Source organism: Passer montanus, unplaced genomic scaffold (genome assembly GCF_014805655.1).
Source record: "Passer montanus isolate IOZ18808 unplaced genomic scaffold, ASM1480565v1 scaffold208, whole genome shotgun sequence".
NCBI lineage: Eukaryota > Metazoa > Chordata > Aves > Passeriformes > Passeridae > Passer > Passer montanus.
This window is the reverse complement of record NW_024366681.1, coordinates 95,593-156,540: the sequence shown is the minus strand read 5'-3', so window position 1 is coordinate 156,540 and position 60,948 is coordinate 95,593. Positions and strand designations below refer to the sequence as shown.

Here is a 60,948-nt window from a genome sequence, read left to right as displayed (position 1 = left end):
CCCACGCGCCGCTCCAGCGGCGGCTCCATCCCTCCCCTCGCGCCAGGTGAAAGAAGCTGTCTTATTCCGCACCTGCGCCAGGCCCACAATAGTTCCCTTCTCAGAAGTGCCCGCACCTAAAAGAAAATAAAATAATAGTAGTGGTAGAAGAGCGTGGCTGAGGCCGTGCCTTTCAGTGGGCTCGGTCGCTCTCCACCAGTTGCTTTCAATGGTCAGTCTCTTCAGGGACCACTTTTGACCGCCTATTCTGCTTCTAATAGTCAGGCAGCAATGGACAGCATTCTTGAGGAAACGAAGGCGAGCTGGGTCCTTGCTAAGGCAGTGGCGCAGTGTGTGACGCATTGGAGCGCACGCGCCGCTCCCGGGGCCGGACGGAGGCGTGGGCACGATGATGCCTGGAGAGACGCCGCTATCGCCGGCTGGAACTGCGGCCGCCGGCAGGGCCTGCGCCAACTGCGGTGTTCTCCAGCAGGTAGGCATAGACCACCGTCTCTGTGGCGCTGGAGTGGGGTTTTTGCTCACGGACGAGGTAGTGGATCAGCGCCGGGCCTCTGGAGGGAAGGGTCGGATAGCACAGTCACCACTCCCTGTGCCGTCGGGAACGGGGATACCGTGCGTAGTAAACGGGGTCTAAAAGTAGCAGCAGTGTCGAGCTCTAGCTAGGCGAAGTGTGGAAAAGTAGCTCGTGTCTCTGCGACGTGCCTAGTGGGATCTGTCAGGGAATTTCTAGTTGCGTGCTCTTGGCTTTGCTCCGGTGCAGTATAAGGATTTAGAATTTATTTCCTTAAGGGCTCTTAAGCGAGTGTATATTTTTATGGTATTACGCTTTGGGTAATTTTTGTTTCTCCTTTAAACGAAGAGAAGGTCCTGTTGAGAGTTCATAGGACACACTTAGAATGAGTATGGATGAGAAACTGGAAAAGACTCAAGTGAGCTAATGTTTATTGCTGATGTTCTTCCAAAGGTCAGTTGGATTTTGATAGAAAAAATTATAGGGATTTAGTATAGAATCTACTGCAAAGGCAAAGTTTGAAAAGCTTTTGTAGCAAGGCCTCACTTAAAGATGCATACTTACTTGTGGAGCCTGCATTCTCTGTGTGAATGAAGACCGTTTATTGTATTTTCTATAAAATTAACCATTGGATTAGGGGTTATTTACAGTACTGATTTTTGGGGTGTAAATTCTTTACTGACTTGAGACTCTTCCTTACAGAATATGAATGAATATGTAGCTGCACTAATTGCACTGAAGCAAAAAATAATTGATGGAGAGTAAGTACAATTGCACGCCTTTTTGTTTGTTTGGGTTTTATACTTTAGTACTTACAGCAATGCAGGAGATATGATTTTTGGAATGCGGATATTTGTTTATGCACTATACTAGATACTTCTCAAAATGAAAGCTCTTCACAAACATGTCCTAAGTCTAGACTGTAAGACTAATTTATTCTGTAAAACATTTGTGTATAATGACAGTAAACAGGGCTATTATGTACCTGTAATATTATTAGAAGTACTGGCAGAAGCAACTCTTTTAAGAAATTTATTTAAGGCAGAAGCAGATCATTGATTATATGTATTTATATTTATTTTGTTCATTAGTTGTGCTCGTTTATTTCATTTTTCTGTGGAGAAGAATGTGGGAACTAAAAGCTGAGTACAGATATAAAATTTTTCATCAGAATTTAGTCTGATCATTAAGTTCTGAAATTCTGTTGGGATTAAATATCAGAATGTGAAAAGTGAAGCTGAACATTGTTCAGAATGGTATGATTATAAAATCCTTCTTACGGTTTGGTTTTTTTCCTGTGCTTGCTTCCAATTCTTCTCAAAACCCATCAACATATTTTATGGAATAATATATGAAGTATGCCTCCATACTGTGGCCTAATATCCATGCAATGTCTCCTAATTATAGTGGTTTGTTTCTTATGTATCCTTTCCTAGATATGTGTCAATCTGGCTTTAGTGAATCTAAACAACAGTCCTGCATTCTATTTCTAGAGTATTTCAGCTAGCACACGCTGAGTCTCATAACTAGGATCCTTTTTTCAAAGCTCCTTTATTCTGTTGTGATTTCTTTTCTGACCTTTTCTGTTGTGATTTCTTTCTGCCAATGCATATATTTCTTGTGGAAATTGCTTCTTCTTTAACTACTTGCAACTCAGCCTTTCTTTTTTGCTTTACTGGATTGCTCTTAACTATTGCAATAGAAAGTAATGCAGCCCTCTCTGTATTAGGGTAGCTCCTATGGTATTACTCTTTCTTGTCCTTTCTTTTCTCTGTTCTTAAAAAACATAACATTTGAGGAAAGAAAGGAGTAGCTTTCCCTGGTGCTGTCCCATGGCCCTCTTGCATCAGGGTAAGTGTTACCTTTTATGGCTGCTAGGAGAATAATATAAAGATTAAAGCCTTTTAGGGTCTTTCAAACTATTTCTCTGAGATGTGTGTTCTTTTTTAGGAAAACATCCTTCAAGTTTGGAAATGTGTTTTTATATATATCTTCTAGTGTATATATATATATATATATATATATATGCATATTATTTCCCTTGTCTAAGCAATACTTTTTTTTTAAAGTTGCAATTGGTTAATGGCTACAAATTCATGTAATTGGTAGTTGATTTTTTTTTCTACTTAAAGCAGTTTGATTTGAGGTTTGAATGGCTTAATGAAATCAAAGGGTTATATTGACTACTATCAGAAAATGTAAACCAATCCTGCACTTTCTCAATAAAGCAAAAGGAAAGATACCCTAACATACAATTGTCAAAATCAAGTGAGAAAATGAGTAATGTCTGCATTTTTTCTTTTCCTACAGTCGTTTGCTGACAGAGTATCAACAGAAATGCACTGATATCCTTTATTTTTCTCTTTGTGTTCTTACAGGATTAGTATACCTAAAACTAAATAAAAGGGCTTGAGGCTTTCTGTTTAGGTTATGAGATGATGTCTCTAATAAGGAACAAAGTGGGTGGGTTTTGTAAAGAAAATAGTCCTTTGGAATTAAAAATTAAAATCCACTTAAGATCTGCCTGTTTCTGGTATATGGTTTAACGTAGTCTGTTTGAAATCTAAGTTGCTGAGAATTACTCAATCTTTTTCATGTAACAGGATATGTTCTTCTTATTCACTTCAAATGTATTGAAATGCATGTATCAAACACTTAGTTTTGCAAGTCTTGGGGAAGTTTTTTTTCCATGAGAAAGTCTTTACTGGATGTTTCTTTGCAAGTGGCAGTTGGATTGAAATATACTTAAGGACATTTGATAAACTGTTTTTAATATCTACCTTAACAAGAGATTACAGCTTCAATTTGCTGAAAGGTAAGTTGGATTTATATTGTTTACTGAAGATGTATTGCTATATTCTCTGTGTTGTGGTTAGTTTTAGGAGTCTGACGGTGTCATCGCAACAGCCATGTGTCTGAGCTGCACTTTTAGTATGTTACTTTTACTGTGCTTCCTAGGCCACAGTTAGTAAAGCTATGATGAGGAGAGAAATCTGTCCTTCCTTAACAATACATGTGTGGGATTCTTTCCTGGCTGTGGGCTAGTGAGAGTCCAAATGGAGATGTGAAGCTCATCTTTTGGTGGTGGTTAAATGTATGGCTATTTGGGGTGTCCATATTTGTGTGAAGCATTTTGACTTAGGAGTTGTATCTGTGTTGCACTTGCTTACTCTGTGATTATAGAGGAAGAGGCAGCATATAATTTTTATGGACTCCAGCCTGCCTGCTGAAAAACACTGCATTTGGACTCTGCTCTTACTTTATAGCACCATGTATGCAGAGACACCTAATACTGGCACTTTAGTGTAGGCAGCATACTTCTGTGGCACATGCCATCTGCTTGCATCTAGCTTTGGGTTCAGTGTAGTGTTTTTAAATCAGAGCTTGGATTTTCTTTAAATAGCTGGAAAAATGAGAACACTGAAACTCTTAAAGTTTTTAGGTATCTCTCACAGCATTTTTTCCATAGGATAAAAGCAAAATACTCAGATGCTTGATTGAAGAATCAGAATACTGAGTTTCAAAGCATCCATGTTTTTGGCAACTTTTTTAATTACACATCTAATTTCAGAGAGATCTCTGCTCTTCGTTGCCAAGTGGAGAAGATGTTACAGAAAATTCTGCCTCTGGAAAAATGCCAGGAAGAGTTGGGTTCCTTGAAGGCAGAGTTGGAAGAAAAAAAGGTGTGCTTGTTTAAATAACTTGTGCTTTTTCTGCTGAAGGAAGTGCATATCCCTAATGCTCGTCTTAATGAAGCTGACTTTTAACGAGCTCTGTTCTTATTTCCAGCTCCCTGGGACAGGTAGCTCTGGTGAAGTTAGGTGAAATTAATTAAATTACTTCAGATTTCAGAGAGGCAATAAGTTTAGGTTGTAGTAGTTTTTAAAATTTTTGATCAGATAATTTGGTTATTTCCTCAATAAGGAAGGAAGGAATGAGAAACATTCAGACTCCTTTGGCTTTCTGCTCTGATCTTGTCAGATTATTGAATATAACTTGTACTAGTGAAAAGGTGCCAAGAACATACGTTTTTGAATGTACGTTTTACATCATTAGCTTCTGAAGTTTATTCCTAATTTCTCTCCCATCAGTTAGCTGAGGTTTAGTCTCCAGGAAAGAAGGTTTAGAGTGTTCAAATTACCTACATGTATGCATTTTCTAGACATGATTATAATTTCTGAAGAAAATACCCCACTTTCTTTCTTGTAGCTCTTTTATAATGGTATAAGAAAGATACTAACATTTGTCTTCTTGCTGTACCTAGTTAGTGTTCTGTGTTAGAATGGTTTTATAACTCCTCTTCCCTCAGCAGGCATTAGTAGCTGATGTCCTGATGGCACTTTTTCAGAAAAAAATAGGATTACATGTATGGTGTATAATAGTTAAGATCTTGACTTCAGCTTCAAGTTCCTATCCAGCTAGGTGTTGAAGGTATGTACTCAAAAGATAGACATAAAGAGATTCATGTGTTTGTTTGTTATAATTTTTGCCTTTAAAGAAGGAAGATAACCTGACTTTCCAACTAGCTTCCTTTCTTATTGAATATACTTAAACTTTTTTGGCCAGGCACTGTTTTCATTAGAAGGTAAGGTGTCTGCCATTTATGGTTTTTTTACCCTCAGTATGGACATATTTTAACTGTGCTTTCCTTCTTCAGAGTTCTCTCAAGATTTATCAGGAGAGTCAACTGGAATATGTTAAAATTAAAGAAGAAATATTAAACAGTGATGCTGTGTGAGTGATGCTTCTTTTTTTCTCAACCTTTCTTTCCCTCTCTTGCCTCTTCCAGACTTGATCATGTACCTTATCTAGCTATGCTTTCCATTTCGCTAAAATTTTTGTACTTGTGAACAAGGAGTATGTACTTATGTACTTAGAACAAGAAGTTGATGGAAGAATGATCTTAAGTTTTGCATCAAACTCTTTTAAGTGCAGTGTTACTTTATTTATTGTCTTGTTGTGAAGTGGCTTTATGTGGTTGTTTAATGAAAGTCTTTAAGAAGAGGATGAAATTGAAAAAAGCTGTAGTTTCTCCAGTTCTAAGTAGTTCTTAGTCTCCGCTTTTTGTTACTGCCACCAATTTCAGTTTTTCTGTTAAGTCTCTGATGCCAGTATAAGAATAATATTGCCAAAGTGGTCTGTACTAAAATGAGTCCTTAAAATAATTCTTTTAATGTAACAGCTCAGCATTTCAGTCTGGCATGTTTGGAAATTAGCAGGAGGAATTTGGCACCAAAAGTGCAAAAGTAATTTTTGCTGTTATAATACTGAGTATTCTGAAGCTGTGGCTTGGTAATTCCCAAAGTTTGTTTTTCCAGTAAGCAGTCAGTTAAAGGTCTCCTTGCCTGGAGCATATGTGTGTGTTAACTTTTACAGCTCTTGATACATACGCTAATGGACTTGTCTAATTGCTCTTTAATCCTCTAATATTTTTAACCTTTAAACCTCCTATATCAGGCAACTCTGACTACTCAATATTGTGTGGGAAGGTACTCAAGCTCTGAAAAGAGAACCAGCTAATATATAGCAAGGTGTTGCCTCCCCTTATTTTTTTCTATAAAGGTATTTCATGAGGAGTTTTGCTGAAATTCTCACCTATGGCTTGACTGTCAAAGCCATCATATAGGAAAGTAAGTATGAACCTCTTCAGGCTGAGAAGGCACAGAATCCTTGGTCTATTACTTCATACTGTAAATACTTTGACTACTGAACATGCAAAAGGTAGTCAATCATACTATTCATGAATAGGTTTTTGAATATATTCTGGTTAATGTCTGAAGTGGTAATTAAAGCCTGAACATCTAGAAAGCCTTAGATGGTAAATCTCAGTCTATTACACAGGTTTTAAGATGGGGAGTAGATTAACTGTGTTCTGCTTTATGAAAGTGATCAGTGATCATTGGTAGAATTGTCTACTTACCACAACAGTTTAAAAACAGTTTCTGGGATATTGGAATTTAATAGAAGAAAATAATAGAAATGTTTATTTTTCTATTTACTTATTTTCCAGTTCTGTGTGTTTTACATATAAGGTAGGGTTGGAAATGTTGAAGTCAAAATTGTTCAAAATTGTTCGGATGCTTCATGTTTTTTTTTTTCCTTTGGTTTGACTTTAGTCTAAAGCATCTGGATGTTCTGAACAAAAAGGTGTGAGACATAAGTCATCCTGAGGGCTATTCCTGATTATCTCATTGCTTAGATATTATTCATTGTAAGCAAAGCTTGATTGTTTTTAAGGAGTAAAGCTAACTTGTCTGCATTACATCACAGGAATGCAAAAAACAGAAGCCACTTTTCTGCAGTTATACTTCTAATTCCAAGTTGTTGCTAAAGGTATAATTAGTGGATTGACTCTCTTAAAAGCAAACTCTGCCTCTGTAACTGATACAGCTGTGTGAGAATGCCAGCAACATGCCACTAATTTAATTTTTCAATTTCAGGGACTTATTGGTCTCACAGGTCCTGGGTATAGGAGGTGTGTTTTCTTTGAATGGCTAGATTTTTTTTTCTGACTTTTCATGCAACACAGTTCTATTTTTAAAAATGATCTATTAATGTGTTCTTTTTAACAGGAGAAAGAAACTGGAAACTAAAGTGAAAAAACTTGAAGGTAACTTTCTACATTGTGTAGGACAACAGTACAGTAACATAATCTCTTTTTTCCTTTTCTGTCCAGAGGAATTGTGACTAACTTTGATGCCCAAGGAGCAAGGCAGGCCAGTACTATGTGGGGTGCTTAGTCTCTGATTTATATCAGCCTTCCTGCAGAATATTTTCTGCTGAATGTCTTAAGCACCTTACTCAGATGAATTTGGAAGGGAACTTCTAGTCATGAAAACTTCAAAGGATGGAGTGTTACCAGCCTCTGTAGGCAGCTTGGTTCAGTAACATGTTGGAAACTCCCATGTTTCAGTTTACACCTAATGTCTACCATACCGCAGTCTCATTCCATATTCTTAATTGAACAGTCTCATTAACAGTCTCATTCCATCTTCTTGATACCTCCTTGTACAGGAAAGCTGTTCTTGTATTTTTTCTATAATTTATTATGTTTTCTCCTCTGGCTGATTAAGTCTAGTTCAATAAGACTGTTTTCATAGTGAATGTGCTCCAGTGTTCTAATAATCCTGGCAGGATTCTTCATGTTTATGTTCATATTTAAGTATTTGGTGTTCCTGATGCATGTTTTCTGGCTTTTAAATAGTCTGGCATTTGTATTTTAGTTGGTTAGTTTGTTTGTTTGCTTGCTTTTTTTTTACATGGAGAAAGAGCACTGGCTTCATGGCACTGTGTTTTTCTTGTTTGCGAGGATGAATGTATGTAAGACTTTTTGAGACTTTATTTGCTGTGTCATCAATTGGCAAGGCAGATAGTTGCATTCATATCACACATATTTTAGCTGTGCTTACCGTAGTTCAAAATACAGTGAACTTGAGTGACTTATCTTCGTGTTAGAAACCCCCTGAATCTTACTGTATAGTACAGGTACAAGGTGTTTATTTTGATGAGAATTTTGGAGTCCCATTGCAGCACAGCCAGTCTTTTTACACACTTGCCTCCAAAATCTCAAATTCTGGCAGAACTAGAACAAAATACTGAGAGAGAGTATTTGTTAGGTTCAATTTCTGTGACTGTTTTATCTGTTTTGTTTTTTTCTATGTTCATTTAATATCTCAAACATTGTACCTTTTGGCAGTGTGAAATTTTGCCATGATTGTTTTTTTTGTTAGCCTACCACTCAAGGTTCCTTTTAAAAACCTTTCATTTTTATAGGCTCTCTTCTGATTTGATCAGCAGGAAGATTCCATTTCTTTTCTTTCCTATCCATATATAAGTCATCAAGCTGAACTTTTAGGAGTTCTCTCAACTGACTGAGAATTTTCCTAGGAACCTTGCATTCAGTTCTCACCTACCCTGTACCCTCTATTTCCATCCATCTGCACTCTTGCCAGGTGTCTGTTAGACATTTAGAGATAAGGTCCTCTTCTCTATTAGTCTTGAGTGCTGTATGTATCTTTCTAATGCAGCTGGCTGTGATGTTTTCATCTTTGAACCAGAGCTCTTATAAGAGAATAAAACATGTAAAAAACCCTTGCAACTCAATTTTATCTCCTTTTTTCATTTGGTGTATATTGTTCTACAGTACAATATCATTATAATATGACCCACTCTTCATTCCTGCATATAACTGAGAAAAATAATAAATGTATTGCTGTGGTTCAGAACAGTAATTATATAGTAGAAGGCAAGATACTTGTCTTGTATCTGTCTGCATTAACCAAAATATAACTTCAGTGGATTTGTATTTCACACTATCTGGCTTTTGCTGATAATTTTATTTGCAAACTAGGGAACCACTATACCAGCACCACTTAAATTAGTGGCCTCTTTACAGTGTAGTTTCTAAATTGAATTTTGGTTCTGTTTTTTGAAGAGGCTGCAACAAAGCATACACAGGACTTCAAACAACTAAAAACTGAAAAGAAAAGGCTTGAAAAGGAGCTAAAAAAAGCACAAGTAAGGCTTTCCTTGTCTTTGTGTGAAACTTCTTTTATTGTTTTTGGGGGAAAGATAGAAGCTATTAGTGTAATAGATGCTGAAATCGTAAAATTACATTTTTTGGGGGATATTGAATAACTAAACATCAGCAATTCACCGTAAGAGAGAAATTTTCCAGCTTCAGAAATGTTGATATAGATTTCATGCTCTTTAGGACCTGATGCTCTAAGAAATATGTATGGCATAAAAATTCTGTACTTCTTAATTTTAACAGGTAAAACTTGATGGTGTAATTAAAGAGAAGTGCAGAAAATGTAAGTGCTTACCTTTGAATGCCTTCAAATTTTTATGTGGTATTGTTCCATTTGAATATTTTCTTTCCAACTCTCCTCTTTTTAATAGTTAAACATGCAGAAACTCAGAGTTCAAGTGAAGATCTTGCAACAGATATAGACAAAGGTAAGACTTTTTGCAAGTCCATTCTCTGTGTGGAAACAATTGTTATGAATTTATTGCAGTTCTTCTGGAGTTGCAATTTTGGAAACAGGATACTGCCAAAGTGCTATAAGAGGCAGATGTGGTTGATACAAATAGGTTACACTGGTGAAGGCCAATCTAACAGATTACGATTTTCAGTTTTTCAGTAATGAAAACTCTTGATTTATAAAAATGACTAGTCTACCCTGTGCATATGTGAAATCAGCTGATGTGCAATTATAAAACAAAAATGCAAACACTGAAAAAAATACTAATAATCCCTCTGAAGCTTACTAAAATCATAAAGCACCAAATAGGAGAGTAATCTTGTAAAATTTCTGAGACTTGGAAAATCAAATGGAAATACTGGAGGTATAGCTGTATCTTACCGACTTTTTTTTGCTCTAGTGATCTAAAATCTATGCTACAAATTACCTGAATATAACTCTAATGGAGCAAACCTCTTGAAAACTTCCTCTTAATTATTAAGACCAAACTTTATGCAAATTCATTTTTTGTATTTTTTGCAGTCTTTTAAAGTGCTGGTACTGCTTTTGAACTGTGTAGGTATGCTGAAGGCTGTTCTGAGGCAAAAGAACTTCACTGTTCTATTTCTTGCTTTGCAATAGGTTTGTTGCAGAAATTAAATTTTTTTGAAAAAGCCACACCTTGTCAGTTTGTGTGTGTTGGCATATTTTTTACTTTTGGATTGTACTGAATTGGTACCGAATTTAATCCTTTGATTTTTAAATAATGGCAAAATAGGAAAATTAATATCTGAGCATTAATTTGAGCTTCAAATAGCAACAAGGATTTATTAGTAATGAGTAAATGCTAGTGTTGTTATTAGCTGTTTAGCAAAATTTGGTAGGTTTTCCTTGTATATGCTGACTGTTTTTTAATATGTCTCTTCATAAAATAATAGCAGTTTGCCATGGCCTTTGACTTACAGAATTTGCACAAAAACAGTCTCAGTTCCTGATTGTTGGATTTATGATACTTTTGGCATAGGTAGATATGGTGCTTATGTATTTTACTGAGGTTTTGAGTTTTTCTTCCCTCTCCACCTCTCTTCTGTCTCTGAAACTAGGTTGTTTGACATCACCTAGCAGTGGTGCTGTTAGAAGTGTAGACAGTCTCCTAGTGTTGTGGCCTGATAATTAATTCAGATACATAGTGTTATTTCATGATAAAACTAAGATTAATTATTACTGAGTGAGCATAAATGTGATACACATCTTCATAGAAGATTTTCTCCCAGGTTCGTGTAACTTGATTTGTTTTACAGAGCTGTTTAATTTCGCTAATGCTACATTTGAATATGTTTTACCTTTTACTTTGTGGGCTGTTACAACCTTTTGCAGTACTCCCTATAAAAAGGTAAAGGTGTAAAGCATTCTCCAGCTGTTCCTTTAGTCTGCTCTGGTGATATGGGCAGTGCAGGATCTATTCCCTAAATGGCATCTAACATTTCTCTTTCACTGAAACTTGTGCCTTGTTTTAATTTTTTTGTGGGGATTTTGTATTTTGTTGTAGGCATGTCTTGTTCTGAGTAAAATAAACACAAATTCTTAGTTCAATTTTACCAATTTATTTAAAATAAATAGATATATTTATTTATTTTAACAGGAAGAGTGAAGCTCTTATTAGAAGAACTCTGGATGTGCATTGACAGTGCAACAGGAAAAAGAGAGAATGAGAAAAATGATCCTGTCTTAGGTACAATGGCATGCAAAGTCTTGAAATTTTCTTGATGCTCTCTCTTTTTCTGACCAAAAGGCAATGTTGGTATTTTTTTTCAGTTTCTGTTTGGGATAAGGAATGGTCTAACAAAAGAAGACTAACTGTTACAGAAAGTAGGTTCCAGTTGGGTAGTGACTGTGTAACACTCTTTTGAAAGACTTAAATACTTTCCTTGATGTTTGTCTGGTCAATTACATGTGTGATTAGAATCTGAGTTATCTGAAAATAATTCCGATATTATTTTGAATGGGTAAGTAAACTTGAACAGTCTTCTGATAAAAAGCTATTGTAATTTTCTGTTGCAATCAAGAAATGAAATTCTTTTACTGTTTGTAAGTAGTCAAAACTCATCACATGTTTAAAACATGATTATTATATCATGATCAACTCTGTAGTGTATAATGTGAATGATGGTGCATATGGGCTCTTTTTAGTCTGAAACAAATATGTGGTAAAATAGTTGAATTATAAGTTTAAGAAGCTGTTACCTCCATTTTCTTCTTTGTAATGTGATATTGAGATAATGATAAAAATAATCTGAGTAGTTATCCATGTGCATATTCACAGCAAACCTTAACTGCTTTAACTTTACATAGCAGATATTTTCTTTTTGCACTCAAGAGTAATAGATGCCTTGAAACTGCATTAATTTCTGTGTTGCATATCTGGAATATTTTTATTAAGCTTTATTAGTTTTTTCAGTTTCTCTACTACTTTGATTTTTCTGTAACTAAAGGTGTAGAGATATTGCCTGGGATAGGTACCCAGCAGCATTAAGAGCTTTGAAGATAAACTTTTCAAAGACCCTGTTAAGTCTAAAAATTTGCTACTAGTGATGAATCTGCCTTCAGATGTGTTCCAATGGAATCCACTTAAGAGGTGCCAAAATATAAGGACCAGCTCATAAACCTGTTAGTCGGCCTTACTTCCATGAGTTTAATGCAGCAAATACATGGCTCAGCTCTAAAACTGAGCTAGACACTTGTGCCCTGCAATTCTGAATTTAAAGTCTTGATCGAGGGTCAATCAAGTGACAAGAACAAGCACAAGAAACTGAAGAGTTTAAAATATATGTGATTTTAGGGGTATCAGGTTCCAGGGTAATTCTTTTGTTATCCACCAAAAGAGGAACTTTAGATTCCAGAAATTGTGGCCCATCTTTCCTATTCATGTCTTCTCAAGGAAACGACAATACTTTCATAGAAGGAAGTAATTATCTGTAACAGTCTCTTCTAGCCAGTCCTTTTTTCTGCCCACTTTAGTGTGGAGAAAATTCTAAGCTTACACCATGCTTTTGTTGGAATGGTTAGATTTCATAGAAACACATCTTTAGTCCTGTTACTGGTTTGTTTTTTTCCCTCTTCAAGCCTAGAACAGCCATCTTGTTATTCAGCCTGTTATGAAACTGGCCTTTACTTTGAATTCATAATAACAAAGTGCTTATGTTTACAGGTGCAATCTTCTAGGAAAAAAGGGATCTTAATGACTTTGCCATGATTTCTGGTCCCATATTATAATAGTTTCAACTTAAAGAGCAGATCAGCTTGATGGTAGTATCTTTTCTAGAGAATGTCAGTTCATCTGTTGCCTGGATCTAGCCTTTCAGAAGTGTACTTCTTATAACAGATTTCTTAGTATATTCAAATGTGCAGTAAAATACCCAAAGCTTTGCATTATGGATCAGTGTCTTTTCTGTTCTGCTACGGTTGATACTGCTTTGAATGGTTTTCTTGAAGAATGTGTTCATATATGAAAACTGGAAGACTCATGAAGCTTTCCAAATGTGCTGTTATGAAAGCCTGATAGGATAATGGAGGTTTGCCAAACTTAATTTAAAGCATTTGGTAGTACTGTTACAAATCTACCAGTAATAAAGTTGACAATACCTGTATCTGACCATCAGACCTTGAGCCATAATCTATGGTTAATAAGACATTGATAGTATTTTAGTCTTTGGAAAATTTTATCTCATATAGTTGGGACATAAAATCACCTACATTGTGAATAAACATTTAATGAAGCATTTGAAGAATCTTGCAGCTGGGTGCTGAATATTTTGGTAAGTTGGATTCTCTAACATGCTCTGTTCATATGCTATAGTGAGATGAACTGAAGGAACATGGTAAATACCATGGCTCCTCCCTGTCTGGGAGGAACCAAGCTTCTTCAGGAGGTATTCTGTAACTGGGTTCTGAGCTAAATTTGGCTTACTATGGAGCTATACCCATCTTACCTGCTCATCTTTTTTTTGGGGGATACAGGATAGGGGAGAAGCTGCATGTAGATCTTAAATTCAGAGATGGAAAGGAGTGCAGTTGAGTTGTTTGCTTTAATATCCGATAATAGGAGATAAACACAGTGGTATTATATGTAAAACACAAAGATGAGACTGAATCCCCAGGGATATGTGTGTTTTATGGTCTTGAGATTAAAGTCCATAGCAAATGAGTGTTTTTAGAAGCAGACCTCTTTTCTGTCTTGAAAAACATATGAAAATCTCTCAAGGTAACACCTATATAACAATGTAGCATTGCATATTTAGTTTTGCGTATGCAGTTCACCATAGTTCTTTGTTTCATATAGTGGAATATGTGGATTTTCTGACTCAGAAAACAGAATATTGTCTGTAGCTTCAAAGAATATTTAGTGTATGAAGCATCCTGAAATTCACATTGTTGGAAACAGGTTGAAAAATTCTGCTTCAATGTCAGGGCATTAAAAAATTTCTGTGAAGGAATTTTTTTCTCAGAGAAACACCACTGTTCTTGAGAAGGGTGCAGTTGCTACTGCCAGGCATCTGCAATCACTGTGCTGATAAGGTTTTGCTGTAAATCTGATGAGATTCTATGGCTAGATTATTTATTTTTATAAAATACCACATCTTTATCTGGTCCTTCTTGAGAGGAAAAAACCACAAGACTTGTTTCAAAAAGTTGCTTTGTTGCTTGGAGTGAGGAGAGGACAACTTGCAACGGTGAATTGCCTTGCAATGTGCCCAATCAAGAGTAAAGTTTTGAGTTGTAAAATTCAGGTTTTTTAGTACCAAGGCAATCAATTTTAGCATTGGATCACTTATTTCATCTCTGCTTCTTTCTCCGCTTGGCACGAAGAAGGTATTTCAAGTAGTACGTGATTACTCTGATTTGAAAATACCATCAAAATCTATCTTAATCTTCTCTCAGAAGTGAGAGAAGGCAGCAGTGTAAGGGTTTGAAGCTACATGAGCTAGATTCCAGGTTGTAGATTTCAGGAGAAAACTTTATCATTTCACTGATCCACATAATGAACAAGAGTGCAATTCCCTGGATAGAGTAAAATATGTCTGCGAAATACAATCTTTGAGAGGATCCTTCCCGGGATCAATAGGGAGATGGGCTCAATATTAATAAGGCTTTTCCTGGACCTGAGGTTCAGGCCAAGGTGTCAAAGAGTTGACACTTTGAATGAAAATACTTACTTATGTTGAATCTTTAAAAATTGCTATGACAGCTCTTCTTGTAGATAACTGGGTAACTATAAGAAAGGTATCTCATTCCCAGAGAAATGCAGTTATCATTGACTGGGTTGGAAAGGGATGAATAGAGAAGTTTGGAGAATCTCTTAGTTATTCAGAAATTATGTCTTTGATCCATTGTTCAGGGGAAACGTTTAAATATTGTATCAATATTCTTGGACTTGATGTAGGTGCATGACTGATTTTGAGATTATAGAAAGGATGTAAAGTTCCTAATAAGTCAGTAGTATTGTGTAATTCACTGTGAAAAGTAAACTTCCTAATTGTCTAAATGGCATCCTTACAGGGGCAAAATCTGTAACTGTGTTGCTGCCTGCTTCAGTGCAGGGTAAATTCTGCGCTTTTAAATAGTTGGCACAAAACAACATGAAAAAATCTAAGAGACAACCAACTTCTGAATTTTCCTTATTTTCTTTGTTTCTGCTTCTCAAAGAGCTCCTTTTGCCTTGGATTGGAACTCAAATTGTAAAAAGAATGTAGGTTTGTCCTGCGAAAATTTAGAACATCCTGAAGCTCTATGTGACTGTGGCTTGTAAATGGTTTTATAAAACAATGTATTGTCGTAATACTTATAAAATGTAAAGGAAATGGCAGAGCTTTCTTATCTTTGGTGAAAATGATATGCTAGGGCCCTTCAGGTTGAACAGTTTCTCCCTCCTTCTGTTGTCCAGTAATTGAGATTTTTTCATGGAGTTGCTACATGAAATGACTGACATGGATCTTTGAAATAGGGTTATTGATAAATTTTTCTAATTTACTCCTTTAGTGGTGTTGATGTATCAGAATGTGCTTAAAAGTTTTTGATCACTGAGGAGGCTATTTTGACCTATCAAGTTAAATTAATATTTTTAAATATGATACTACCGTTGATGTTGCTTTGGGAATATCTGTGCAAGTTCTAGTAGTGGATTGACACAGACAGCAGTAATGAAGCACAATTTTTTTTTCCCCCCAACAGAATGCAAGTTGTGCCAGTTAAATTAGTACATCCTATACTCAAAACCATTTTATGCATGTGCTGTTCTTTCTACTGTGGGATGGTGTTGTGACTTGCCTTTGAGGCAGGGCAACCAGATTTGTTACTAAAGGATCCCTTGGGGTGGATTAAAGTAGAAAGCTGCTAAATAATTGATATAACAACAAATTTTATTAGAACTGCTTTGAAACTATAAATGGAAAACACTGTAATGGATTGGAAAGGGGTATGTAGCTATTCGGAAGTGTGTGATCACCCCAAAGAGGAAAACTGGAAAGAAAAAATATAGAGGAGAAAAGACAAAGATAACCATGACCTGTGGCTCTAGTGATGTGTGGGTGATTGTGGTCTGTGGTTGTGATAGACAGTAGGAATCCGTCAGAGGTGGAGGCCCGCATAGGCATCAAAATTTGGGGTTTTTATAACCCTCATCTTTCCAGTAAACACCCCAATACCTCCTCCAGGAGGAGTTCTGGACACATACAGTCTTCTTTCTTGAAGATCATGGAAGTCCGGCAGTGTCAAGCAGGGGTGTGAGAGTGTGTGTTCAGGGACTGGACAAAGTTTCTGAATGAAGGTTCTGAGTAAACTTTCAGAGTTTTGCAGCTTATGGTGCATGAGAGACACTGTCATAAAAAACTCCTTTTCCTGCCTCTGCAGTTAAATTGTTTAACAGCAGTTTCTCCTCTAAATCTAAACTAGCTTTTTTAAGGCAAAATTTAGTTACAAAATTTAAGTAGTTCACTGCAGATGTACTCATGTGTACACAGAATAGGCTTGATGTCTTGCTTCAATACTGCTGATTTGGTGTCCAGTTGTGTTTGTGAATACTATAAACAACATCACACATACAATGTCATATAAGAATTGCAAATATTACAGAGTAGATTTGAGTTCCATATGACACACTAGGGTTTGGGAATTTTTGATTTCTACTGTCTTATTGGAGGTAATATTTTCGTTTTATAAAAACATAGAATTTAAATTTCAGGAAACTGGGCCATCTTTTCCCTTTTTGAAGTATTTAGCATAATTATAATAAATTTAAATTATTTAGACTTTCCTGGATGAATGTGTTTTGTCTGCATAATAAATGAGTTACTGTGTAATAGTAAAAACTGTGATTTGAAAAGTAACAAAACAAAAGTACAATGCAAAGAATCACACAGAGCATTTGGACATGCTTTCTTGTTGTTAGAGTAACTGTAAAACTGTGCAGTTGACATCTTGGAAGGGTCATTAGCTGCTCAGTATCTTTATCTTAGTTGTTCCAACAACTTTGTGCATAGGATATGTTGTGGTGCTTTTTCTTACTAAGGGTTCAGAACTGACTAAATAATACCATTAAAGCAAAATCTTGTGTGATTAGACTCAATATTTAAATTTAAAGAACAAACCATTTAAGAGTATATGCATATTAAAACATAAAATAGAAATGTAGCTAAGTGCTTCCTTGTTGTATTTATGGCAGGATATGATTGTAACTTGCTTGGAAGTACAGCTGCTGGCTCAAACCTGCAGGTTGCTTTAAGCTGAGAATTACAGCCTGGGTAGGGAATGTCTGTGCATGGTTGTCCTGCTTTTCATGACTGAGTTACTGGACAAAGACCAAGATAAAACATATGGACCTTCAATCCTGCCAAAAATGACCCTTCCTGATAAGAAAAATTGGGATTGTTTTAATGATCAAGTTAGACAGTATGGGGAAGAGCTCTTTGCACACACATATGCCTTTTTCATTAAAAAATATTTGTGAATAACAACATCACATCTCTATAAGGAACACATTTCTGAAAGTGACTAAGATCTTCCATGGAAATGTCATTTGAAAATATGGTATTACATTTTTATTACTATTATATATTATCTCTGTAAACAGAAATGGGAGGGCAAAAATTCTTAACAGTATTTTTCTGTTTTAGACACTGTACAAATCCACCAAAAGATCAAGAAGTGTGATGGCAAAACACTATCTTGGTGTTCTTCAGGGGAAAGTGCTGTAAAGCAAAATTCTATAACAGCAATGATAATTCAAACAAGTACCGAGCCTTTTGGAAATGAGTGTGCTGTGAACAGGACTGCTGAAGAACAACTGCACAGTGGTGAGGATAAAAATGTAGATGTGATAATACAGACAGGCAGGGAGCACAGCACTTCAGGCTTCTCCACTCAGGAGCAGAGTGACCCAGGTGGAAATGTGATGGATATATTGAATTGGGCCAGACCTCTTCCTGCTCTACTTTCTCCAGTACAGCTTTCACCACTGACTACAAAGGTGAGTTTCAGGATGCATCTGACTTGGCACTTAACTTGGTCTTAAAATTACTAAAGAAATAAAGATTTTATATTCCTGAGATTTTTTTTAATCAGTATTATTTACTCTGAAAAGTGCACTGAAAAAGTCTCTGTGTGCTTGGATCCATATGGATACTTCTTTAACCTTGTAGCATACTGTCTGTGGAAGGGAGCAAAAACATAATCTTCAGAAGTGTATGTGTCATGATTTAAACCCAGTCAAAAACAAAGTGCCATGCAGCTGCTAGCTGACTTCCCCACCAGCAGGATGCTGGGGAGAATCAGAAGAGTAAAAGTGAGGAAACATGTAGGTTGAGATAAAGACAGTTTAATAGGAAAAGCTGTGCGTGCAAGTAAAGCAGAACAAGGAATTCATTCACTCTTTCACATGAGCAGGCAGGTCAACAGGGCTCCATCATGCATAATGGTGACTTCAGAAGATAAATATCATCAGTCCAAATGTCCCACCCTTCCTTCTTTCCCTCTCTATGTGCTCAGCATGGTGCCATAGTGGTATGGGATGTCTGTTGGGGTCAGCTGTCCAAACTGTCTCCTCCCAACTTCCCATGCAACCCCCAGCATTCTCACCATGTGGCAGTAGGAGAAGCAGAAAAGCCCTTGATGCTGTGCAAGAACCACTCAGCAATAATGAAAACATTTCTATATTAACATCATTTTCAGCACAAATCCAAAAAATACCCCCCTTTCTGTGAAGAAAATTAACTATCCTAGCCAAAACCATTATACAGTCACCTATGTCTCAAATTTCTGTCATAATTTTCCAGTGGTGCAGACTTAAATCCCAGTTTGTGTTCAATATAAACCTGGCTTTCATAGCAAAATTCCAGAGCTTGAAAGTTAAATGCTGCTCAAATGCTCTTTTCCAGTAATTTTAGAATGCAAGTAGGTAGATAAAGAAGTCTCCTAGTTTTTAGAGAGGTACTTTCATTCACTATGAAGAGCAGTGATGGAGAGGGTTGTCATTTTGTTGACTAGCCTTAATCTCTCAAACCCATTGCATGTCAGGGCCTTAAGTGTACTTGTTTAGAAAAGTAGGTCCTAAAACTGATACTAGGGTTTGGATTATTAACTTTGCTTTTTTTAATTGAAGGATATGTTGTTGGGAGAAGTCACAGGTTCCAGTGATGAAGAAGATGATTGCAGTACTTCTGCAGTAGAGGATATTTCACAAGAAGACAAAGTTCAGCCTCCAAGTTGTTACGTAATCTGCCCTGGTGATGAGTGTAACAGACAGTGCAAATCATGTGAGCATGGTTTTGACAAAGAAATCTCACTTAATCTGAGTTGGAATGAAAAGAATATTTGTATCAGTCCTGAGATGTCAAGCAAGGAGGGAGATGCTGAAAGAAAGCAAGCTGAAGGTGCTACTCTAATGACAAACATGGTAACTAACAAAAATTGTTTGGAGGAGATTTCTGGGGATGTGGAAACTGAGAACAGAGAACTAACTGGAGCAACAGCGCACAAATCAGAAGACATGGAAGAACAGAAAGGAGATGGTGAGGACATGGACAGTGAAGAGGGAGATTCTTCAGTAGATTTTATGTTACAAAGTTTCAAACCTCAGAATCAGATAGAAAAATGTAGTGTGGTAGAGCAAACAGAGGAGAATGTAACCTTAAGTAGAGCTGTTGATAATGAGGGTACACATGAAAAATGTGGTGAATTAGTGAATGCAGAGAGAGATAAATTAGTAGCACAGAGAGAAACTTCCAGAGAAGCATCTGTTCCGCAGAGTGTTACTCATTTGCTATCTAAGCAATGTATTGTGCTTCAAAGAGAAGATGCTGAGGAAAAATCTGATGTGTTGATAGAAAATGAAGTGATGGACAATAAATCAAAAAATGTAAACATATTAACTAATATGGCTGAAGCTATTGAGATCTCTGCACACTCTCAGTACTCTGAAATAAAACATGACAGTGAAGAGATTCTGGAGAAACAACATACACAAACAAAAGACAAAGTGAACAGAGAATGTGAACCAGAGACTGTTAAAGTCTCTAGGCATTACGTACCTGTATCTGCTACTGAAGGAATCAGAACTTTGTCAGTCTTTCCAAATGATGAACAGCTCAAAATTGAAGATATTAATATAACCAGACCTCCAACTCCTGAACTGACTATGAAATTTAACAGAGGAAATGTTCTAGAAATACCTGAATTGTCAGAGCTACTCCATAGTGCAGAAAATGTCAAACTAGTAGATATAAAGGAGGTGGTAGGTTTACAAAGCAAACAATATCACGAGGAAGATTGTAGTAATTTATCTCAAAGGAAGTCAAACTTAGAAAACATACTTGCACTACCAAAGACAGCATGCATTATTGGTGCAGAAAGCAGTGTAGCTAAGTGTGAATCCTCTGTGTTAGATTTTACAGAAGTGAAAGGTGAAATAAAACAATCTGAAAACTTATGTGAGAAATTAGAATGTGGGCAGTCCAAATCTCAAAACTTTAGACTGTTTGAATCTCTAGAGACTGAAGTCAGAGTTAATCCAGAAGATTGTAGAGGGGAAAGTAGTGAGTTGTTAGCAAGAGGGGATACAATTGAATCTATCTTAATAGAAAGTAATCCTATTTCTCAGGAACAGTTTGCAAAACCTCTGACTCAGCTCTTGATATCTGAAAATATCAAATGTGATGAAATAGAAGGAAAATTAAATAAACAAAGCAAGGAATTTGTGACTGAGCCTTGCTCCAGTTCACTGAAGCAGGAAAAGAATGTTGTGAAGAAAAATAATACTTCAGAGATGATTTGCCAGCCTACTTCAGAAATAGAATACAGAAGTGGCTTGGCTTTTTCTACTCAAAAGGACTTGGAGAAATGCTGTATAAATAATGAGGAGACCAATTCTGTGCAAGTGGGAATTGGCTTGGAATCCACAAGATCTCCTGATCTAAATTTCAGTCTTCACAAAGTTGTTGCTTTCCTTGAAACTAACTTAGCAGGAAAGGCTGCTTTTTCCTATACTTGGAAAAACAAGGGACATACAAATTCCATTATGAGTAGTACATTTAACTGTTCTTCAGATAACTTAGAAGAGAGTGCTGAGATTCTGACTACTGAAAAAGTCAACATGGGCAAAGAACTGGGCTGCCCTGAGAGAGAATGCGTACATAAAAATGAAGAGAAAACTTCAGATAAGGAGCAGCCGGTAGATAAAGAACCTCAGGCATCTCTTAAATCACAGATCATATATGCAAACCCTTATAAGAATGCTTTTCTCCTCCAAAAGTTTGATTGTCAAGAATCAGGATGCAGGACTTCTGCATGGAAGGTTAGAACAGATCCTTCTAGAACTAATTCACTAAGAGGTGAGGGAGAAAGTAAAGAACTGAATGGTTTTGTGTGTTCTGGGAGAAATGCCATAATAAAGTGTAAACGTGATTTTGATATGCCAGAGCAAAGCAATGACTCTGAAGAGAAAGACTGTTCTATACAAAAAGTTAAGTATGTGAAGTGTTCTGAATGCGTTCCAATGTTTAGAAACAAACTGAGGTCTTCCAGCAGAATTGCACTGGATGCTCTGGAAACTGGTGCAATTGTTGATTCTGATTACCAAGTGTGTGAGCTTCATTCAATGAGGCACCCAGGAAATACTTTCACAGTTAGTCACCTAAAAGCAGACACTGTTGTGGATATGAATACACACTGTGAACCAAAAAACTCTGGAGATACTGCAAATGAGTGGTCAAGTGTGACTGGGGAGGGTTATCCTGAAGACTCAGCCTCTTGGAAAACCGAATGTATATTAGTAAACTCTGAACATACTAAGAGTGCTCATGAACTCGTGGAGTCTAACACAGCTGGATGCATCAGTCACAGCGAGGAAAGTCTATTAAAATCTGGAACATCAAAAGAAAGCCCTGTGATGCCAAATGCTTCAAAAAATAGGTTGCCACTATGCAAGATGTTAAGCAGATTCTCAGAAAATTGCAAGCTGACTGTAAAAACCAGTAAATTAAATGCAAGAATGTTATCACTTGGCAATTTCTTAGAAGAAAATGATTCTGCAAAACTTCAGTCAAATGGGAAACAAGGTTTATTACACAGTGTTGATATGGGGGTCTCAGTGTTTGAAGAATATAGTAATAATAATCAAACTTGCGCTGCTTGCAATACAGGAGAAAGCAGCACTGATGTTATCATAGATAGTGGTACAAAAAAAATTTTACTCAATTATCTTCCAAATCCAACCCTCTCTGATGTAAGGTGCAGTTGTCAAACAGTTGGTCAGCTTTCTGAACCACAAAAGACAGTATTTGAGAAGTTACATATGGTGGAATCAGAGTCTTGTGCTCTCAAGAAGAGCAATAAGTGGAAGTGTAAAGAGCAAGAACCATCTGAAACCTTGACTGTTTCTGCCAAGACGGCTGCTGAAGTAATGCATACCAAGCTATCAAAGAAACTGTTTCAAGGTAAAAGAAAAACAAGGACTCTAAAAGTTACTCAGCCAGTTCTTGCAAATGCTAATACTTTTGTGGCAAAAAAATGCTCATCTGAGATGATAAATAAAATCAGGGAAGAGATAGGTCCTCCTCTGCCCCCCTTGTTACTGCCTCTGATTGCTACTCCTCCAAAAACTGCCTGTACTGTGTCCCCAGTAATGTCTTCAACAGGTCAATTCTCTTTGCTTTCCCCTCTTGATGACCTGATATCTCCACTTTGCAAAACCCCTGTTCTTCCTCTCATGTCCCCATTAACAGATACCCGAGCAGTAAAATCTGCTATTTTATTTTCTCCTCCCTCACCCTCAGAAATGACAGTAGGTAGAAGGATTCTCTCCTCACCTTTGAAATTTTGTACTTCCATTCCAAAGCATGCACTTCCTGTTCCAGGAAGATTTCCTCTCTTTGCAGCAGTTAGTGCTGGTCCAGGCGCTCCTCAGGAGAACTCTGTGAAAATATTGGACACTATGTATCCAGAGCTGTCTGCAAGGGCAAGGACACTAAACATTCTGAAAGGCAAAATTCAGCTTAACCGATGTCCTTTTTCAGACAGCCAAAGTTTGCCAGCACCTGTGTCTCAAGCAGGTGGATTCAAAACAATTGCATCTACATCAACTGCTTTTGTTAAAGCTGGAAGCAATTTGAAATCTGGTAGTAGCAAAGATGAAGACAAAGATGTGCAAAATCAGCAATTGTTTTCAAATCATCTTGGAAAAAGGACACTATTGCAGGCATCTATGCCAAGAAGTGCCAAAAGACTGAGGCTGGACAGTGAACCGCCAAGGATGGAGCCCAGTGATATTACTGCTGTCAGAAATACCAAAAATACCATCTCTGAAATGCAGGAGGCTTTCTGTGGTAAAAGCTATGAAATCAATGATTCATCACAGCATTCCAGTTTAGAAGAATCACTCCCAGTAAAGAAGGACTTCCAGAAAGTTTCTTTGGCATTAAAGAAAGTTGCCGAATCCTGTTTTGACTTGTTACCAGTTATCAAAGGTCATGTGTATGTTGGTAATATCTCAAAGATTCCAGTAATGAGAGATGAAGAGAGAGAAGTTGTCTATGAATTTGGTATAAAAAACAAGGTAAGCAGCATAATTTTAAATTTTATTGTTTAATTATCACTTCTGTGCAGATAGAGTGTAAGTTTGTAGTATTTGAATTCTCAATTGTTGTGGCACTGTCCTGTGCCAAAGTGTAATCTTGAAAGGTTATTAGCAATCTAAATTTTTATAACGTAAGAAAATACAGAATTGCACAAGAAATTACTGTTCAGTGGTGTCCAAGATGCAAAACTACATTTATAAATACATATGATTTTCTGATGTATGCATAAACCACTTTATTTTTGCAGCATTTTTTGAAGTGGACAGTATTAACAGTTGTAGGAGTTTCTCCAAATTTACTCTATTTTTTTAATTAAAAAATATAAACTTCAATGTATATACTGGTATATAATTCAGTTCTATGTTTACTATTCTACATCAGGTTATTAAATTTAATTTTATTGGAAAATTTTTCCCTTATTTTATTTCTCAGAACTTCCTTTGCATCAGTGCTGAAAAATTTTGCTTCAGTTGCCATCTTTCTCATAGATGTAGAATTAGAAGAGCAATTCACCAACTAATACATGGCAGCATTTTGTCCTGTTACAGTCCTGGTACATAATTTAGTTCTCCTCAGAAGTTGCTACCGAGATCTTAGGTCTCTTTGTTGTCAAGTCTGGTAACTTCATAGAAGCAAGACTTGTAGCTTTATGTTTTCAGGTCCAGCCAGTAGCAAGCCCAAGTACATACTCCTAGGAGAGAGACATGCACACAGTACACACCTACTCTTATTCTCTTGTCTGGTTAATCAGGTTGAAATCCTGGCAGAGGAAAATACATTCATATATATACAGACAATATGGATTCCCCTAGCAGCTAACATTAGCCACTAAGTATATCCAGTAGGTGACTGGTATGCTTCTCACTTGTCTCATGCACTGACAAACGTAGAGACACAGAAGTGTACACACATTCCTCCAGTAGCTGGTTTGGACTTGTGTCTGGGCCTCAGTCTTGTGCTCTTTCAGGTAGCTGGCTTAGACCTTCTGGTTCCTCCCAAAGCTAACACTCGGAATCCCTGTTGTCCACAGATACCCAGTCTAAAATGTGTACTCTCCCGTGCCTGGCTCCTAAACCTCTCATTCTACTCCCCACTTTCAGGTCTTCCTCTAAGCATCCCCTAATAAGTCATGCACACTCTGCACAATCTCAATATTCTTTTTCCTCGCATCTCATATTAAGTCCCATGTTACTATAGGCAGCAACATCTCCTCCCCATCTCCTGCAGTGTGTACAGTGATCTGGAGAAAGACTGCTGTTAACTAACGTAGTAGATCTCCCACCTGAACAATGGGCTGCTTGTCCTTCTGTGGCATCTTTGGAAGTAGCTAAGTCAGGGTGCTTACATTTGCTCTGATTAGGTTATTTGGGTTACTCTACCTGTCGTTATTCCTCTCGTCATTCTTCTACTTGTCATTATTCTTGTTCTTTGAGGCAGACTGTTGTTAATCACATAACTAAACAATTTATATTAAAACAATAGTAGCCCTGTTCTTCATTTGTTTATTGCATGTTTATTTTGGGAAGTTGCCTGCTCCTCCCTCTTTTTTCTTTCACTGGTTGCCTCTGATTTACTTTCCTGCATTTTTGTATATATGCAAACAGTATTCTTGCAAATAAGATAGTAGTTCTTATTACTTGTTTTACGACTACAATGTTGTCAAGTATTCTTCAGTATGTAAGTCTAACAATATATTTTGTCTTATAGCATTTAGCAGAGTCCTTGCTGCATGTTATTCTCAATAAGCTGAAGGCTCAGAAGAATGCCACAAATTATAATTTCAGTCAGGCTCTGTGTCGAGTATATGCAGGAATTTGTCGACAGTTGGGAGATTTGGAAAGAGCCCGCCTTTTCTGCTATAGTCTACTTAAAGAAGGTATAGTTTGGCTTAGTGGCCTTTTATCTTAAATGTGCTGTGTGTCTTTGCTGTAGTGTGTCAGAATTATTGTATTTGTAAAAACAAACAAATCCTGTTCAAGGGTTGTTTTCCTCTTCAAGGCTTGCTTTCCAGAACTTTTTTCTGTAATGCAGAAATATAGACTGTTCTAGAAGAAATTCCCCTTCTCATAGTTCCAGCACATCTGTACTGTAGTTTTGTGGTGACCTGAGCTCTTAGTAGTCTTCTTATTTTTCCAAGGAAATATTTCATTTAGGACACTCTGCTTTCATTTCCCCACCATCTCCAAAATGATAATGTGATTTCTGTGAATTCCGTCATTTTAGCCTTTTAGTATTTTCTTGTTTTAATTGAGTAGGTATTGATTCATAAAGTAAGTGTGATTTAAAACCAGGTATTTAACATAGTATCAGGAGCTGGACAATACCTTGATCAAAACCAGGGTATTTTTATGTCCTCCTTAAGATCTTTTTACTTCCTGTTATCCAAATTCTTGCTTTGTTGAGAAGTTTTTTCCATTTTCATTCCCTTCCTTTCCTCCCCTGCTTTTTGGTCACAGGAACAAAGGTAACACATACATACTATTGCTAAGTTAAGAATCTTAGTTTTGGAAGACTAAAACTCAGTACGTTTGAAAATGTATACTGGTATCTGTTTTTCACATTAAAATAAAATTCAAGAGCACTGACAAGAAAAGTGCTAAAGCTTGAGATTATTTCAATTACTTGCTATCTTTGATATAACATTTCTGTCTTTTTTTTAATCTTAAAAAGGTTTGTGATTTCATTTTGTTCTTAATTACCGTTTTTTTGAGGGGGGTAATATTTTTTTGAGTTCTTTTTCAAATTCCCCTCTGTTTTTCTATCCTTCAGTCTGTTATAATTCTAGTTTTACTTCTTTCATGTAAATAGTTTTAATACTGCACCATGTTAGAAACTATTACTTGTCAGATATATATATTTTCTGCATCTAAAATAATAATTAAGCTTTTTGTTTTTCAATATCTTACTGCTTTTTCTTTTTGTGGGCTCTTGCAAATATTAAACATTTCCCCTTTTTTCCTCTCTTTTTCCTTTCTAAGATCCAAACTTTAATAGCTAAATGCAGACTTTTATTGGATGATTTTCTCTTCTATACATTGAATTGCATAAGTTTCTGTTGTCATTGTTCTGTTATAGTTATCATAACATTGTTCTGTTATAGATAGTTATCTGTTGAGTGGGAACAGCTGTAAACACATCTTAAGTGCTGTTTAGGCATTTTAAAATTTGTTTGGTTTTATTTGATTACTGTGCATTTATTTTTGGGTTTTCTCTTTCACGTCGTTTCACATATTCCCATCAGAATTATAGCAACACAAGCTACACAATTACCAAATTCACTATAAACAGTCAGTATTACTTCTTTAGACCAACATCATTTGTTGTCCTGATGACTTGTCCATCGTTTTTGTTCTGTTCTCCTTTCAGGTATTCTGCCTTAAGTGACTATAAATAAAATGTTACTTTTCTAGTTAATTTTCCTTTTACCTCTCCTCTGTACCCCCCCTTTTTTCTTTTTTTTAAATTTCCTTTTTTTTATGCCCCTTGAACTCTTACTCATTGTTGAGTGAATTTTATAAGTATTTCAAATTCCTGGGTAGGCAATTATAGTTGTCAGTAATTCTAGTTCACCAACGGTCCTGATAGAAAAAAGTTCTGATAGAAAAAAGTGAATTCTTCACATGATGAGCAGCTTCAGAGTAAAAGGTCCATCCAAAGTGTATATCCTTTATATTCATTAAAGCTTCTTGATTTGATATATTTTGATATGTTTTCTGGTACTTAGGATCTTTCAGAAAATGTAGAAGTTATGCTGAAGTGAAGAGGGAAGGTCCATTCAGCTTTTTAGATTTCATTGTTTTTTATATAGTGTTTCAGGCATATGCATTCCATTATAGCATTTCATGCATGAAAGTAGTATCTGCTTTTTTACTTATTCCAATGTATTTGTTATTGCTTACATTCTACACACTCATGTTTTATCTTAGTATTTTGCCTTGGAGCTCTCACCTTTAATATTCAGAAGGGTGTTTTGGGTTCCCATTGATGGCCTGGAACTGTCCTGTCTAACTGATAGTTGTCAGATACTTGGTCTGAATTACTTTATTGAATGAGGATTCTTCAATTATATGGAGTAGCACAAACTTTTACATCTATGGAAGTATAAATAGTAGCATGCAACATTCATATATGCTCACATACAACTTGCATAATATGTAATTTCTCTGACAAAGTCTGGGAAAACTGCAGAGGAATATCAGATTTGAATTGTGTGAAAGTTCTTTGCAAGCTTTATATATACATCCATATATATAAATTCATATAATTTCACAGGTGTATGGGTGCAATGTATTAGCAAGTACTGTAATTTTTTTTTTCCTTTGGACTAATTCTAGTTTGGCCCAGTGATCAGAGTGCTTATTTGTGACTGGAATGTATTAGGTAGGTTGTTGGAGTGCATTTTCCAGTCTAATTTAGTTCTTAAAGAATGCAGTTTCAATGCTGTAAGACCACTCTCCTTAGTGAACTAAAGTGCAGTAAGAAAGATGAAGGGAGAGGGAAAGAAATTACAGTGGGGGAGGTGGCTTAAGGTTTGTTGGTGTTCTGCAGGTGTTTCTTGTTTGGTGTTTTTATTGGATCTTTTCTTCTTATTTAGTCTTAGGACTGAGATGTGTTAGTATGACTCCCTTTCCTTAGGCTTCAATTGTGATGTGACTTCTGTGCCTATTTTCTTAGTTACCTTGCTGAATGTATTAGCTTTTAATGGATTAATATATTCATTTTTTGTGTTTTAAAATGTTAAAAATATATTTAATTTTTTCTTTTTTTCCTTAGACTATCCAGACTCAGAAAAATTGATTTTATTTATCACAAATGTATGGTCTGACATATTTGTCTTCCAAGGTGCAATTAACAAAGCTATGCAATTAGTTGTCAGGCAGAGTGCAAGCAATGAGATGCTGGCCTGTTTAAGTGCTTATCTCAACTGGGAACAGGTAATGTCTGATTTCATTATCAGTATCAGCTTTTGTCTGCATTGGTCGCTTTGCTGGCTGAATCAAATCAAGCAACTTTCTTTTCTAATGAAGGGTGTGAGTATCCCATGGAGGCTGTACAGTTGCACAATTAATGCTGCTTCACGCATTTTTCCCCTAGTTGTCTAGACCCTAGTAGAATACAATACTTTTCTTGTTTTCCCATCTACTGAACATTAAAAGTAAAGGTTGTTTTTAAACTTTTAACTAGAGCATTGTTGGACTAGGGAATACTTTCCATCTGTGGAACTGTTATGTGAGATGTTTCTTTCTTTTGCTTTATATTGTTGCTTTTTAAAATATGCATTTGTTTTGTCTTTTGTAGTTCTCTGTGTAACAGGTAATATGTTACTACAGTTAATTTCAAGATGAGCCTGTCTCTTTTTACTCATGATCTTTTTGCAAGGTAGACTGTAAATACTTGTTTATCACAAAAAACGTAATTACATAAGCAGTGGGTGTGATTAATACAAAACCATTGATACCAGGAGAAGGATGATCAGTGAGAGCTGACTTCAAGTCTTTGAGCTGTTCGGCAAATCATTTAATTTCTATCAGTTTTCAGCAGGCACATATTACCGTCCTGAAAAGAATGTTGCAAGGAGGAAAAATTGAAATCATTGGGAGCAATTTTATATCGTGCAAATGGAACGCTAGAAGTGCTCTGCTTCTAAAGGAATTTGTGTCACAGGCTTGTGTGTCTGTTTAAAGGCTAGGGCCCCATATATTTGAAAACTCCCTATTAATGCCAGGCTTGCTTCCTAGAAATAAAACAATTTTTTATATATCAAGTGAACAAAATCATATTGATTCATAGCTGTCCTAGTTCTGGCCACAACAGGGTTAATTTTTGCAGTTGCCAAAAGGGGGCATGGCTGGGACCTGGAGGTTAATTCTGTACCGCCTCATATCATTACCAGCGATGTAGGGAATTGAGTCTCTTCCAGGGAGAATGAGTCCTTTCCAGGCCAGCATAGTGTGGTGGAGGGAGAGGTTGTGTATTGTTGTTTCCATGTGAATTGTTGGTCTCTCTTTTGTACCCTCCATTATTATTATTCATTGTTATTACTGTTTGTTTTCTTATCTCATTGCTGCTTCCAGTAAATTGTTCTTTTCTCAACCTGTAATCTTTATATTTTGTGCCTCCAGTTCTCCTCTCCATCCTGCCACCGAGAAAAGGAAGGGAGAGGAGGGAGGAAGCTAGCAGTGCTAGTGGGAGCACTAATTTGAACAATACAATTCCTACACCATGACAATAGCTCATCTATTCCCTACCTAACATGCTGCTCTACAACTGCCTTGAGGAATGCAGTAGTCTTAGCTGCTGTCATCATAGCCTTTAGCTGTTGTATGATTTTTTTTTCCTTTAATCTCTGAAGCCAGCCCTGAATTTAATTTGGTATCACTGAAACTACAGCCCCTCAGACCTCCTGCTTTAGTGCAGGAGTGAGTTAATTTGACATGGATTTGTATCTGATTTTTTTACTATTGTATCACAGTTGTGATGTAGCATTAAGCTCTGGTATTCAGTTAGGCTGTACTGCAGTCCCTGTTTAGCAAAGAATATGTATTCTCCCTTCTATTAGGTTACAGCTTTTAGTATCATGCCAGTAGAGATGCACATAAGAATGTTCTAGTAAATATTCCTGGAAATATTAATTCTTTGCACTCACACTACCTACTTTATTAATGGATCTCTGAAATATGAGAGCTGCTGCAGCTGGGGAGAAATACCTCAGAATTTTCTATATTGAAGATAGGAGATGACATCATCCTGTCTATAAGCTGTGTTTTACTTAGGTAGAAATACAGACAAAAATTTCAAGTATATTGTGATTAACAGTCTGTTATACATATAATTTTAGGAGATGATTGTTCTACTTCTGAAAGTAAAGCTCACTTAGGATGGGTATTCATTTCTTGGTCAAAGCATGTCATTTTAGTGACTTGCACCGTGGCAGAACTTGCCAATTATACGAGGTTTTGTACTGAGAAGATCTGCCAAGCACCCATTCTGTTTATGTGATAAGCCTAGACTTTTTTTTATGTGTCAGATATTCAAAAAATGTTTGTTCTTGAATTTCCTTTCTTCCCTTAGCTGTATAATTAGCAGAATGGTTTCAAATGGCATATTTATTTATCTCAACTATTAAAAGTATTTGCTAGCAAATTCGCCCCTAATGAAGAATAAAGAGTAACAAATTTTAGAATTATTTATGTTAGACTAATTATTAGACCATATTAGACTAATCTTCTTGCACTGGAAAAACACACTTCTTACCTGAATGCTGCATTGAGAGAAATAAAAATCCCCAAATTGTAGGAGGAGATGAGAGAGTGGGTGTGAGATTTGTGTTTTATCTTGTTTGTGTATTTTTTTTCCAAACTCTCCTTTTAGTAAAAGCATCAGGAAAAATACCTAGTACTTGAAGCTTTTGGTTTATGTACTCTATTTATTTGTGTTAATTCAACCCAAAGTTGTATGGTATATGGTGTATATGTATATGGTGTAAGATGCTGTACACAGTCAGTATCAAGTATTTGTAAAGAGTTTGGTTCTGGGCTGGTAACTTTTTATGCATTAAGATAATTACCTTCTAAAATTCCAGAGTTCATCTTTAGATGCTGGTATTATGGTCTCAAACCTGCTTTTAGAAATGCAGTCATGTACAAAAGTAGAATTTCACCTGAGTGAGCAGTATGGAGAAGATCTCAGTGAAGATGCTTGGCAGTATATATTTGCTGTTGATTTACTCTGCTCTCGTATGAAGTGGGATTGGACACATGATAATGTTATAAGGTATTGTGACAATCATATCTTTCAAATGTTATCCTTTGTGGTTTTTCCTGTGGTTTGTTTTGGTGGTGTTTTTTTGTTTCCTAAATTCATTATGACTTAGCTTTTAACATAATAAAATGTTGCATAGGTATTTAGAAACGAGGATGTTTCAGCCTGATGAGACTTAGATTACCGTGTATATGTGTATTATTTTAAGATAGGAGGAATGATCAATGAGGAAATGTAGTATTTTATAGCATTGCCCCAAGAAGTGAACCCTGTTAGAGCTATTCTAGTAAAGAATTGCTTTCAAAATAGCTGTGTAAGATTTTGAGATGAATTGTCTGTCAGTGAAGCAAAGTGATTGTCTTCTTCTGAACTTACTTGTTGAATTCCCCTTCCCGCACAGTAGAAAACGAGGGTGGAATTTCTGATATGAAAATAATACTGCTTCCCTGCTGAAAGTGAAATATATCCATACTCATTAATGTATTATCTTGATTTCAGTCTGATTTTAATTCTAAAATAATTATAATAGTTAGAGTCAATGTCTTAAATTTTCTTTGAACCTAAAATCCAGGATATGGACTGCTACCATACTTAACCTTGTTTGAAAGACTCCATTTTGACAGCTACACAGATCTGACAGCCTTGATTTTCTATATAGAGGTTACATGACTTAGAAGACATTTGTTTATCTGTGACATAAGTGATACTTATAATCATAGTCTTGTATATAAATTTCATACTTTCAGATAGTAAAAAAGGTTTTTTTGTTGAAATACTTTTAAAATTAATACAAATTAGCTTCAGTGAAGTATATGTAGTCTTAATTAAAGCCATACCAAGGTAATTGTCTCTGAGTTGTGCTGGTAATAGGTAATTAGATCTATTAGCATAATTTTAAGGATTAAAAAAGCCTTACTTTGGGTCATTTGAGGTTTAAAAACAAGCATCACATCTTACTTGTAACATAAAAACTGGATTTTCAGTCATATAAGAAACTTGCAGAACATATCAGCATGACATTTGAAAGCAACACGATTTCATATATATTTGTCAAGTCAGTCTATGTAAAGTTAGTAATAAACAAAAGAGTCATTTGCCTTCATTATTGTACGAATACTATAACCACCCCTTCATGCAGTATGAGATTTTCAAATTCATTTCTCTTTCACAGCAAAGTGCTTTGGCCTTCTATGGATAACTGGATAAAGAAGAGAAAGGGGCATGAAACTGCTCAATCAATTCGTGATAGTGTTATAGCATTGACACTCAGGCTAGTTGGTAAGTAATTTAAATTCTTGGTTGAACTTCTATTTTGTATAGGTATGTCTTTGGGAAAGTGTCAGGCCTGTGTGGACAGGGGGTCGAAGTATTATTGAATTTTATTGCATCTGTATGCAGGTATTTTCTGTTCATCAGCCAGTGGAAAGAAGGTACTTAAATTTTCAGAGATGTTATATTGATTCATGATAAGAAATACCAACATGTTCTATGTATCTAAAATGAAATAATCTGTTGCCACATATAGAATCGTAGAAATCCTGAGTTGAAAGGGACACACTAGCTTCATTGAAGTCCAACTCTTACCCTGCACAGGCCAGCCCCAGATATCACACCATGTGCCTAATGCCTCTTGAAATGAGACACATATTGGTGCTGTGACCAGTTCCCTGAGGAGCCTGTTCCTAACCAGCCTCTGGGTGAAGAACATTTTTCTAACAGCTAACCTAAACCTCCCTTGACACAGCTTCATTGCCATATAGTTTCCAGCAAAATGTATAAAATGCAGGTTTTTTATGCAATTTAATACCATAATAAATTTAAGTTAGATTAATTTATTTGGGATGTAGGTGGCATTTGGTGTAAATATATATAATTTGAGTTTCAATAAATATTTTCAGTATGTAAGCTATATGACATGGTTTATTTAAAAAAATTGCATTCTTTTTGAGTTTTACACTTAAAAATTGTAAACCTATAGCAGGTTGAATCAATCTGATGAAAAATGCCTTGGGGTCTTTAGTTACACAAGGAATAACACAACTGTTGTTCCCAAGACAACATGGTAACAAGAATTTTTTGTAGTTAAAATTTGCATTTTCTGTTGATACTTCAATAGACAGCTGGGAAGTATAAAAGCTGGGAACTTGACTGCCTAAATGGTCAGATATGTAGTAACTCTTTTTCTTTCAGGTCGATTAGGACAAATAGGTTTGAAGGAAGGCTATCTTGCTGCAGTGAAGAATATTAGTTCAGTAATTGGAGTGTTTGTACAGCATGCAAAAGAGGAAGGTAATGTTCTTTTAGAGGAACTTGAATGTAACATCCACAATGTGAAGTTTTGCGATCCCAGAATGTAAATTAAGGCACACATGGCAAAACAGCCTGCTCTTGCAGTTTTTGTTAGTGTGTAACAGGTTAAACAGTTTTCAGTTTGAGTCCCTTTCTGTTACAAAGTTAATGAGCTTTTAATGGTATTACCTTCTGTTTGAAACAGAAAAATTGTGAGGCGGTTTCAGACACCTTGGAATTGGACTGTTTCAAGTAAGCTGCATTAGAGATCACTTAAAGGGTGATCAAGTTAAAATCACTTGAAGGGTGATTGTAACTTGAGCAGTAATAGCTAATTTTTTACCTGAGCGATTTATGGTGAATCTACTAATAATATTGTTGTATTGGGAGAAAGATAGTTCAAGGTACTGATGAGATGAAACAAGGCAGTTAGAGCAGCAGAAATCCACATTGTTAAGTTACTCTGGATGTTAAGTTCATTTTGCAGTGAAGCATTTGTTAATGTTTGGGAGCTGTTTTGAACCGCCTTTGAACTTACCTTCTTTGCAATCTCAAGTTCTAACTTGGTAGTGTATGGTGTACAGTGTGTGTCTGTGTTTCAGACTCAGTGTAAACTTGACTGCTTTCTTGAGTCTGATTACTCTTAACTAAAATCACTAGATTCTCAACTCCTGTACACCCTTTGAGTACTAAAAAGTTGCTGAATTGAGAAAACTGGAAAGGGTTAGTATAAAATGAGATGTTACGAAATTTGTGTGCAGGGTTGTCATCTTTCGATGTTATGGTGTTAGACATCACAACTGTTGATGTGTTTTATTTTCAGTTCTTGAATAGTAGTTTCTATAGATTCAAGATTCCCTAAAACATTCTTGCTTATCAAAAAGTTTCTATAAGCTGATTTTTGTTAACATTTTGCAGCTATTCCTTGGGGTGTGCAGCTGGCAGCTGTATATTCATTATGTGACTTGGGTTCAAGCAATCCAGAAGGTATTGTTGAGGCCGTCCATGCTTGGAGAGCAAAAGTTCCTAACAACATCCCTTCTGCTATCACACATAGCATAGCTGAAATCACCTCGCTGTGTGAAATGGAGCTAAACTAAAATGTAGGGAAGTGGACTGATCTAAAGGAAGAAGTGCCTTACCAATTAAGCAGTAGTTGGTTCCAGTTAAAAACTATACAAAGTGGTGTGTCTTCTTGTATTTCATGCTTTTAATCGGAATGTCTGATCATGCAAAGCAAGGTCAAGTACTTTATTTGGCTTTTCTGTTTGAAGGAAGAGTTTTTAAAAAATAAAAATATTTGCTTTTCCTAGTAGCTGATTAGTGATCTGAAAACGAGTGCATCTTGAATTCCTGATATATTTCTGGTCTGATGACAATAAAAATCAGTAGCAATTTTCATTTTTCTACCTACATCAGTTTGGAATATGAACTATTTGACAGAATATTCAGCATGACTTGAAAACCTGGCTCTATTATTTTGTACTGTTTTTATAAAGTAATCATTCGGATTGCAGAACATTTCCCACATTCTGCTTTATTTTGCTTGGGTTGTCTTATAAACTTAATTTAAAATACTTATGGAAAACAGGTAGGAATTGACTTTTTGTGTAGCCATCATGTATGGAGTAACAGATACTAAATCTCTAAACTTATATATATGGTGTATTCTGACGTGTCTCACATTTGATATTGTTGCACTTGGAGAATTTTGTGTATGTAAATAGAGAGTTGGTTCAAAAAAAGTTCATGTTTCTAATGGTAGCTTCACTACACTCTGTTTTTGTATCTTTCATAATAAAAGAGACAAATACCATTGTGTTCTTGTTGTCTTTTTAAATAACCCAGAGTTAACTGTGTTTCTAGCTTATATAAATACTGTTTTGGGGGGCAGCAGGAAATTACCTGTTGAGATAATTTCACTGAATGAATTGTCCATAACATTGCAGTTATGGACATCTCTGCAAAAGTTTCTGGTATGCTTTGCAGGCTTGGGAAGTAGCTTTAAAAAACTACTGAAAATTTGTATTTTCACTTGTGGTTGTGCCCATGTAAAGGGGTGAGCTTTGCTAATGCAGATTCTTATTGTAATGGGACCTAGCTTCTGACAGAGTTTTGTGGTGCTAATATGCATTGTGATTTTTGTGCCTCTTCTAAGTATGACTACCAATGCACTCTCCTAGCCCTCTGTGAGTTTCTTTCCTCTGAGGTGAAACTGTGTAGAGCAAAGCGGCCATTGTTTTCAGTTGCAGCTATAGCTGCTTGCACTCTGGACATCAAATTGACCTCAGTGAGTTTAGCACAGACAATTCAATCAATGAAAAATTATCTAGTACTATTGGTGATACCTGTGCACAATAGGCATTGCTACAGATGTCTATCATGAAGGCTTCCAGAAGGGATTCATATAAATTAATTTGCCTCAGGTTGAAGCTATATGATGTCTGGGACTCTGGGCATTTTGGTGATTGTGAAGCCTTTGAGGATTTTATGTGTAGCTTTCATTTATCCTTGCACTAAAATGAGCACAAAATATCTGAAGTGGAAGAAGTCAAAAGAAAGCACAATAAAAGAAAGTATGGATCATAAATCTGAAAACTAAAGGAAATGGGAAACAGAACAAATTAAAAAACAATGTAAGAAACAAAGTGAGTAGAGGATCACAGGTGCTTCAGTAAAAAACATTGCAACCCAAAAATCTTCACAGAAAAAAGAAAAACCTATTTCCTTTAGAATTTGTATAAAACACTGTCATTTGAATATGTGATATTCACAAGAGAAATAACCGAATTTTCCAAGGCAAAAAAATCTAAAACTATACCAATTTGGAAAACCAAATGAAGAAAGGAATTTCAACCTACCCTCGCAGTTCTCCTGACTCAAATACAGGAGACAGTAAACATGTATAATAGTTTATTTATAAGGGTAATTCTGACTATAGGCTTCTGAGTTCATAATGGTATTATTTGATATTTGAAAAATCCCTAACATGTATTGACTCCAGGAAAAGAAACTTGTCATAAATACTGGAGAGCAGTGTAACTTTGTCTATGTGAACATGTAGATGTTAAAGGAAAAATTTTATTTATCTATTTTTCTTGTTTAGTTGCTTTCATACTAAAAGTTATATTTAGAGTGTCTGAATCCTAACATATTATACTGGCAGAATTATTTGATTATTTACTCAGTCATCCCTTGCTGGAATACAAATTTTGGACATACATACCTTTTATTTAACTTTGTTTCTACAAAAAGTAGCATCTTTGGGCTAGGCTATGTGTTATGCCACTGGGGTATTTTCCAGGATGATTTTGCCTCTCTAGGTATAGTATTAAATATTTTTGAGTGTGAATTATTTCTTCATAAAATAAAAAAAATGTTGTACTCTAGACTGCTTAAAATTAATCTCTAGTTATTTTATCAAACCCTCTAAAACTGATGTATGGTCTGTCCTAGCTTTTGCTTTTACCTGTCTGTTTTGAACAAAAAGGATTTCTGATCTGGACACTAGCATAGGACCAAACCAGTTGCGAGTTTTCCAGTTTGAAATGACTAATGAAATTACATGCTGTACTCTGTTGTGACTGAAGAAACTGCATGTATGAGTGGAAACCTGTCAAGAAAACCTGAAGATTTGTTATAAAGAAGCTGAAATTAAGTGGTTAAACCACTTTGGAGTATCATCATTTAGCTTACATTCTTCCCACTATATCTAATTTTTAACTTCAAGTCAGAGACTACTCTCAAAAGATGGACAAATTAGCAAGAAGGATTTCTTCAGAGACATGCTTTGCAATTACACTGTTACTGGCCTGAATAGGCTCAAGTCTTGTTTTGCAAAATTCTGAACCTTGTTTAACTGTTTAGGGGTTTATAAATCCATGAAATGTTAATGATTTTTGGATGCTCTGAGCCATCTATTTAATTCTATTTAATGCAACTGACATTACAAAATTACTCTTTGGACTATTTGAGTTGATATTTTGAAAAAAACATTCTGCATTCTGAAGCTTAATAAAACAAATAGGTAGGTAATGGGAGTTAGAAAGAAAATAAGATATTTATGCAAATGGCCCGGGTTTTGATTATTTTGTATTTTAGTCTCAGATGGCTCAAATTCCTTCAGCTGCCACATCATCCTAGAGATGTCTAAATGTTTGCTACTGAAAATGGCCTGTGTTTTCTAAGTAAAACCTGCATCTTGTTGCCATGCTTTGACTAGAACAGAATGAATTCTGACATGGTTTAAGCATCAAGTAGGAGAGAGTTGAGCACTTGGCGCAACTTGTCTCCTTGGGCTTCACATACAGTCACAAGCCTGTCTCCAAAAAGCTTTTGATGATCACAGAATTGTTGGAACCCAGGACATTCCTCTGGCTGCCCTGGATGGCTCGAGCCCCTGGCAGGGGACTCGGAGACCTTGGCATGGAGTCATAGACACCTGTGCCATTGATTTTAACCCATGGAGAAAATTACCAGCTTTGTGTGAAGATTTACAAGCCACAAGAGTTTAAGTAGAATGATAGTTTGTTACAGGGTGAAAAGGTAGAATTTTGGGGTATTTAGAATGGGGGTTCAGGCGGCAAGATGGAGGAATTTGGGTGTGCCCTGTCCTTCCTCCTCCTTCTTAGCCTCTATCTTCTGTGTGGTGGTGGCACTTTTAGATTGGTTTAGAGACAGAGTGTCTAACAGAGATTATAGGTATTGGAAAATTATTGCAAATGAAGTACATGTAGTTCTTAGTATAAAATGCTAACACCACCCCAAGAGCGCTTAGTGCGCCATGAACCGACCTGCTGGACAGACCTCAGTGGGTCAGAAAAAGAATGTATTAGATAAGAGAAAATAAACACCTTGAAAACCAGAGCCACGGAATCCTAACTCCTTCTTTGATTGCGGGGCTGGGGAAAAGAGACTTTCTAACATCTCGGGGTCATCTCGACCACAGAGACTCCGACACAGAATCACAGAATGAAAAGGTTGGAAAAGACTTTTAAGATCATCTAGTTCAACCTATGACCCTACGCTTCCTCATGAACCACTAAGTGCCATCTCCAGTCTTTTTTAAACACGTCCAGGGACAGTGACTTCACCATCTCCCTGGGCAGACAACTCCAGCATGCAATCAATCACTCTTTCAGTGAGGAATTTCTAACATCTAACCTAAATTTACCTTGGCGCAGCTTATGACTGTCCACACATTCTGCCAGTTGTTGCCTGGGAGAAGAGCCTGATCCTCACCTGACTACAATCACCTTTCAGGAAGTTATAGAGAGTGATGAGGTGTCCTGGGTTGGCTATATAATGCCAACCCAGTATCCCCAATTATCTGTTCTGTTTATGCTGGACAATAAGTTTTGCACCTTTAAGACTGGTTCTGAGAGCGAAGAAGGGGAGAGAAGAAGCACAGAGTTTGTTTTCAGACACTGTACTCACTCCTCCATATTACTGTGGCTGGACTGTGTTGTCTGCAGGTGGACAGACAGCAGGACAGAGCTCTCCTTTGCTTTTAGTTAGTTTTAGCTAGCTGAGGCAGAGAAGTTCCCTAGACTGTGGTTTGTCTTTTCTTTGGACCTGTTTAAACCTGCTCTGGAGTGAACGCCCAGCAGAACACGGGCAGCTCCACCTGTGGCCCACCGGGCCGGGCCTGGGCCGCAGCATTTCCAGCACCAGAGGGACTGATAAGAGACTGAGTGAGCCAAGCTGCAGCCCACGAAGGGGACTTCTCTGAGTTTGTAATTTCTTTTGAAGCTGCAAGAAGTTTTATTGTTTAATATTGTTCGGTTTTTTGTACTAGTGAATGCTTTGCCTGTTAAATAAACAGCTTTTTCCACTTTTCTCCAAACAAATTTTTTTCCCAAACCAGTTGGGGGACAGCCTGCTTGAATTTGCCTTTTAGAGGAAACTCCTTTAGGGGTTTTTCTCCCAAAATTGCCCAATTGCCTAACCCTAAACCAAGACAAATACAATTATTTGTGGGGCTCCAGAAAATGGAAAAAACCTGTACTGATTGCATTTTAGTTGTACTTACTCTATATTGTGATAAAGCAGTCAATAACCATGCTGCTGAAATTCAGTGTCTATCAGGATGGAGGCCTTCATGTATTTCTGATCCCTAAGCTTTTTTGAGGTTTTAATACCTTTCTGGTCCCTAGAATTATTTTCTTATCCAAAAATAACTCAAATATTGCCCCTAACATGTAGTTTTTACAGTACAGGAACACAGATTGGAATAGCTATTTTGCTAACCTCAGTGATAATGATTTATAGAGAGTTTACAAAGGTACCAGAGTCTGGTCAAGATAAGTATGGTGTATGGTTTATTTGTCCTACGCTGAGTCCTAGTTCCAATAACATGTTTTAGGAGTTTATTAGTAATTGCACCCAGTTTGTTAGAGGAGGAGTAGGGAATGAGGCTTTTCAGCCTTTCCTTTTCTTTTATTACTTCAAATCTGTTAAGTCACTTTTTAAGAATATTCAATTTCCCCTAAATGTTAAAGAAACTATCTTCTTAATATTTAATCTAATAAACTTCCTCTATATACTTTACAGCTTGTTTAGAGTGAGGGCTAGATGTCCAGAAGAACTGATGAGACCTCTGACGCAGAAGTAGATCCAGGCGTAGAAAATCCTGAGTGGTGTAGAGAATGAGAGAGAATGGGTTGAGCGCTGAAGGAATTTTCTGATCCTCCAGCCTGGGAATTTTCACATGAACAAATTCAAAATCCACATGAAATATGGAAATATATGATCACTCTAAAGAGAAAAAGATCATTGCAATAAACTGGGCCCTGGCCTAAGCTTATCACACACTGCTAGATACTGTAAGGCAACAGATAGAGGCAGAAGAGCAAGGAGATAAATCAACAACTACCCCAGTCACTCACACTACAGCCAACACCCCAGCTACTCAGGTTGTAGCTAAACCAGTCAAAGCCTAAACCTGCAGCTAAACCAGACAATAAACCTAAGCCCACAACTAAACCAAACAATAAGCCACAACCAATAGCTGTTGCTCCTATCATGACAGGCAGAAAACACACATTTAAAACCAATCAACCAATAGATAATGATGATTCAAAGAAAAGACCCTCAAATCCAAAAACAAAGAAGTCACTCTTGAGTCCTTTTTCCTATAAGACCTTCATAACCTAAGAAATAATTACACTCAATGACCTGATAAATCTATAATTAGTTGATTAGTCCATCTTTGAGATATTGCAGGTGAGGCTACAATTCTGGATGGTAGGCATTTGTGATCCCTGTAACATAATCCAGTTATCAACCAAAGAATGATGAAGGGAGCTGACCCTCACAGTCTCGGGCACAGATCCTGAGAAGTGTGTCACAAAGATATCTGTGTGGATGATATCTGTGCAGGTGATCTCTATATACAACAAACCAAACAGAAGACCATAAAACAAGAGATTCAAGGCTTGAGAGAAATGGCAGTAGCAGATATTGTCTTCTCAAATAACCTAGATACTGTAAATCCAGACTTCGTTTATTCCTATACAACCGTGTAGGAATATAAAAAGGTAAAAGACTAGAAAATGCAAAAAGGTCTCTGAAAGTAGACACAAAGCTAAGAAAGGCTGGGAAAATGATAGAAAAAGTTTCAATCTTAAATAATGAACTATTGTGTATTGTTTGAGGTTTATAGGAGTCCTTTTGTTAATGTTAAACCCACGTGGGTCCTTTTCTTATTGGTTAGAGTATAATGACTTTACACCTTTTCTTTATGCTATTGGTTCAAAGAATATGTAGAAAAAGGCTTTGCATAAGCTGCCATCTTGTCTTTGATCTGGATTTGCATGGATGCTGTTATTTTCCTATGTCTCTTGCTTTTTGCTTGTATGATACAGACAGATAAATCCTAAGTCTGCAACGAGTCAGAGTCCCATCCCATATGTGAGATGTGGACCGATCTGGCAGAATCTGTGATGTAGCAAAAACTTATATGACTTAGACCACAAAGATACACTTCTGCTTTAGCACTAATCAAGTGGGATGACAGGGAGGAGACCATACTTAATATGGTGAAGAAGCTCCAAACATATGCAAATACCATACATAATCCAACACATATAAGAATCACAGCTTTAAAAACACGTATGTAGAAATTAAAAGATAAAAGAAAATCACAAAAAACTCAGAAAAGAGATTAAAAAATACCTTCTCCAAATCTCAAAAATATAGACCAGAGGTTCTAGTACCAAATGTAAACATCCTGCAGATGGGGAGAGAAGGTACACCCCACAAGCTGAGGTGTAGTTCTTCCTGTGTAATTGTAAAGAAAACATAAAGAGATAAAATAGAAAATCTACTGCTACTCTAACACAATGGGTGCGTGAATTAAAAAACAAAAAAAACTCAGAGAAAAAGTTCCAGCAAAAAAAAAGCAGCACCAATTACCCATAACCAAACTGTCATGTATGATGATAATGACAACATGTCTGACCCCCTAAAAAGAACCTCCAAAACATATGTCCAGAAGAAAAAACCCAAGCTTAGAGAAAAGGAAAAACCGTGGTTTTTAGACTGTGTGGATTCATTAGCCTAACACATCAAAACCACAAAAATATGAAGCCTTAGTTAACACTAGTACACCGTGCACATTAATCCCGTCAAAACATGTAGGGGCAGAATCTGTTTCTATTGCTAGCTTGACAGGGGGATCACAAAATTTAACTTTAATAGAAGCTAAAGTGATCTTGACTAGAAATAAATAAAAGAAACACCCTATTGTAACCAGCCCAAAAGCTCCATGCATTTTGGGTATAGACTTTCTCTGAAACAAGTATTTTAAAGATCCAAAGAGACTCAAGTGATCATTTAAGATAACAGTTATAAAAACAAAAGATATCAAGCAATTGAACTCCTTACCCAGATTCTTCTCCTTATTCAGAGAACCGAGTACCATCTTCAATAAGACTCCTGAAAGTAGAAGAGCAATGAATATAAATTGCCACTTCAACAATACACCACCAACAGTACAGAACAACTTGAAATACTGTAATCCCCATCCACAAAATAAACTGTAAACTAAAAATCCAAAGAGTAGTCAACAAAAATCACTCACCCTTGAACAGCCACATTTAACCTATACACAAATCTGAAAGAAAATAGATTGACTGTAAAACTATTGTGCCTTAAATGAAATAACTCCACCATTAAGAGCTACTGTACCAAACATATTAAAACTCCAATATAAACTAAAGTCCAAGGCAGCAAACTGGTACATCGCTATTAACATTACCAATATATTTTTCTCCATTCCTTTAGCAAGAAAATACAAGCCTCAGTTTACTTTCACCCAGAAAGACGTATAAAACCGACTGCCCCAGGGGCGGAAACACAACCCCACCATCTACCATAGACTAGTCAAGCTACTCTAAAAAAAAAGTAAAGCTCCAAAACATCTACAATACGTTGATAACATCATTTTGTGAGAAAACAACAACAAAAGTGTTTAAAAAAAAGAGAGAAAATAATCCAAATTCTCCTAAAAGCCAATTTCACCATCAAAAAATCAAAGTTGACACCTACTCAAAAGATCCAGTTCCTAAAAATAAAATAACAAGGTAAACATCAGATTCCCACCAATATCATCCACAAAGACACGTCTCCACCAACCAACAAGCAAATACCACAAACTTTCTTAAGTACCATAAACTTTTAAAGAATACATATTCCTGAATACAACCATATTGTAAACCTTCTCTACCTAATCACTCACAAAAAAACCACTTTCCAATAGAGCCCTAAATGACAACAAACCTTTACCCAAATCAAGCAAAAAATCACTCATATAATAACCCTTAACCCAATCAAAACAAAACCAAATGTAAAAAATATACTCTACTCTACAACCAAAAACCATAATCTATCCTAAGGCCCTTAACAAAAAAATACCTAATAAGACCCAAAACCAACCACTAAGATTTTAAAATCAAAACTACATAAAAAAAAATTACCAACCTATAAAAAAATCCAAACCACCTTAAAAGTAATAAACATTAAAGTACAACTCCTCTTGGCACCCTGACTACCAATGCTAAAGTAAATATTTGAAACAAAAATTCCCTCTACCTAGCATACCACCAATATGACATAAAACAAATAGAGTACCCTCATCACTCAACACACCCCTATTAAAAACCTAAATCACCCTGAAATTTTAGAAATAATTACAAATTAACCTAAAAATAAAACCTTTAGTCTCACTGGCAAAAAAAACCCAAGAAATAACACATACTAAAAAAACTCTACCATACAATCAACTACCAACAAAACCCCCACATTATGCTCTTGTTACCGATAGTTCTTACCACGTTATAGAAATAAAACAAAAATAGAAAACAACCCCACACAACAAATCACAAAAGCTACTAAAGAAAAAAGTAAATCAAGCCAACTCACTAAACTCAAAACCATTCACCTAACCCTAAACATTACTAAAAAAGTTACCAAAACTCTATCTCTACACAAATTCATAAATAACAGCCAATACTCTACAGAGTTAGAGAAGTAAAATAAAAGCTAATTAACAGCATAGAAAAAAAAGCTAATGAGTAGAAAAACATCACTACCAGGATAGAGAAACTACCTTTAGAAGTTCACCATATAAATACTCATGTCCCCAAAAATAAAACCAATAAAAACCACCAAAACCATCAACAAATAAATCAAGCTACAAAAATAGAAGTATCAAAAATAAACTTAAATTGGCAACATAAAAAAAGTTATTCCTAGCTTGATGGGCTCATAATACCTCAAGTCATCAAAATAAAAATGCTACCTGTAAATGCACATGTAACCAAAGAGTAAATCTAACCATAAACAATATTTCTCAAGTTATCCATGTCTATAAGACGTATACCACCATCAAACAAACCAAGCTAGTAAAACCCCTATAATATAATAAGCAGTAGTCCAAATATATAGAGAAACCTAACAGATTAATTGTGGGGGCCAAAGAATCAGCCAGCAAAACAGTTACTACCCTGCCCTGGAGAGCCAACCCTTGAGCAAGACACCAAATGTCAGGGTGAGAAAATCTCCCACCCACAATCCTTTGCAAGTTATATGTTGATTTGTTGTAACCCATCGGTCCTCTTCCTGTCACCCCACCAAGCTACTTGTATCCTATTAGTTGCCAGTTTCTCCCCACCCCTCTCTTTCCCTATATAAATCCCACTTTTTGCCATGTCAAAGAGCGGGTGGCTCTGGCTCCCTTCACAGAAGGGAAGCGGGGATCAGAGGGAGCAGAGAGGCTTCCCTTCCCTGCTTTTAGTAAAAGTCTCTACTCTGTGGAATTGCCACACAGTGCTTTAGGTCCCTTTTTTCTGCATCGCCTTGAGAGCCAACTGGCTGGGATTGTGCCTGTGTCCCTGGGACATTCTTGTCAGGACTCTTCTTCGGGAAGGTCGTGGCACTCCTACCATCTACCCTGCCACAACTATTAATTACATTACACTACCCCACACACACCAAAATAAGACCTATGTGCTCACAATAATAAAAACCTAAAAACTACAAAACCTACCCTGTACCTCACACTACTACTCAAAACACCATCCTAAACCTTAAAAAACCAAGTCCTATAGAAATATTGTACCCCTAAAAAGATTAAGTCAAAAAACAAAACTAATTTCAAAAACCTTATCAACATCTAGACTAGAGAACACAACATTAAGTAACCCCTAGCATACACCAACTACAAGCAAAATAAAAAATATAATAAACTGTTAAAAAGCACCTTAAAAACATTAAATGAGAAATCTTTCAAAAATTAAGAGCAACATCTAACAAAAAAGACCTAATTAGTTAACACTCAGAATTCCACCAACCAAACAAACCCTACCCAATCTGAGCCTTTGCATACAGTAAACAGAGACAAAGTCCCAGCAGAACATATAAAAAATTTGTTTAAAAAGACAATTTAAATCAATTCTACCTCAAGTACAAGCAAACCCGTTTGTAAAGTTATCTTTGCTCAGAGACCAAGTTGCACATAGTAAATAATACAGAAAGATAAAACAACACAATGTATACCTCACAGATCTGACTGTTAAGTGAAAACTATGTATAAATGTCACTATTCACTAAATATTACTACTATTGTCTACATATAGCTATATATTATATATATCTATATATGTATTTGTAGAGTTAGAATATATTTTCGTAATAAATTAACAATATAGAGATAAAGGGTAAAATGTCCTGAGTTAGCTATATGATACTTATATCCCCAATTGTCTATTCTATTTACACTAGATAATAAATTTTATACCTTTAAAACTAGTTCCAAAAGCAAAGAAGAAGAGAGAACACACAATTTTATTTTCAAACACTGCACTCACTCCTCCACATTCCTACTGCTAAACTGTGTTGTCTGCAGATAAACAGAAAACAAGACAGAACTCTGCTTTTAGTTAGTTTTAGCTAAGGCAAAAAATTCCCTAAACTGTAGTTTTTCTTTTCTCTAAACCTGTTTAAACCTACTCTAGACTAAACACCCAGAATAACACTGGCAACTCACACCTATAGCTCACCAGGCTGGGCCTAAGCCACAGCACTTCTAACACCAGAAAACCTAATAAGAGAAAAAGTAAGCTGAGCTACAGCCCACGAAGGAGACTTTCTGAGTTTATTATTTCTTTTAAAGCAGCAAGAAGTTTTATTGTTTAATATTCATTTTTTTATAGTAGTAAATACTTTACCTGTTAAATAAACAACTTTTTCCACTTTTCCCAAACCAGTTAGAAGAGAAGCCCCTTAGTTTTACTTTCTAATAGAAACACCTTTAGAAGTTTTTCTCCAAAAATTGCCCTAAACCAAAACAAATACATGAGATTAACCCTGAATCTCCTTTTTTCCAGACTAAACAACGCCAGCTCCTTCAGCCATTCTTTACAGGGCCTGTGTTCCAAGCCCTTCACCAGCCTTATTGCCCTCCTCTGGATGCATTCAAGAATCTCAACATCCTTCATAAACTGAGGGGACCAGAAGTGGACACAGTACTCAAGGAGCAGCCTCACCAGTGCCAAGTATAGAGCAAGAATCACTTCCCTGGTACTGCTGGCGACACTATTCCTGATACAGGCCAGGATGCCATTGGCCTTTTTGGTCATATGGGCACACTGCTGGTTCATGTTCAGTCAGTTGTCAACCAGTTTCCCCAAGTCCCTTTCTACCTAGGCACTGTCCAGCCACTCTGTTCCCAGCTTGTATCACCGCAGGGGGTTGTTGTGGCTAAAGTGTAGTACTCAGCAATTGGACTCATTAAATTTCATGTTATTGGACTTAGCCTATCTATCCAGTCTGTCCAGGTCCCTTTGCAGAGTCCTTATTTCCTCCAACAGATCAACACATGCTCCCAGCTTGATGTCATCTGCAAATTTACTGGTAGTGGACTCAATCCCCTCATCCAGATCATTAATGAAGATATTAGACAGGACTGGGACCAGCACTGACCCCACTGGTGACTGGCTGCCAACTGGATGCAGTACCATTCACCACCACTATCCGGGGCTGGCCATCCAGCCAGTTTTTAACCCAATGAAGGGTGCACCTGTCCAAGCCATGGTGGCCAGCTTTTTTAACGGGAGTATGTTGTGGGAGACAGTGTCAAAGGCTTTGCTGAAATTCAGGTAGACAACACCTACAGCCTTTCCTGCATCCACCAGGCTGGTCATAGAAGGAAATCAGGTTGGTCAAGCACGACCTACCCCTCCTAAACCCATGCTGGCTGGGTCTGATTCCCTGGCCATCCTGTAGGTGCCATGTAATGGCTCTCAACATGATCTGCTCCATAACCTTGCCGGGTACTGGGGTCAGGTTGACTGGCCTGTAGTTTCGGAGATCCTCCTTCTTGTGGATGGGTGTCACACTGGCCAGGTTCCATTCATCTGGGACTTCCCCAGTGAGCCAGGACTGCTGGTAAATTACAGAGAGCAGCTTTGCAACCTCATCTGCCAGCTCCCTCATCACCCTGGGATGGATCCCATCTGGTCCCATAGATCTGTGAACATCTAAGTGGCTCAGCAGGTTCTGACTGCTTCCTCCTGGATAACAGGGGGGCCATTCTGCTCCCTGACACCATCTAGCAGTTCAGGAAGACAGTTTCCTGAGGACAATCTGTCTCTTTGTTAAAAACTGAGGCAGAGAAGGTGTTCAGTACCTCTGCCTTTTCCTCATCTTCAGTTACTAAATTCCCTCCCACATCTTATAGAGAATGGAAGTTGTCCTTGCCTTTCCTTTTGCCATTAATATATTTATAAAAATATTTTTTACTGTTCCTCACAGAAGCTGCCAGTTTGAGTTCTAACTGGGCTTTTCCCTCTCTAATTTGCTGAATTATGACGGATTAGTTTTTTAAATCACAGTATTTTAGGGACAATTTGCTCACTACTTCTATGCTTCAATATTAGTAGTCAGCTTCATAACTGCTGAAATACTGGCCCAAAAGCAAGTCTCAGCTGAAGACATGATCCCTACATATGTGTCCTGGTTTAGGGCAAATTTGGGAGAAAACCTCCAAAGGGGGCCCCCCCAGAAAGCAAACCCACGCGGCCCCTTCCCCCAACCAGTTCGGGAAGGATTCTTCAGAGAGAAGTGGAAAGAACCGATTTATTTAACAGGCCAAGCACCCCGCCCCAGCACACAAAATGAACAATACCAGATGTTTCTCTGAAAAAGATGACAAATTCAGAAAGTCTCTCCTGGGGGTGGTCACTCTGTTATCAGTCCCTCCGGTGCTGGGGATAGCTGCTGCAGCCACAAGGCACAAACTCGGTGTTTCCCAGGTCCCAGTCTAGAGCAGGTTCGAGTGGTTCCAAAAAAGGGAAAGGAAAAACAGTCCAGGGAAAACATTCAGACTGCTTAGGTAAACTAACTAACGAGCAGAAGCAAAAAGCAAGAGCAAAGCAGGAGCAAAGCAGAAGCAAGAGCAAGAGCAAATCGAAAAGCCAAGCAAAAAAGCAAACGTTGCACTATGTACTCCCTCATTTCTGTGTCCTGCCAGCTGTGGGGGAGCAGGCTGATAACAAACCAAAACAAAACTCCACTCTTCAGAGCCAGTCTTCAATGCACAGAACATAATATCCAGCATAAACAGAACAGACAATTGGGGATACAAGCATCACAACGTCACCCTAGGACAATATCTTAAAAAAAAGAGTCCTTTTGGCCGTCCTTATACCCCTTTTATACCATAAATAAAATCAAAAATAGAAAGGTTCTTTTCAGGCAATCAGCCTGTCTGCAGATCTGGCACATTGTTTTCTCATTTGGTACGTTTTTCTCTGAAAGCTGGCAGGATGTGATTTGCTCACTTTAACATTAAACCCAAAAAGTAAAACAGCATGTAGGTAGCATATAAACAAGGCCCATTGATTGAAAATGAGTGTGAATTACTTTGCCATTAAGGTACAAAGAGAGGCAAGCACTTCCTCCCTAAGAATTCCAAAGGAAATTTTATTTTAATAAAATACACACAACTTGTTTTAGGTAAAATTATTTAATTTCACTCAAAATAGTTTCTCATGATTGTTCCTAGAGTCAAAACAACTTCAGTTCCAGTTTTGTGTAGATGACACTGTGGCTGGTGTTTTATTCTTAATTTCATTTTCACTTTTTATGTTTTTTTCATATCTAAATTAATATATTTTTAATTTTTGATCACCACAATGGATCCATTAACCATATCTTTAAAAAGGAGTTGAATACTGTATTTTGAAACTGATCATTGTTTTGTGGCTTATGTAGGGTTGTTGTACTATACTTTTCTTGCTCAAAGCACCATTGAACATTGGGTTTTTTATGAACAACTTTAAACAGTGTATAAGAAAGGTGTGTTTCATTAAGTGTACAATTTTAAATTGAAAATACTGATTAACCTTAACATCTAGATATACATTACAGTCAGTTTCAATTCATTTATGTAAAAATACTGAAGTTTTCCATAACAGCCGAAAAACCCCCTTAATGTTATTTACTACCCCTTAAGTCCAGTGACATAGACCTATTCAGAGCTGAGCTTCAGCAGACTGGGATCAAATCATACAGTTTCAAGCCAAATTCAATTACAATAATACTCACTCATAGATCAAATTAATGTGGAAAGTACTTAATAGTACAGTTAAAACTGTTTTACAGAGAAAGAGCCCTTTCTAGTACCTATTCATTTTCTGGTGATATGTTCAGTGTCCCTCTGGTTCTCAGAGTTGACATTATCAGATTTTTATTTTACTTTGTGTCTCCATTAAGCAACCTAAGCAGTGTGAATGCCTTATTTATACTTTGAAGTTATTTAGATGGGCTTAAAAACATAGAACTTATGGTTTCAAATGCATGTATAATCCATTTATTATGTAAATAACTAATAGAAAAATTGGAAAAAATACATCAACCAAGCAAACGCTGCGGAAGAAATTGGCTTTGATCACAACAAGCAATTGTGTGGCAGCAGGACTCACTAGGCCAAAAGTTGACAACAGATATAGCAGTGTGACAAGCAAGAGGATGACAGGCTGTCCTAGGGTGATGTTATGATGCCTGCATCCCCAGTCAGGTGTTCTGTTTATGCTGGATATTATATTCTGTGCCTTCTAGACTGGCTGAGAGCAAAGGGGGGGAGAAAAGCACAGTTTTTTATCAGGGACTGGGGTCTCCTCCACAGTCTGCTGGAACAGAGAGCACACTGTTGTTGTCTGGGCATGGACAGGGCAGAACACCACGCTCCTTTTACTTTTTAGTTAGTTTAGCTAGCTGAGGCAGTCTGAACTTTCCCTGGACTGTTTGCTTTCCCTTTTCTTGGAACCTTTTAAACCTGTTCCAGACTGGGACCCAGAGAAACACCGAGAGCTTGCACTTTGTAGCCTGCCGAGGTCTACTCCGGGCCACAGCCTTTCCCAGTACTGGGGGAACTGATAACTGAGTGACCACTCACTGGAAAGATTTTCTGAATTTGTCATCTCCTCAGAGCAGTGAATGAGTTTTTTCATCCAGTATTGTTCAATTTATGTGCTGGGGAGTGCTTGGCTTGTTAAATAAACAGGTTTTCTTCCACTTCTCTCTGAGGAAATCCTTCCCAAACCAGTTGGGAAGAGGGGCCGTATGGGTTTGCTATCTGGAGGGACCCCTTTTGGAGGTTTTCTCCCAAATTTGCCCTAAATCAGGATACAGGCTGAGAAGATCCACAGAAAGCACAGAGGTTCTGAGTTATTAGGAGAAGAGGGGTACAACTGCTGTGACAGTTTCCTACTCTGTCAGTGCTGCTCTGCCATTTCAAGGTTCCTTCACAAAGTTGTCTGTATCTGCTGTCAATGTGATATACCCTAGCACTTCCGTATTAAGCCAGTATGGCTAGAGAATTGAACTTCTGTTAATCTGCCTTCTCTCCTACAGCCATAGTAATAAACGGCTCCTGCCTGGCCTGAACCCCTGAAGTAGAGCCTGTCAGTCAACTGTGATGAGAGCAAGAGCAATATAAAGCTTTTTTTTTTGCAGACTTCTGGGTGTATATGTGGCATATAGTAATTTACTTCTGATGCCCATCTTGGTTATTAATTCCCCATTCTTTATTATTTAGGGCAAGCAATGGAAATTTTTTGTATACATAAAGTCTATCTTCTCATTGTGGCTTAATCTTGAGAGGTTATAAAGCATTGTTAACAACAGACCATATCTAGAAAACAAGCTAGAGAACAAACTTTTGTCCAGCTGGGTTGGTTTTGCACGGCCTGGGTTTTGGTAGCGAGGAGGCCACAGCTTCTGTGAAAAGCTGCTAGAAGCTTCCACAATGTCCAGCACAGCCAATCTCTGATGGTTCTGAAGACAGACGTGCCACTGGCCAAGGCTGGGCCAATCAGAAATTATGGTAATGCCTCTGTGGTAACATATTTAAAAAGAAAACCAAAACAAAATGATGGCACAGTTTGAATTCCAGCTAGAGAAGAGGAGGAGGGGAGAACATGTGAAGGATACAACATAGAGACACTAAAGTCAGTGAAGAAAGAGGGGAACAAGGTGCTCCAGGCACTGGAGCTGAGATTCCTCTGCAGGCCATGCAGATCCACAGGGGGTGCAGAGATCCATTTGCAGTCTATGGGGGAGATGCCCATGCCAGGGCAGGTGGATGCCTGAAGAATGCTGTGATCCAGTGGAAGAGCCAGTGGGGAGAGGGGGCCCTTGTTTCCAGGCTGGAGCAGCCTGTCCTTGGAGGACTACACCCCATGGAAGAGTGACCCATGCCACAGCAGTTTTAGGAGGACTGCTACTCTTGAGAGTGAACCCATGCTCGAGAAGTTCATGAAGACATGAAGAACTGTCTCCCATGGGAGTGACTCCACAGTCTCACAGGGGAAGGACCCCTGTCCCTGAGCAGCAGATCTCAGGTGAGAACTGATCAAACCCCCCCATTCCCTGTCTCCTGCACTGTCGGTGAGAAGGAAAGAGGGAAGATGTTTTTAAGAACTTATTGTACTTCTCATTGTCCTTCTCTGATTTTATTAGTAATAAATCTACTTTGTATCTCCAAGTCGAGCCTGTTTTGCCCTTGGAGTGTCTTCTCCCAGTCCTTACCTCAACTCATGAGCATTTTGTTAGTTTTTTCTCTCCTCTGCCTAGCTGTGGCAGGGGAGGGTCAGTGAGGGACTTTTGTGGGTGCCTGGTGTTTGGCCAGGGCCAAACCAGTCAAAGGCAGAAAAGCCAAATGATGTGGATCTCTTAAACCTTATGCAATGCACATGTGTCAGAAATGCCACAACTTGAAACGGATTAGATCAACCTTCCTTCCACAAATTCCTGCTTAACCTTCATGTAGCAATCATTTCACTAAAAGCAGTCTGCAATTATGTCAAACTGCAAAGTTTAATGTGTGAGATTTCACACCATCAGGGCTTTATCTTCTGCAGCCATGTTTCACAAAACAAAAGGCTAATGGACCAGTATTTAATGAAAAAGTTGGAGATAATTCTGTTAGGTATAAACTACTGTCCAAGTCTGAACTAAGACTGGACCAAGCTGCACCTAAGCTCTATGAGGAGTTTAGAAAGCAAGAGGATATACTCTGAATTTGTGATTCAACAAGAGAGTCTTCCTTACTCTTTTTCTCTGTAAATAATTCTAAAATTATTCTAATTAGATTTTTCTTTTTATGTTTCATCCATGATGGAGCAAATCTTCTCATTGAACTTTATGTCACACTTTTATAAATATATATTAACCCCACTTTTGCTAATACCTTGCATGATGATTCTCTGAGTGACCCTAAACCACACATTTGTGACAACTGGCACAGTTGGCAGGATCCTAGATGAGAATTTGTGACACCCTACTGCACTGGTTTCTCTAGGAAAATCTTCAGGTTATTTCTTCAAAATTTATGAGACCTAAGAGCAATACAAGCAGAGAATAACCTCTCCAGAAACTATTTCTGTATCTGTCACTAGGCAGACCCAGGGTTATTTCTTTTCATTTTCTTCATAATGACAATTGAAAGAGAGCATCAAGGCACGTGAGCAGTATCCCCAGAATATTTCAAAATTAAATGTTAGCGAGGCAATTTAGCTGATCTGGGGAACTTGCAATGTGACAAAAGAACACCAGACAGTCCTGACAGACCAAAAAAGAACAACACTAGAAAACTAGTGTTGTTCTTTTTTGGTCCGTCAGGATTTGTCTCTGCAAATGCTGTAGTTTTGAAGGACTGCAAGGAATCAAAACCATTAAGGTAAAGGACACCGTCTATAGGAAACAGGCATGCTGCACATTGACTAGGTAAAACAAAGTTTTCCTTCACTTTCTATTTTCTTGACCTATTCCAACCTTTGCATAAACTCCTGTGCACCATGCATTAAGCTGAGAGCCTGGCTACATGAGGTGCCCAGTCTGACAGAGAATATCTTTCTCAAAACACTTTCGGTTGCCCAGCCCTTTCTGGGTGACCTGGTAACAATGGGGCAGTGGAAAGGCCCCTCACGAAGCTGTTCGCACCACCTTGTAACACGACTGTTGCTTCCTTTCCCACCACCGCGTCCTGTGGGGCAGCGTCGGAGCTTGGCCCCTGCCAGGGGCTGATGGTGTCTCCTGCAAGGGCCCCCTTGGATTTGAAAAAGAAATTTCTCGAGACATCGGGACTGCGACCCATACAGACGAATTTTCACGTATGTTCCAGGGATGCCAAAGCATTTTCAAGCTAAGCTTTTCAGCCCGGATTGCGACGACCGCCACCGAAGCGGAAGGAAGCCCAGTACGTCTCTGCCAGACTCCACCCAACCCCGCCGCGCATCCGGGGTCGGCGCAGAGCTGCTGGGTGTGAGGCCCCTCCCTCCCTGACCGCCTTCCGTGGCAGCGGGCAAGGGGCTGGGAGGGCTGGCTCCGCCATGCGATTTCGGGCTAAGATTGTGGATCTCGCCTGCCTTAATCACTTCAGCCGTGAGTATGTCGGGGCTGGCTCAAGGGTGGCAGTGCCTCTCTGAGCGGCTGGGGCCGGCTTTCTCGGGCAAAGAAAAGAGGAAGGGAGGTGAGGACCATAATGCTTTCCTGGGAGGAGCTGGCATGAGGCCCTTTCCTTCCCCCTGAGGTGCTTAGGAGTTTGCGAAGCAGCACGAGCTGCGTTTGTAAAGGCTGAGGGTTTTTCTGTCCCGCAGAGACTGGGCTGCATGGAGTGATCACCGCTGTAACGTCCTCCTCTCTCCCTCCCTCCCTCCTTCCCTCCGGCAGGTATAATTAACACAGTCGCCAAGTTAGCCAAGACCTGCATCCTGCGCCTTACCGTCTGCAAGCTGTATTTCATCCTTTCCGATAAAGTAGCAAATGGAGGCGCCAGTATGTGGTGTGAGCTGAGCCAGGTGAGCCCAGGATAGTTCAGTAACCACATTTTGAAAACCAGAGCATGCAGTTTGGTTTGGTGTACGAGGCATTTCTTGTAGCCCCCACCTTCGATGTGTCAGGTCTCTCAAGGTCTGTCTGGCTGCACAGGGGTTTCAGGTTGGATACTCCCTTTTCCTTGATTGTCACTTCAGTGTAAAGCTTCAGTGTGCTGGCCCACATGGGCCTGCCCAAAACTGGAAACAGGAACGCATAACTCGCTGTCTAATGGACTGATTAGGTGTTGGGGGACTACATTAAATAGTTGCCTGAAGCAATGAGTTTTCAGGGTTGTAATTCCTCAGGTGATTTGAGGCAGAGGGGAATTTCTGGTGTACAAATGCAGTTCTAAGCTTAAGGTCTGATAAATAAAACTTGCCTCTCTTGTTTCTTTTATTTCCTGACTTTCAAAAATTGTAGGGGAATTTCTTTGATGAATTTCAGATGGAAGGAGTAGCTGCAGAGCACAATGAAATCTATTTAGAGTTTGTGCCTGAGAACCTGTGGAGAGCATTAAAAACTGCCCAGAGTGCTAAGGCAGTGAAGATCAAGTTGACTAATAAACACTGTCCCTGTCTCAGAGTTGCTGTGGAGCTAGTAAGTGGAACCATGCTTTCACATTCATTATTAAGAAAAAGTTTTCTAAAATGTAGTGTGTTTCCTAAGATCAAAGGGTAATATATGGTATAATTCTAGAAAACTAAAGAAACATTGTGCCATTTTCCATTTCACTAGCCTTTCTTGCCATCATGGGTGATAGCATACAGAACCAGCTTTGTATTTTCCAAAAGGCAAGGAGGAGGTGGAGGAAGAAAGCTATGTTATTGAAACAAGTTTTTCTAATGTCTACTTTTCTCCATTTCTTCATCCTCTGTATCTTCTGCCTATTATTGCCTTTTCATTGAAGCCATTAGGTGAAGGAGGTTTCAGTGTTTGTGTTTTGCCTTTGGTTTTCCTGATATTGCTGACTTCTGATTCTTTTGTTGCTGTTAACTCCACTGATTCACCTTTTCAGTTCTAAGGATAGATTATAGGTATACTAATGACTGATACATCACAAACTCTTCCTCATTTGAAAGGGAAGCGCACTTAAAAGCATATTGGTAGGAACTGAGGGAAAACTGGAACTGAGTGTTGGGCACGTAGTTATAGCATTTCCCAGAGTGGGTCTGAAAAATGTAAATTTAGAATTCCAATCTTGTGTTTAACTGCAAAGGCATCCTCTTTTTCCCTCAAGCCATCCTTATCAAGCAGCAGCAGGATTGTGACACATGACATTCCTGTGGGAGTTATTCCCAGAAGAATGTGGAATGACTTCAGAGAGCCCAGTGTGCCAGACTTTGATGTAAGCCTCTGCTTTTATATTCCCTTCTGAAAGGGGAGGTTGCCAGTTGAATGGTATTGCTATAGAGTATACTAGGGTGGGGTTGGGAAAGGAGTTGAAAGGAAAGAAGAAAGACTGGAGGCTACAGTTTTGGAGGGGTATGGAACATGGCTTCTATCCTGACAAGAGAGCCAAGAACTTATTGAAACAGAGTGGTGATTGCCAATTGCTTCTGTGAGGTTCATGGCAGAGGAAGGGAGGAAAGAAGGACTTGCATGGCTTTAGTCTGGAGCATCTCTAAACCACACAACTTCAGGGTGTTTCAGCTGTTCAGGTGCCAAATGGCCCAAATAATCTGTTATTTCTGAAATTTATGGCCTATCTGGCAGAGTTAAAGATATATGTGTATTCCTCCTGATTTTGACTTTTTAGCAGAGTTTTAAGGAAAGGTCCTTGTACAAGTGTGCTCCTGTTTGAGGTTATGGATGTCTGTCACCTCTATAGCTAAAAGCGTTTAGATTCTGAAGACGTACAAAAAGAAACTTTCAGTATTTTGTTCTTTTATTTCAGATTTACACTGCTGCAGTATCATAGGAATGTCTTTCTTTTATTTTTGTCTATAGTAATTGACTATTTAGTAACACAGATGCTCATTTGAGAATCTGATCTGCAAAAACATGGCTCTATTTTGAACACAGACTTGGAATGTTGTGTCTGGAACAATTGCTAGAATGATGGCCTGTTGGTGTAATGGGAAAGGGTTCTTATGTTCCTGAGACATTTGATTTCAGATAGATACTGTGCACCCTGAAAGCTCTGATAACACTGTCCAAACTATGATGGAATTGAAAGTAGAAATAAATGTGTCCCAATCACATCTGAAATACTTGTGCAAATGCAGTTTTTATGTATTCCTAGGTCAGTATTTACCTACCAGTGCTGAAAACAATGAAGAGTGTTGTGGAAAGAATGAAGAATCTCAGCAATTTCATTGTAAGTTAAGGCACTTAAAGCATGTATGCTACAGATGTTATTTCACAAGGGACATAACAGGTTGCCTAAACTGGTGCTGCTACATTATCTTGAGATGACTTAGACATTGAAATCAAGGCACCTGAAGCCTGTGTAAAGCCTGAATAGAATGATTGGATTTATTTTAGGATTTACACTGAAGAGCTTTTGCTGGGCTTCTCAGAAAATGATGCCCTTTGTACTAAATCCATGAAAGAACATGGCATTGTGTTGCTACAAGCTACTCTTTTTAGCTGGTAAGGCATGACAGTCCTTCAGGAAGCTAGCTGTAGACTTTCCAGGCTATTTCATTAAGGAAATGCCAATTAAGTGAGTGTTGTGTTAGGTGTCTGTGAATGAACTTTAGGTAAACTTGACGTAGGATTTAAAGGAAATGCTGCTAATAGCCCCTGGATGTCATACCGTGCTTTAGACTGACATGTTGGATTTGCAGTCTACCCTGGATTTCTAGAGTGCTGGTGGGCCTTTTAACTGAAAGAAGCCCTCTGTGGTTGGACAGAAAAGGGCTTTGGTTTTTTATTTAGTTGTTTGTGCTCACAGTCACCATAATTGACTGACATGAAAGTTAGAAAGTAAGTGTAGAGCTTTGAAATAGTTTCAGTTTGATGCTGTTCATACCAGTTTTGATAAATAGGAAATTTTCTGTTAACTGAGAATCCTGAAATTGGAGCAGTCTCAGTTTTTCAAGAATTGGAAGAGTTGAGAGATTACCCTGGGTTACTGGCAGTTTTGCAAATGGCAGCCATCCTGCAAATACACATCAAACTTTTGTGGGACTTTGTTTTTATTTTCTTTCCTTCTCCCATGTCCTTGGTGGATATGCTTATGCAAAATTGAGCGCAGTGCTTTTGTTTCTGGAGCTGAGGCTCTTTCCTCACAGAGGATAGTTGTATGACGGGATTGAACTTATACTAAGTGTCTTGCTTTCATGTTGTTGGAAAACAAAAACATCATGTGTCACAATTAATTATTTTTGTAAGATGCATCCTGGTAATAAAACTGGTCAAGATCATTGCTGAAAAATTTACTTAAAAAAAATTCTGATTGTCCATTGTCTGGAGCCATTCTATACAAGATTCTGCTTGCAGTACAAGTCTTTTTTTTTTTTAATTACTGAAAATTCATCTAATCACAGAAACAAAGTGCCTGTTGTGCTTTAGGAATCCTCTGATCTACTTGGGATTTGTGTAAGACCATACATAGTCTCCTTCAAATTCCTTCTTCCAGTTTACAGAATGGAATTTGAAAGCTTTTAGCACTTTTACAGGATTTCTGTCAGTTCAAAGTCCTTCTTGAAGTTACTGATCTGATCCAGCTGTTGTCTAGTTTAAATTCTTGAAAGCAGCACTGTCAGCTCCTGGTGCATCCCGTTTTCTGTGTGTGTCATATAGACTGTGTAGGTGCCTTTCTATTTGTTGAATAACTGAATGGAAATTCAGGAATCTTTGCATTTCTTCAGCTTCAGTCTCTTATTTCTGAAGTCTTTTCCTCATGAACTTAGCAAAGCTAATACTTGTTCTAAAAGTACTGGAGAACGTTAAATTTCTTCTCATAACTTCTGAAAGTGTGGTCCAGAGTACTTCATACGGGAATGATGGGAAATGCATTTTATAGCTGAACATTCAAATGTTCAACCATTTTCAGAAAGTATGATTGACTTATACTGAAATACTCCTGGAAGCTTGTATTTGAACAAAACCAAACTGTATTCTTCTGTAATTCTGCAATGTGAAAGTGGGTTGTCTAAAATTGAGATTCATTGCAGGTGATTGAAGCAAACTTGAGTGGTGAAATGAACTTGAAAACAGAAACTGACTTAGTATCTGTAACAACACATTTTAAAGACCTGGGAAATCCTCCCTGGGGTAAGTTTCCCTGTTACTTCTTGTGTCTGTCTGATCTCATTACTTAAGTGTGTTGCCTATAGCAGTACTTTTTAGCTTTTATTATTTAGAAAATAACATCAAATACTTTGAAGTCTTCAAATGAAGTCTTAAAAGAAAAAGTGGAGTGGCCAGTGGAGTGTCTGTTTCATGTTTGGGGTGGTGGTGGGGAATCTCTTCCATTATTCTTGACAGCTTGATAGGAAAACTGGGATTTTTTTTCCTTGCACTGGTCTGAAAAAACAAGCCAGTTGAGTTCCAGCACTTCAGCAGTTTTCAGGTATGTCCCTGTGGGTGTTGAAACTGCTTTTTATGTTTGGACTAAGTGTTGTGTTCTTACTCTTTTAGCATCAGAGGATGGATGTCAAAGTTCTGCTCAAGGCAGAGATCTGGAAAGTATGGCTGAAGCATGCATAGACATCAAGAAGCTGCAGCAGCTGCTTGCTGGACAACAGGTCAATCCTACAAAAGCATTGTGCAGTAAGTTCAACAGCTCTCCTTGTGAACTCCAGTTAAGTAGGGCCGTTTGCCATACATAGTTTCAGCAGAATATCATATCTTCTGTTTTGTGTGTCTGAAAGTCAACTATTTTTACTATACCCAAGGACTTCTAATATTTATATTTTTAGTCAGTTAGATTCAGGTCCTAGGCATTTGGGAAAGAAAAAATAAGTCAGGCTGTTTTAAAAGTCTCAAGCTGAATACTCAGATTCACTAATTGTGTGTGTTGTCTTTGTTTTAAAGTTGTTATTAATGTTTATTATTATTTTGAGATATTATTTTTTGAAAGTCTTAAAGCCTCTAGCTTCTAGCAGAGAAATTGGAATTTACTGGCAAGTTTTTTTGGTTGGGTTTTTTTCCCTTTGGATGTTTTCTTACACTGATTCGAATACTAAAATGCTTTTTATACAGCTAGTGTTTCTAGCCATAGAAAACAATACTTCCTTTCTAGCAGAAGTCTCTGCAGGGGTTTATATCTTATTTTTATAACTGTGCTTTTCCTGAGAACATCTGTTTCTTATGGTTTAGTGCAGATACCGAAAATTTCCCAAGGAAGATTTAAATAATTGGTGTAGCATTATAAACCTATACACTATATATTTACTTCTTGGTGCCATCTTTCATAAACTATTAATGCTTCACAGACCTTCAAGGATTTAAATTGTCTAGTTACCCTTCTGTCAGAAGTGGTGGAAGCATTGTTTTTATGGTGACATCTTTAAAAGATGTAATTTTAAAGTATTTTTCCTGCTTTGAGGTGAATTGGTGTTTTAATTTTTTTTTTCCCCACAGATATTGTACGTAAGAGAATTGTCCATTTCATCTTGCTCCATGAGGAGGTTTCACTTCAGTATTTTATTCCAGCAATTGCCTGAGTGTTTTGGAATCTTGGTCATTTTCCAATCCGAGGCCTCTTTCATGAAGTCTGAAATCTTTCCTGAGCTGCTGGAGTGTTTTGATGTGAGACACTGTTAGACGCATCCATCAGATGGACATTATTTCAATATTTATGAAAGTGTTCAAAATACCTCCTCATCCAGCCAGCCATGTTTGTGAATAGTTACATGCTATGAAAGACACAATGCTGGGGAGCATTGGTATATCTTACTCTTAGGAGGAACAAAACTGAAATTTGTCTTAGCCACAGCTCAAAACATCCCAAAAGCACACTGAATTAAATACTTCAGTCTTCTCAAAAAACTAAAAAAAGGTAGAATTCACCTCTGGAGCTGCTGCTGTGTGTATTCAGTATTGAGCAATGCAATCCAAGTTAAGGGATCTCTGAGCAATCTTATCTTCCCTCCATGAAACAGGAGAACCTTCTGGAGGGCTGCCTGACTGGTATTTGCCTGGACAAGTATGCAGAGCCCTCCTGAAGTGGTATGGAATTGAATTCTGTTCCAGTAGGAGTCTTTTGATTGCACTTGCTCCAACATATCTCAGTAGATCTGTTCATGCTTACTCTTTGTTTAACTCTTGGCCTGGGAGCATGAGCAAAACAGTCTGGATTACTTTGTTAATGTGGGCAGTGAAAATCACTATGTACAGAATGAATATCATATGAGGACATGTGTAAGCACAGCAGTTGGTGTGAAATAAAGAGCCAGTTATCTGTGGATCACATTTTTTCCCTTTCCAGCTAGAAAACATTGTACAACCTTTGTCGTCATGGTGTCAGACA

At 37.6% G+C, this 60,948-nt stretch overlaps 2 protein-coding genes across 8 annotated transcripts in view; both read left to right on the top strand.

Annotated features, from left to right (window-relative positions):
* The first annotated feature begins 344 nt into the window (after positions 1-344).
* Positions 345-35,463, top strand: ICE1 (interactor of little elongation complex ELL subunit 1). 5 transcript variants are annotated; one of them, XM_039708619.1, is made up of 21 exons: positions 345-472; positions 1,214-1,272; positions 2,822-2,856; positions 3,308-3,326; positions 4,083-4,194; positions 5,169-5,245; positions 7,084-7,121; positions 8,946-9,028; positions 9,285-9,324; positions 9,413-9,469; positions 11,117-11,206; positions 11,290-11,343; positions 13,335-13,403; positions 17,643-17,995; positions 19,127-23,575; positions 25,305-25,473; positions 28,371-28,531; positions 31,180-31,370; positions 32,530-32,636; positions 33,549-33,647; positions 34,566-35,463. In XM_039708619.1, the coding sequence occupies exons 1-21, from the start codon at positions 389-391 to the stop codon at positions 34,745-34,747; spliced, it is 6,528 nt and encodes a 2,175-aa protein (XP_039564553.1). In that variant the 5' UTR covers positions 345-388; the 3' UTR covers positions 34,748-35,463. The 5 variants fall into 5 exon arrangements, with proteins under 5 accessions (XP_039564553.1, XP_039564549.1, XP_039564550.1 ...); XM_039708615.1 differs by lacking the exons at positions 11,290-11,343; positions 13,335-13,403; XM_039708616.1 differs by lacking the exons at positions 345-472; positions 1,214-1,272; positions 2,822-2,856; ... (1 more) ...; positions 11,290-11,343; positions 13,335-13,403 and having other exon boundaries at positions 4,824-5,245.
* Positions 35,464-53,946: 18,483 nt separating this feature from the next.
* Positions 53,947-60,948, top strand: part of HUS1 (HUS1 checkpoint clamp component) — a 7,995-nt gene continuing 993 nt past the window's right edge. The window contains exons 1-8 of one of the 3 annotated variants that reach the window (XM_039708612.1): positions 53,947-54,092; positions 54,381-54,508; positions 54,972-55,124; positions 55,765-55,872; positions 56,770-56,844; positions 58,649-58,748; positions 59,115-59,246; positions 60,060-60,948. The exon at positions 60,060-60,948 is cut by the window's right edge and continues 993 nt beyond it. In XM_039708612.1, the coding sequence (XP_039564546.1) occupies positions 54,041-54,092; positions 54,381-54,508; positions 54,972-55,124; positions 55,765-55,872; positions 56,770-56,844; positions 58,649-58,748; positions 59,115-59,246; positions 60,060-60,142 (831 nt within the window). In that variant the 5' untranslated portion in view covers positions 53,947-54,040 and the 3' untranslated portion in view covers positions 60,143-60,948. Of the gene's footprint in view, positions 54,097-54,380; positions 54,509-54,947; positions 55,125-55,764; positions 55,873-56,769; positions 56,845-58,648; positions 58,749-59,114; positions 59,247-60,059 lie in introns of all 3 variants that reach the window. The other 2 variants (XM_039708611.1, XM_039708614.1) reach the window with 2 other exon arrangements.

Excerpts from the sequence above, each read along its gene's own strand:
- ICE1 (XM_039708619.1), top strand. The coding sequence starts at position 389 with ATGATGCCTGGAGAGACGCCGCTATCGCCGGCTGGAACTGCGGCCGCC. Across the intron at positions 7,122-8,945 it reads TAAAGTGAAAAAACTTGAAG|AGGCTGCAACAAAGCATACA; the intron begins GTAACTTTCTAC and ends TGTTTTTTGAAG. Across the intron at positions 23,576-25,304 it reads AATTTGGTATAAAAAACAAG|CATTTAGCAGAGTCCTTGCT; the intron begins GTAAGCAGCATA and ends TTTGTCTTATAG.